This window comes from Ambystoma mexicanum, chromosome 6q (assembly GCF_040938575.1).
Source record: "Ambystoma mexicanum isolate Mex_15411 chromosome 6q, UKY_AmexF1_1, whole genome shotgun sequence".
Taxonomy (NCBI): domain Eukaryota; kingdom Metazoa; phylum Chordata; class Amphibia; order Caudata; family Ambystomatidae; genus Ambystoma; species Ambystoma mexicanum.
The window spans coordinates 525025219-525097307 of NC_090937.1; positions in this window are offsets into that span (position 1 = coordinate 525025219).

Sequence of the window (72089 nt, forward strand, 5' to 3'; positions counted from 1 at the left end):
CCATTCCGCATGTTACGCCCCCTGTTCCGCCTACTTTTGTTGTGTACACTGCGCTATGTGTGCTTTCGCTGTGTGCTTAGCGCACGCTGTTTGGAGACGTGCGCCAGCGTGCGCCATGCAGAATTTTTGCGCACATCCAGGGATTTACATGTGCACGGACTTCCATGAATCGCTGTGCGCAGGTTTCGCTGCGATTTTCGCACTTGCACTGCGATTCGCACGCTTTCGCATGCTTGCGCCAAAAATTTCAGCGCACATTAATTCCATGAATCGGCCTCTAAGTTTGTTATTTGCTGCTGCTTGCTATCGAGCTTGAGAGTTTTGCAGTGCTGCCATTGCTTTGTTATTTATAGAATGTGACTGTTGTGCAATATTGCATGCATATCACCTATGAACATTATGGATTCCACATATTTTTATGGACATATTTTGTACGGATATATTTTGTGGACAAAGAGTACAGAAGTCTCAAATCATGTCCTAAATTCGAACCCCTGAATGAGGTAATCTCAAAACATAAACGTAAGTGAATAGTGGGACTCTACTGTTGTCTTATACTATGTCCCTCTCATAATTCTGCTTCTAGAATTTTTTGGAAAATAGCAGAACACGATTATCATAGTTTGGTGCCTTCAATAGTAGCCATGAAATATTGTATTTTGAAAACTCTCATTAAGCAACATATGCATTATAGGAAAGAAGAAGAATGTTTGCAAATGGATTGATGGTTCCTTGTAAAATTTGTAACCGTGTGAAGACTGTATACATGTATGTAATTGATGCAGAATAATTAAACATCTAGCTACATTTCTGCTAGTTAAGTGTGTGATTGATCATAATATAAAGAGCACATAATAATAATAATAATAATAATAATAATAATAATAATAATAATAATAATAATAATAATAATAATATTTACACACTGGCAAAACGTACCCGTGTTCTACACAGGTTCTATTGTTTCCACAACCTGTGATTTATCCATCCTTATTTATTGTTATTAAAGCCGGTCTTGATGCTGTTCAGTTGTTTCTGCAGCCCTTGACTCATCCTGCCTTATTTGTTGTTGTTCAAGTCAGGCTTCACATTATTGAGGTGTTCCTGCTTGAATTTTGTATTTGTTTATTATTTGTATCGCGCACCAAACCCTGAGGTAACTGGGCGCTTGAGAAATTTAGTGGTTACATACCGAGAAGTGCAATACAGTCATGTTACATACATGTTCAGTCAAATATGAAAAACGACAGAAAGGGACCCTGGTTACAGGTGGGTTCGGTATGAAGATGTAAACAGATTAGCAAATCATAAATCTTAAGAGACAGACGATTGGTAAGTCATATTGTTTGCTTGTTTGTTTATTTTTAACGCGCGCCAGCCCCGAAGGTATCAGGGCACAAGAACACGAATACTTTAAGCTTACAAGTTACATTTACAGGATTACATAGGGCCTCATTACACGGATGGCGGTGAACCATGGTGCTATTAGCACCATGGTTCATGCCGGTAAAATACTGGCACCGCCTTGGTGGAAAGGGGAATTACCGCCCTATTCCAAGGTTGGCGGGGCGGTAATTCCCCCTTCCCCCATTGCCCTTCCCCATTCCCATTTTTGCCCCATAGGGCTCTATGGGAATGGGGAAGGCGCAAATTACGGTTCCGCAAATTGCGGTACCGTAATTAGCTCCCTGGTCCCTTTGCGGGTTGGTTTTTAATGCCTGCAAAAAGCAGGTGTTAAATTCCCCAACCCGCAAAGGGACCTCGTAGTAAGGCGGTAAGGATTTACTGGTACCGGTAAAATACCGGTACCGGTAAACTCTTACCGCCATCCTTGTAATGAGGCCCATAGTCACATTATTACAAAGTACACGTTAAGGTGAATACAGCAAGAAGTACATATATATTTACAAGTACGGGTATACAGTAGAAAAGCAGCGTCCAATTTGGTTGTGAGTCAAGTGACTGATATAGCTAGAGCTTATCGGTCGTTTTCTTTGAGCCACTTGATAATGTTTAATCTAAATTGTGGGTAGACATGTCAGTCCTTAGAGTAGTCGGGAGGGAGTTTCATAATTGGGCTGCTTTGACAGGGAAGCTATTCCCTCCAGTTGTAGTCATTTTGAACGAGCGGTTAGTATAGGCTTCTCTAGTAGGTCTAGATGTGACTCTTCTTTTGAACCTTTCTATCAAGTAGCTTGGTGCTATGTTATTGAGGCATTTGAATGTTAAGGAAGCCATTTTAAGCTTAATTTTGTCAGCAGTGGAAAGCCAGTTGGATTGTCTACTAATCGTTGATATGTGTTCTCTTTTGGGGGATTCCAAAGGCTGCTCTATTTGGATTTTCTTAATAATGTGTTTGTTGGAACCCAAGTAAAGAGTGTTGCAGTAATCCAGTTTGGATAGCATAAGCGCTCTTGCTAGTGTGATGCAACTGATAGTAGAGAAATATGGTTTTGCTGTTCTGATCAACTTGCAAATGTAGGAGGTGGTGGATGCCATAGCGTTCACTTGCTTAGCCAAGCTAAGGCATGAGTCAAGGTAAAACCTAGTGTTTTTACCTCCTTGGACACTTTAATTGTATGGCCATCTATGAATAGTCTTGGATCAGTTTCTTAATGTTCGGTGCAGTCCCTAGTATGATGAGCTCTGTTTTGTCATCATTCAGTCATAGACCGTGTTGTCCCATCCATGCCTGGACGATGAGGTATATCCTATTCACCAAGGCCAAATCCTGTTTATAATCCCCAGAAAGTGGGATGAGAAACTGGGTGTCATCTGCGTAGTTAGTGTAGGTGACACCTAGAATGTCCAGATCATAAAACAGGGGCTTAGTGAAAATGTTATACATGGTAGGGGAGACACATGATCCCTGTGGTACACCACATGTAATGGGAATGGGGTCTGCAGCTGCCGAAGTAGAGAAGACCCTCATAGTTCTTTCACTTAAAAATGATTTAATCCAAGTTATAGCATGTGGGGAGAAATGCGCTGCTGAGTCTAGGTGGGTACAAAGCACTTTGTGATCCACCAGGTCATAAGCAGCTGAGAGGTCCAAGAGGAGAAGCAAGTCAGTTTTTCCCTGGTCTCTAAGCTCGTCGACCTGGGTTTTGAGATCAACAAGTGCTGTTTCGGAACCGTGCTGTGCTCTAAAACCTCATTGCCAGGTGCCTAGTAGTTGGTGCAACTCCAGGAATATTTGGGCTGTATATAGGCCACTCTATCTAATATTTTTAATAGGAATGACACCATGGTGATCGCTCTGTAGTTTTTTGGTATGGCCGGGTCCAGTGTTTGCTTCTTAAGGAGCGGGAGCAACCATGATTCCTTGAGATTGCTTGGTATCATGCCTGAGGAAAATGAGGCATTGATAAGTTTGGAAATAAATGGGGATACGTCTCTTGCAGTGTCGTTTATTATTTGTGCTGGACAGTTATTACCTCGACAGTTGGAAGGTTTAAGTGATAGTATTATTTTCTCAACCTTTAGTATGGAGACTATTGTAAAGTTAAATCGTTGCTCAGGTTTGGAGGTGATTAGTGGTTTGTCACTTTGGGTAGTAGCGGGAGGTATGTTTAGTTTTTTCTTGTCAATTTTAAGTTGGAGGTTGGCAATTTTATCATTGAGGGCCTTCTGAATGTTGGAGCACCACATTTTATTTTTTACACAGTTATCAGGTACCGGGATAGGGTTCTCTAGTTCCTTTAGTATTGTGAAATGCTCTTTAGTACCTGATTTAGCTTGCATTATTCTATTGTCAAAACTTTCTTTTTTGGCTCTCCGTATTTCAATGTTGTATTTTGTGTAGCGTTAATAAAGTTAATAAAGGCTACTTTATTTGCCTCTGATGGAGCTAATCTCCAAGAGAATTCACACCTATGTTTTTCTAACCTTAGTGATTTGAGGTGTGGGGTGAACCAGGCCTTTAGATGTGCTATGGGCTTGCTATTTCTCATTTTCAAAGGGGCATTGGTATCCAGGGCATTGGCCATGGCTGAATTGAATTTGTTAACCAGGGATGTAGAATCTAGTGTGTCAGGTAGCAAGTTTAGGGTGGGGCAGATCAGTGGTAATAGCCTGTCTGTAGCTATATATTTTTTTTGTTGGCATGGGAGGTGATAATGTATTATTTTGATTTTGGATAGTTTTAGCATATATGGAGAAGGCTATGAGAGCATGATCTGTCCGCAGGCTGATATAAGTTATGGTTATGTTACATTTTTGGTCAGCTACCCAGTCAAGTGTTTGACCTTTCTCGTGGGTAGGCTGTGACACTCTTTGTGTAAAACCAAGCTCTGAGAGGAAATTGGCTATGTTAGTCGCTTGCACATCTTTGTGATCATTAAAGTCCAAGTTCATGTCTCCTAGTATGAGGGCTTGTGAAGATTTTTTTAAGTTGTCTGAGAGGATCATAGAAATGTCCTCTTCGAAGGATCCAATGGGGTCTGGTGGCCTATAGATAAGATGTATATTAATAGTTTGTGAATTAGATATTAGGAGTTTGATAGTTAAGGACTCACAAGATTTGGTGTGCTGGGATGTTTCTGCTTTTATTGTTAGGTTAGTTTTAGCAATAATGGCTATGCCTCCTCAGCGGGAGTTAGTTCTATCTTCTGTAAAGATATTGTAATTGGGGGGCATGGCGAGCATCAGAGCCAGTTCAGCCTTTTGGTGTAGCCAGGTTTCAGTAATAGCTAAAAAGTCATAGTTACCTGTTTGTATAATAGCTGCAATTTCTGTGGCGTGGGCTATTAATGATCTATCATTAATAAGTGTTCCTTTGAGGAGAGTGTTTGGTATTGGTAGCGAAGGACAGGCGGGTCTGTTATTTTTGACTAGGCTAGTACGTGGTTTGCAATATTTGTTTGTATTGAGGTTAAGGTTGGTATTGGCGCTTGTTAAGGAACGGTTTTGTTTGGTAGCATCCTTGTGGCAGTTTCTACTGTTGGCATAAGTAGTATGGTACCTAGCAGGCGGTTCACATATTTTAGGTAGTTTTGAGCGTAATTTGGAATTTCTATGTATAAGGTCACAAGGGATGTTACTTTTAGTCATGTTAGGAGTGGGTCCCTTTTCAAAAGGCTGTTCAAAGTCTAGAGTGGTCATGGACATTTTAGTGTTAGAGTAAAACATTTTTCTAGACATGTCTTGAAGAGGTAGGCTTGTTAGCAAATTTAAAGACCAAGGAATGGTCAGATAGAGGAGGATGATAAACATTCTAACCTAGGAACGTGTGGCTAATTCTTAAAGCAAGCCGCAATGCTAAATATATAGGTCTCTAGGCAAATCTAACTTGCCAAAGTGTCCTGCATTGTAACAATAAGCAGTGCCATGGCTAGCTTTATTTCAGATAGAAAATCTCTAAGCTGGCAGGGAGAGGTAAGCTTTGAGTTTCTTCTATAACAGTACTGGCCCCTATGTAGGATAAATGGGCTGGCTTTGTTAGGGACATACATTAGCAGACATTGGCATTAGGGATGTAACGGTATAACGTTATACCGTAAAGATGCTGTGAACAACTTAATTGAACAATAATAACCGCCACATTGTTTATAACGGTATACCGTTTATACAGTTAAGTGTGCTCTTCAATCTGATTTGAAAAGGCTGCAGTAAGCAACTGCTGCAGAGTCTTGGTCTTGCACTGCAGCCTTTTCAAACCACTCAGCCAGCAGGAGCAGAAATGTATCAATTCAGCCTGGCCCAGCATCATGTGCCATTAGTTCAGTAAGTTAAGGTCCTACAGCACTAAGCAAACACACATTGGAGCAGTTCTTGCTCTGGCTGTGCAAATTGTAAAACAAAAATGGACGGCCAGTGAAGTCATGCATATCTAATTACTCTCCCCAAGGTTTAGATTCAAGGTACTTAAGTTTCTCATGGTAATGGATCGGATAGCCATCCAGTTCTGTTTTAGCTTAGAATTCTGGGATTTGTAGTTTTCCCACCAATTTGAAAGATGGGGAACTACACATTCCAGAAATTCAAAGGTGGAAATGAACTGGATGCCCTTCTGATGCATGTCCACAAACAACTTTAGCTCTGTAGACCAGACATTGACTGGCCTTTAGGGCAATATGCCCATGGCCGAACCAAATAAGCAACATACTTGTGTGGGCCCGTTTTTTGGGTCAAAGTGGGGCACTTTTTAGGCCTCTGTTGCTGAATAAATATTCTTTTAAATGTACAATTTGCATCACATTTTATCGAAAATCTCCCCTTGGTTACTATTCAAACAGTGTTCCAAAAGGAATGAATTCCCATTTGCAATTGTGTGCCACTTTTATGTTTGTGCCAGAGACAATTTTATGCCCCAGTCCGACCCTGATGTAGACTGTGTGAACACTGGGCCTAACAGTGCTTTCTGCTAGTAAATAAAGTGCTTCCTCACTGTCCTCTGAAGATTTGCACATTGGCACTAGAGTTGTTGCTTCATTTGATCCTTCAGTTACCTGCCTTCTGCATATGGCACTGGACTCAAGCAGGCAGGACAGATTCTACATTCAATTTGAAGTATCTAGAGCAATGGGGGTGAAATATTTTTTAGGTCTATTCTCAATTTGTGACACTACCCATGAAAGCATTCCTCCCTTTGAACTCGCATCACAAGGGTCCTGATGCATTTAGACCTTGGGAAAATGGTAATGATGGGGCTGTGGTGATGTGGTGGTCTAAGCCATATTTGTGCCGATATGCATTTGAACTTTGTCATTTTCAAAGTTTGTTGTTTTTTTGCCACTATCTTTAAGAAGGTAAATGAACATGTATTGCAAGAATCATGAAAGAAATCAACAGCGCCCACTGAACGCTGTCCCTTTAGGATTACCTGGTGAGTGGTGACTCCGACATCAGACCTTCATAATACACCAGGCAGATGGTAAACAAGCTATAGTGATTAGATCACTATGCAACCTTTCGGTGTGTCTGTGTTGGCTTTGACATTTTGACAAAAGATACACAATGACATGGGCTTTCAGACCGCATACGAGTGACTTGTCCCCTTTAATGGGATAAAGAGTTGCCAAAACAAACTTTGTCGCAGCGAGGGGCATGATGATCATGCCATGTGGTTCCAAAAAAAATGCAAGTCGATGCCAATTTTCAAACCGATGACCTGTGACTGAGCAGCAAGCTCATTGCTCAAAATGTGCATTATAACACTTCCACTAGTCACTCTTTCATTCACGGCGATCAACGAGTGAGCGCCATGAAAGACCAATTCTGCAGCCGCCTTAGATTCCTGGAGGATCAGCTAAATATGTGCAGAGACAAGTTTCAAAATGCTACCTTGCTACAGCTGGCAAATCCTGCCTGCGTATTCGTAAATTAACTAAAAACACATTGACTTAATGGTAAGTTAAAGAACTTCAAATGCAAAAAAGCAATATGAAAAAAAGTTCTTTATTTTGGTACAAGTAGTTTCAGTTGGAGTAGTTTTAAATGCCATTCCGTAACCACAGGTGCCTGAGACAAAATCATTGTTAGCAATAGGAAAAATAAATACAGTGCCAAGAAGAAAAAGGATTTACTTTGGGTTGGCGGCTTTTGGGTTTATATATTTATAATGGATAATGTTTTCTAAACACATGACAATGGGGGATTTCGCTGGTTCTGTCATTGAATTTACATATAATAAATCACACCATGAAACTCACTCATCTCTGCGTGTATTCCCTGCTGCCATACCAAAGGGTGAAATGTCTGTGATTACTGAACACCTTTTGGTCCGCAAGTAAACTAAAGGCTGTAACGTAAAGAGAGAGAGATAATAGAGTGTGTGTGTGTGTATGCGCACAGGCGCATACTACCATCAGCCTCCATTGATCTGTGGCATGCAGATTATCAAGATGGCAACATGTTCATCTTCACCAGCAGCCAGTGGGGGAACTAAAAGCCTAAATGACCACTTAAGAAAAGCTATTAAGTTTGCTTTGCCAATCGCATCAACCCCCCCAGTCCCCCTCTCCACCGCCTCCTCTCCGCACATGTTTGTGTCTGGTGGAAGCAAGGGGTGGCATTTCAGTGGAAAGTATGTTGCAAATATCCCAATTCTGGCCCTGGGTGCCTGGTTTTTTGTGATGATAAATCCGACAATTTATGACCTTTTAAGAAAATATTTGTTAAGATTAGTTAACTCCACCTGCTATACCGCGATAACCATGACATACCATCATCTGCCACAAAGGTTATCGTACCACCATAAAACTAATACTGTGACAGCCCTAATTGACATTAGTATGTGATATGCAATTTTACAGAGCATGGTGTACATATATATTCAAGATAGCAGACATTCCTAATCTGGTCAACAAGTAATACATTGTTACAGAATTCCGTAGGCTAACTATGGTTGCTACTGTTAGTGGGTGAATACTCTGCTAACTCTTTGAATATAATAGAAGCAAGAATCATTTCACATGTACTCAGTCAGGCATGCAGAAAGCAGTTTGTTATCAGTGACAGTAATGGTTCCAATAGCGTGTTTAACTACAAAGCAGGTTACACTGAGTTGAGGATAGGTGCTGTGTATATATATATACAATATTAACAGATACAGTCAGCATAGAGGGGATTTTTGTTAAAGTCTGTGTGCAGCATGGTGTGGACTCACCTAAGTGTCAAGGGTAGCAAGTGTGGAGGCAGGCAGCCTGCCGGTGCCTTGCGCCTGAGGCGCTCAGTTAGCATGGAGCATTCTTTCTTGGGCCTTACTTTGTAGGCCCGCTCTCGCCTCCCGGCGAAGCGTGATTGGTTTAAGTAGGAGGCTGCAACCAATCAGCACATTGTTGCAGGCCAATGGATGTCAGGAAGACGATGGGACAAGATCAGGTGCAGGGTTCAGGCGCATGGTGCATTGAAGGCGGCGGCCATTTTAAGGCAGTGCATCCCATGGATTTTCAATGGAATGTGATATATCAGCAGGGTATGTTTATATGGTGGGGTCTCTAGGGGAGGTACTTGGTGCTCAGCCAATTTTGTATATTGGCTTTGAAGGTGAGGAAGGAAGGTTCCCATCTGAAGGGGATGGGAATGGAGTTCCAGGATTTGGCAGCTTGGACTGGGAAGCTGGCTCTTTACGGCTGTTTTTAGTTTGAATCTCGGTACCATCAGGTTGTGACAATGAGATGATCTGGTAGTGCATGTAGGTTGATGTTTACAGAATTTGTCCACCAGATATTTCGGAGCTGAGTTTGTGATGCATTTGTACGTGATGGCCAAGTTGCGTAATGTGATTCTGTCACGGATGGGTAGCCAGTTGGCATTTTGTCTATGAGAGGAGATATGCAGGATCTGGGCAGATTGAGGGCTACTCTCAGAGAGTTATTCTGAATTACCTGGAGGTTACTTAGGTTGTGTTCAGAAGAGCCCAAGAAGAGAGTGTTGCAATAATCAAGTTTAGATAGAGCCAGTGCTCCAGCCAGTGTTAGGCAGTGGAAAGGTAAGCTTTGCAACTATAGATCAGTTTGTTGATATAAGCTGTGGATGAAGCCACACTGTTTACCTGTTGTTTGAGGGAGGGAGTTGAATTGAGGTAGACCCCCAGCATTTTTATTTCTTTGGAAACGTTGATAGTATTGCCGTCAATGACGAAAGATGAGTATTTGGTGTTGAGTTTATAATCTCAATTTCTTTGATTTTAAATTCATTTGTACAATAGATTTTCACTTTTTGGGAGGCATCTCTAAAGAGAAAAGCATAGAAATTATACAACACAAAATTGTATCTGGTGTGGTGGACTGCGTTGCAGTGCAAATATCTCAGAAATGATGCATCCTAGGGCCTTGAACGTGTTTGAGCCTTCAGGTTTTTCTCCTCACGCCGGGAAGCTTAAAATGAGCTTAATCGGGAGGATAGCTCAGGGGCAACGTGCTCACCTTGGAAGCAAGACGACACAGAGCAACACAGGTTTGATTCCCAGGCCCACGCTTAGAAACCTCTGGGTATTAAACACGTTATAAATAAGCTATCATATCATATCATATCTGATAACGGGGAAGTGTCCAAATTGCATGTAGCCAGTAATGTCCAGAGGGTCCTATCAAGTAACTAAGCCACATTTGGTGTAGATTGGTGGAAAGGTGTTGAATTGTACAAGGAACGAAAAAACAGATGTTCTGCTGTATATAAATATATAGAGAGAGGGAGAGATATTGTTATTTTGCAAGTGAAAATGAGTAAAACGACTGGTAAGTGTGGAAAGCATGTCACGTGTAAATCTAGGCTGAGAGTGAGACAACCGGCCATCGGGCTTTGGGTGAGTTACAATGCATGTCTTCAGTTTATTGAGTAATTTGAACATGCAACATTTTGAACAGAGAAATGCACCCAGTTCATAGCTCTCTGGACACAATTAGGTCCCTAGCAAATAAACCAAATATGGTAAGACAAAAATGTATACCAATCTGCTTACTTGACAAAGTTGTGATATTTTTTTCATGTGGATTTTCTCAGGTACAATCTGATTCATAGCAAGTTGGAACAGGGAAACATTGCTATATGTAGAAGTGCTTTGCTGTTGTTGTATTTGTTTTTTGTTGTTCCATCTGGTTTTCTAGGTGTATCACTATTTTAGATTAGCCGGTCATACTCACTCTTCTATACACACCAATTCTGTGATTGCAAAGTAGGTGGTAATGGAGGTACACTTACCTACTGCCCATTGAGACCCTTGTCTGGGGGTGTGTACACATTGCAGACATGTGATACAATGTGCGCACAAGCTTAGTTCCTCGTCCCATTCAGAAATGCCCTACCTGACTGTTTGTGAATCAGATGAAAATGCAGCAGCCACGTTCTGTTGATGTTTTCACTTGTAAATGCATTTGCAGGAGCATGCATGTTGTGTGTGTGCATCAAGCCAATGATGGGCAATCATTTGCATATTTAAAACACACATTTGCTGTATTGGTAGCAAACATTATCTTCCTTGTGTAATCCTTGTATTTTACGATTTATCGTAAGCTTACTGTAAAAATCACAAGCTTTCTTTCAATTACCACCGATGAAGCCAGCTTCAATAATCAATTCAATGCACTGCGCTTTTAAAGATATCTTCTTCTTAAACGTGTGATATGCTTTTTCTAGTCTCATGTCTTCTTTTTTTCTTTGCAGATGATATAGATGATTTGAATTATGAAAGAAGATCATAGTTTGTGTAAAATCAGAAGGAAATATTCATGCGTGTCTTAATAGATAAATGTGTATCTGGAGACAAAAGTCATTTTTTTGCTATGTTTTTCAACACTTTCTCATAATTTGAAAGGGATGACTTCTGTGATTAAACCCCTGGCATCAAACACATTTAAATGCAGAATATTTCCTTGCTTTAATGAACTGTGCCATGCCATTCCCAAAGGGACAGCAAAATGCCTTACAACTAATTTTGATTAGCAAGATATTAAAATGTCTGTATGCTTTTGCATATTATTTACAAATGTTTCTTTATTTATGAACTTTTTAATGTTTTTTTGCAAGATATTAAAGCATTGAAAGAAAGAGAGTGCCATCAGAATTATCAAGAAAGCCAGATTTGATCGCACTATGTAAGGTTTCACCGTTTTTTTCTTTTTTTAAATGACACCACGGTTTTTTTTTTTTAAATGACACCAAGGATTACAGTCAACTTTCAACATCCTTTCAAATTCTTGAAGCCTCTGGAAAAAAAGAAAAAAAAATGTAAGCATGCACGTTGCATCTTAACACTCAAAAATGCAAGTAATATGAGCATACTTTTTTTCAAAGTAAAAGTATGCAAAGCATACTTGTAAGTAGGCTGCTAGACAAAGACCATATCACACATTCAACAGGAATTACATACAGTATCCAAATTCATTGATTAAATGCTCATCATAGCATCAGCAACAACATACCCCAACACGGGGTTCCTGCCTATGAAAACTATTTGACATATTAATATTAAAAGGACAAAATAGCATTTTCAAATATTAATTTCCAAGTAGTGAAGCCGTTCCAATGCTTGAACTTCAACACATTTGCTGTTTGTCGCAATTAGGCAAGCCTTTCCATAACAGCATACAACATGTGCACGCAATGCACCATTTCAAAGTATGCTCTTGGGTAACTCGAGGGCTAAGGGGGGAGCTAGAGGTCATAAACAGGCATTTGACAGGTAAAATAAAGAATTTAGTGAATATGTTAAAAGGAAAATGAAAAAGAATGCCAGATTGCATAAGATGGATTAAAACAAATCACTTTAAACCCTTGGAATACAGGATGAATTGAAGAAACCTGTCATACAAAAACAGATATTCATGCTTAGTCTAAAAAATTAGCAGTTTGAGAATACCTCTTGTTTAGTTGGTTCTTTTAACAAACTCTGTTCACTCTCCCTCTCCTAGCACCACGCACAGAGCCCCAGCCACCTCCATCCCTTGTCAGTTCCGCGCGAATCATGTTCTCACAGAAACACAGCCATTAATTGTTGCCATTAGCACGTATCAAGTACTGACAGAATGTGATCATCGCAGAATGTGAGACAAAGGCCTTCTCCAGACCCAGAGCCCCATCCATCTCTGCTGACCGACTCATGCCCTTTCCATCCCCTCCCTGCTAAGCTATGGTCCACTGGCCTCATGCCCCCTATTCCCTTTGAATGCATCTGCTCACCAGCCCCTTCTCCCGGATCACCCTGAAGTGCCCACCATATACCTAATCCTGAATGGTGATATATTCTCATCTAGAACTAACATCTGTCCCCCATGTGTTTGAAATCGGGAGGCCCCAGGGACCACAAATCAAAGATGGAACCTTCTTATAAGACACCTGCAGAAAGACGCCTGTCCCATGCCCCCATAAAAACATGCGTTATAATGTACCTATTTCTTACAAACAGCCCCCTTTTGATACCATGGTTTATGCCAGTCATTATTCTTTGCATGCCAATGTCTGTTGTTTAGTTTGGTCAAATAGCTCTATGTCATCCTTGCAAACCTAAACCGACCTTCACCCTGCGAGATTGAGCTGAGCTGACCACATGCACTGTAACTGATGGAGATACAGCAGCCAATAAACCTAGGCATGCCATATGCAGCTGGGATTAGTATACGTGCATAGCCAACCAAATCTGTTAGTTTTTTACCTATATGTGATGTAATCTATGAAACTTAGTGGCTTTTTAATGTGCTGCCCATGTATCTTTTGGCAGAGCACTCTCGGCAGCAGAGTTCTTTGCTTGCATCAATTTACTTGTATACATTTTGGTTTCCTTGAAATTACTCTCCTGGTCTCATTCCCTACTGGGGTGTGTACTTTATTCTGTCTATCTGGACACGTGCATGCTATGGTGCCAGCCTTCATTTGGTGTCCCCGGCGTGATTGTCCTTGAGATACTTCCATACCTGCAGAGAGATTCGGGGCTACCCGTGGAGGGCCATTGGTACCTACGGTTGGCAGAGTTCTACAAAAAGCTCCTGAGTTGATTCTGTGGGTCCCTGCTTTGCGAATACCCAACTGCTCCCCTCTGGATACACCACAAAGGAAGGCTCTTGGAAGAACACCGGCACATGAGTACTAATTGCAAGGGAAAAACAAATAAGGGAGTAGTAAGGGTATAGGGTTGGGAGATTGAATAATAAGGGGAAGGGAACATGCATGGCTCGAGTGTGAGTGAGCGAGAGGAGTATATGAGAAGTTGCACTTTCTGTTTATGGCCATTTCTTTTTATGTGGAGAAATAAGTTGAAGAAAAAGAGGAGATACAGGAACCTAGCTCTGAAAAGGTGTGAAAGCCGGCACCGGATGGCAATGTCCCGACCAGTGCAGAGATTAAAGGGGAACAGAGAACAAAGTAAGAGCCTCATATAAGGAGTAGGCTTCATAGTAAACAGTAGTTGTTGTTTAAGGTCTTATCTTTTCCAGTTTTTTTTTGTATTGCAGAGGAAGGCCCAGGAGGGGCACAGGTGATGTGAATGGAGAAGGTGTGAAAGTGGGAATAGGTGATTGTTGGGTAAGAAGTGGGGCAAAAAAATAAAATATACGTACCACCGTATTGCCCCCCCAAAAAAAAAAATAGAAGAGCTTAACAGAAGGGAGAGAGAGAAGGAAGTACTTGCCCAAATATGGGGATGTATACTCCACTGTCCCATATTTGTATAAATCTCCCCTTATATCAAGAAAAGATAAATACATATCACACCAAGTGGGTAGCAGTACTGAAGGGGGAGGGAGCAACTTGGGCCTAGCCAGAAGAGGGATCCTTTGATAAGTGAATACTGGATCATGTCGCCACCCATTTAATGGCTAAATACAACGGAAAGAAGCTCCAAAATATGAGGTATTAGACTTGTGTATAATGTTTGAAGAAGCACCCGTTGTACCGAGTAAGAACAAGGAAGGGGTTGCGACTGGGAAAAGGGAAGATAAGGGAGCAGGAGAAAATGAAAATAAAGAGCCCAAAAAATTATACCCACTGCTTACGCGACCCATAGAGGGGTACGCAGACCCAGTGTATGTGCCTGGGTGTAGTGCGCCAACAACTCCAGCAATGGCCCACCCCCCTCCTTATGCCAAACTAACAACTTCTTCTGCCCTCACAGGACCAACAAGATGTAGAGCGGGTACTAACATGCACCCAAACAGAACTGCCCTGACTGCGGACATTATGTGAAACTCCTTTATTAGTGCCGGTGGGGGGCCAACCATCGCCACCCCCCAGAGCAAAGTACTTCTTTGGTATAAGAGGATGAGTGGAAATCTGGGGATTTTCTTTTTAGAATAGACAGTGCACTGATTAAAACAGTGCGAATAGAATGAGAAAGAGAAGCAGGGAGTGTGAGTTACGATACAGTAGCATCAGAGAAGGACGAAGAAAGCTGGAGTGATTTTGATGAGGATGAAGGAGGGGCTGCAGGGGGAGCACTGTTACCACAAGTACATTGGACTACCTCACAAGTCACAGAAGAAACAGGATGGGAGGGGATATTAAGAAATAGACTAGAGAGGATAGCATAATCTTAAAAGAAAGCAGTGAAGGCAAATAGGGAAAAGGTGAGGTCGCAAGTACAGATGCCACTGATTCATTAGGGACCGGGAAGGCCCCATTATGTACCCTGGACACTAGTGGAAAAAAACAATCTCCTCAAGACCCTCCCACCACTTTCTGGGGGCGTGTGAAAATGGATATATGCATTCTATAAGACCACGGCAGGAGTGCCATTGGCAATTGATGATGTCAAAAGTCTCTTAGTAACTGCAGTTGGAGACCAAGAAGACACAGTGTGGGTGAATGTGGGGTCACTGGGAGTATCACTGGGGAATGATATGCATGATGGAGTCTCCTTTAACAATGTAAGGGCACAAGTGTGGGATGCACTGCAGAGAACCTTCCCTGATAACCCCGATTTACACTGTATAATGCATTGCACTATGGGGGACGAGGAAGATGCTGAGCAGTTCATTCTTCAGGTGCAAGAAATGTGGTGGGCGGAGACAGGCATGGCCTGGGATCAATCCACCTCGCTATTTTACTTCATTATCAAAAGGGACCTCTGGAAGGAGGTACAGAAGGCTCTTGATAAAATAGCTGTGATAGAAGCCAAGGGCTGGCCAGAAACACAAAGTATCATAGTACACCATTGTAGGAGGATCAAAGAAAGAGAAAAATAAACTGCACAGAGGAGGTTAGCTGAGGAGGCAAAGCTGGTACAGGGCAAGTTAGTGAAGGTCGAGGCAGTGGCTGTAACGCCGCCCCCAGTCCTGCAAGTGGAAGAAAGGGAGGTGCCTGTAGCGATACAAGCTAGGATGGCTGCAGCATGGGCAGACAATGGGCAGGAACATAGGGTGGAGAGGAACGTTACATGGGACCCCAGTGGCAAGGACGACTGGCCAGAGGAAGAGGTGGGTAAAGAGGACAGTGGGGAGGAAGAGGAGGATATTGCGGGCAAGGACCAGGGGGGGTTTTCCGGGACACTGCTGGTCGTTTGGGAGGTGGGGCCATTTTGTGAGAGAATGTCGCAGTAGACATATGAGGAATTACCAAAGTAACAAAAGATATGGCAATGAGCAACAGTATGAACACCCGCACCCGGGTAGTCCTTATGGTCTACCCATAGGAAATTATGAAATTGATGGGCAGCCAGATAGCAGCCCATACCGGGATATAACATGCTCAGACACCCCCAGCATGCAAAGCCGTCCAACCCAGCAAACCCAAATAACACACACACATACAAACAGATTTGCCACTTGTGCTAATGGTGAACCATCTCCATTCCGAGGAACATGTGTGCTTAGTGACAATCTTTTTACTTGCCCCCGGACAGATACCCACCCCAACTAGGACAGCCCACAGAGAGTACGTGTGTCCTGTACTATCGACTACCTTATGAACAGATGAGGAACCACTGGTGGGGGCAGAGATAGGAAACAAGCAGTTAATCTTTATGGTGGACTCGGGGGTGGAGAAATCATGTTTACGTGAAGGCAATTTTCTGCTATCTGTCAAAAATTTCGAGACACAAGTAATCTCTGGGGCAGTGGCCACAGTTCCATAGACAGAACATTTGGATGTCAGAATAGGAGATAAAAGGATACAAGCACCCCGATTGTACCATGAGGAATCCCCCATAAACTTATTAGGTATTGAGGAAGTTCAATATGACAATCGCATTCACAGAGAGAGGAATGGTATGTTCCAACCCGGGGATGTGTGCACTTACAGCAATGCTGTTGACACAGACACTAGCAAATGAGACAGCAGTGCGAGGAGTACCCACAAATGCTGACATGTTTGTTAATGGGATATGAGTATTAGCTCGAGCAGTACCTGAATTAACACAAAAATAGTGGAGAGTGTCCTCTGATTTTATTTTTCGTGCTGTAGCCTCACCAGAAATAATGCCAGGGACAGTGATTTCACTCAATTTACAGGAAGTGCAAGTTTCGGCGAAACGCATCGTAGCAATTGGCCTAGATACACACGGGTGGGAGGAGAGGACAGCATTGTGTATTGATCCGAACATCCCTCTAAGAGAGCTAACTGATGAAGAACTGTTCACTCACAATGACACTGATGGGGAAATTATAGTAGAGATTTGTATATATGATATTATCATTCAGAAAAGACGAGTGGTAAACCTCCTCATGGCCGCTGTCAGTGCATCGTCATCTTTTTGTGACACAAACTTACAACATGTACCAACATATTTGTGGACCACAAACCCCCATGATGTAGGGTTACTGAGAGAATTGACCCCAGTGAAAATAAAACTGAAGCCAGGTGCCGTCCTCCCAAGAGTGAAACAGTACCCCTTATCCAGAGGAGCAGAGGAAGGGATAAGAGACACTATACACACATTGTTACTTCAAGGTATCATTGTCACCTCTAACTCTACATGTAATACAGCAATTTATCTGATTAAAAACGCAATGGGAGGGGCGAGGTGTGTGATCCCGGATCTCACCCCCTTTAATGACATTGTTGAAAAGGAGTTCCCTGTCCCACATCCAGTGTCCATTTTGTGCAGCATATCAAAAGAGGCAACCCACTTTACAGTAGTGGACTTGAAAAATGACTTTTTCTCTCTATTTTTCTCTCTATCCCTGGACCCTGAGTCACAATACTTCACTGCCTTATGATAGGGTCGAGGAGATATGAACACTGCAGGTTGCCCCAAGGATACTGTGAAAGCCCAAGTATTTTTAACAGAATACTCCATGAAGGCCTTGGCAACATTGAAGTACAGAGCACAATAATCCAATACGTGGATGATCTCCTAGTATGTAGTAAAGGAGGAGAAACATGCTGAAAAGACTCCTTCACTCTTGTGAACCCATTGGCCCATAAGGGGTACAAAGTAGATAAAAGTAAATTGCACCACTGTCTAGCAGAAGTGCTATACCTAGGACAACTTATCTCAAAAGACGATAATACCAGACAGAGCAGCAGCAGTGCGCACCACGAGCATGCTGTATACTGTAAAAAAAGATGCAAACGTTTCTTGGCATCTGTAACTATTGCTGTGCATGGATTCTGGATTATGTGGCGTACACGAGGCTGCTACTGAATGGCCTGAAGGAAGCACAAAAAGAAAAGGCCCCAATTGAATGGACACCTGAAATGCACACAGCCTTCTCTGAGAGAACTGATAAGCACAGCCCCATCCTAGCGACACCTGATTATGACAGAGAATTCTATTTATTTTCACATTTAAATGGGACACTCATGACTGCTGTGTTGACTCAAAAACATTGCTAGGACACAAACCATTAGCATATTACTTTTGACTCAGTAATGCAAGGGCACTTTGCATGAAAACAATCTCTTGTGTCAGCCGCTTTTGCATTAGAAAAAAGTGCAACACTTGTAATGGGTTGCTCTGTCACACTGTATGTTGAATACTCCCTGTTTGCCATTCTTGAAAGCTCAAAATCCACACTCACCGCCCAAAGAGCATCAGCGTACGAGATTATCATCTCCAGCCCAAATGTCCACATTGTTTCTTATATAACAGTAAACCCAGCAACGTTCATTACTGAGCCATGCAAAGTACAAGATATGCAAGCACATGATTGTGCAACATATGAAGGGGAGGGAGATGACATCCCTAAAGCAAGAGAGAATTAACTGGAAGAAGGAGAAGTATTCTTTGTAGATGGGTCGGCATCCATTTGCCTTGAATCAGGAGAAAACCATGTTGGGGCTACCGTCGTATGACTGGAGGAAGGGGAGTATGAGATACTAGTGCAAAAATGCCTGCCCATGCATTATTCAGCCCAAGCAGCAGAGCATATAGCACTAATAAAGGCTGTATGTGCAGCAAAAGGATGAGCAGTAACTATATATTCAAATTCAACATATGAAACCACCACAGAACATGCTGGTCTGTCACGCTGGAGAATAAGGAGGTTCAGAAGAACAGATGGGTCCCTGGTACAACATGCAGAACTACTTAATGACTCGGTTACAGCGTTAGGACTGCCCTCAGTGGTAGCTTTGGAGAATGCCAAGTGGATACTAACAACAATGACAAAATATAATTTGAAAATGCAGTGGCGGATGCAGCGGCCAAACAAGCAGCATATTTCCAAAAACCACAAACAACAGAATGTGTAATGAAAGAGAAAACACAAGAACCAGTGGAGGAAGGGTTCATTGCCTTACCGACAGCACAAATAATAGAGATTCAAAAAAGAGCATTGCCACAAGAGCAATAGTTATGGACAAAATGAGGGTGCATCCAGTCCCTGACTGATCTCCTCTGGAGACAGGATATGAAAGGCAAAGTGGTAATGCCTGTTGAATTGTTGTTAATAGCATTCCAAAATCTGCATTTCCCTGCCCACACATGCAAACAACACATTGTTGCCGGTAACCATGACGATTGGTTTGTACCAAACCTACAGGAATAGCTCACTAAAATGTCAATTGAATGTACCACATAGCAAACATTAAATTCAGGAATGACTCTCAGAACGATACGTGGCACATTGCCGCGCACAGTTGGACCATTCTGTAAACTGCATATTGATTATGCAGACATGGGAGCAAGGTGGAACGGAGCTAGATAATTGATTGTGGTGGTCTGTCCCTTCTCATGCTGGATGTAAGCAGGACCATGTGCCCACCCAGACACAAAGTGTGCAGCAAATATTTTGGTTAAGAGAAGTGTTCCCATGTTGGGGAATATGTGATGTCATACGTTCCGAAAACGGAACACATTTTCTAAACAAACTTTTCAAAGAAGTAACATCATTGCTAGGAATAAAACACAAAGGGCCTCATTCCGACCTTGGGGCAAAGGGATACCAGCACTGGTAAGGACACCGGTGCCAGTAATCCCTTTGCGCCCTATTCCGAGGTCCCCCAACGGGACCCGTAAGGTACGTTTGGTCAGACCAAATGTTCCTTGCGGTTCCCGTTGGGGGACCAGGGTGCAAATAACGACCTTGGCATGCACCGGGCTGTTATTTGCACCCTCCCCATTGAGCCCTATGGGGATTGCCATTTTCAATGGTGACTTACCGGTGCCGCAAATGTTGGAATAGACCGGTAAATCCCCATTGAATCAGGGCGGACTCGGTACCGTTATTGGAGGCAGTCATGGATAATAGCACCATGACTACCTCCAATCTCGGAATGAGGCCCAAAGTGTGCTTGATTTACCACCCTGCAAGTGAACAGGGTGGTAGAAAAAATCAACAGCCTCCTCAAGAGTAGATTGTCCAAATTATGTCACACCTTGAAGAAAAATTGGGTCTACTGTTTACCTTTGACCCTCTTCCATCTGCACACACAGCCCAGTAAGGACCACCACTTGTCCCCCGCATGAAATTGTGACTGGTAGGAGAATGCAAACTCCACTGTTACCTGAAAGAAGAATGTCAGATGCCCATCGCAAAACAACAGTCTTAGGAGAGGAATTTAAAGAATACCTGACCCAACTAACCAGGGAAGTGTTGTGCATTGCTAACCAAATAGCCCCTGACTTTCACAAGAGAAAGTGAAACAGACACAGTGACTGCAGCTCCTGACAGCCCTACCAAACTAATCTTTCCCGTCAAACAATGATAGGTTTGTAGTTTTGTAAGAAGATGGAACTCGGCCAGGTTCCACGGCCCCTATGAGGTGATCTATTGTACCACACTTTCAGTAAGGTGAAAGGAATCAAATATTGGGTCCACCTGTCAGATGTGAGGAAAGCCCATGACAGTGTAGCAATAGAAGAGCATCAAGAAAACGAGAGAGAGGTGGCAGTGCAATAAACAGTAACGTTTACAATAATAAAGATAGCAGCATGAGAAATAAAGCTTGCAATAACTAAGGAAGACTGCATATGCAACATAAAACTGACAGTGTAATGTGAAAGGGTCTCCTTTCTTCTTGTCCCCGTTCCATTTCTTTTATTTTCTCCTTTTCATGAATCCCTGTCCATGTTTTTGTTTCCTTTTTCCTATTGGAGTCACAATGTTGGAGACTATGCCTTTGACAACTGAAATGACTCAGATAGATGGCAATAGGAATAGAATAAGTGTGACAAGATCTTACAGCTATGGCTGGGGATTATATTGTGTAGCTATAGAATTCAGCAGTGTAATGTTAGGTTTAATGATTTTTTGGGTAGTGTATTTTGTTATGGGGGAAAACAAGACAAGGGGAGGAGGGGGAAAACTAATACAAGAAGGGGCCACCTTTTATGGGATGGAATCAAACTAAAATGGGATAACACAATGCTGCCCAATGCTACTAAAAACACAACAGAAATAACCTCAGAGTGTATCACACCGAATTATAGCATGTATGCATTTATTGGAAATGATGTCCTCGAACCAACATCAATTGTTGTCTCAATACAGCCTACCTAACAACCAAACAGTACAACTACCTCATGGCTGACCAAATTATAGGATATGTTCCCCACAGCCACCTCATTTGACCCTTTAAGTACTCTTTATTGGCAATAAGCCACTGACTCCAGTGGAAATGTAAAAACAGGAATATTTCCAATGTACCGCCCCTTGGCGTTCAATGCCCGATAAACATTATGTACCACGAACAAATTGTGTAAAAGGTCATTAGGCTGAAGAACTACTCTTCAGCGAAATAGTAGAATCAAAAGGCAAATGAAGCAATATAAATATGATGCATACAATGGGTTGGGGCTAGATAAAATGAAAGATCTTCACCATCCAGGGCAGTCGAACAAATGGTACACTGGGCGACAAGCAACAAATGGGAGTTGTTAGGGTTGCTCACTGATACCTCATGTGTCAGGGATGCCTAAGGGTTTAGTACCTCAAGAAACTCCCATTGTGGAAGCACAATGTCTGATTCATCTTGCACTATGTAGGATAAATGGCACTTTCCAGGCACACACATTACACATGAAGCTCCTTCCACCTGATTTCAGAATATGTAAAAAGGGAACTCCAACTGCAAAATGTTTCAGAGAGCCCTTCCTGGCAATAGAAGGAACAAGATTTGCAGAAAACAAATGGCAGCAGTCAACATTCATTTGCAAGGCAGAAGGATTGCACGGCCTGTCAGACAAGAGCCTGCAATGGATGAATGACATGTGCGCACAAATCTGAACTGATCATGTCTCTAAACTAACGTGGGTCACTGCCCTGGAAAAGCCAATACAGATCCACCATGACCAGAAATATGAACTTTGCTTCCATGCAGAAGGAGATATACCCATGGGCTCTAACACACATTGCAACAGAACTCTCACCATTGCTGATCTGAAAAAAGGAACTGCAGCTTTAATGGACAAATATTGGGTATGTGGCAAACAGGCATATTTGCACCTCCTGCCTTCCTGGAAGGGTGACTGCACTCTGGCAAAGCAACCCTCAGCACTGCTGATGGTCCCTGAAAAGCACATAACCAAGGAAAGGGTGCAACACAAACTGTCAGAAGCACCCCAACAGGCAGAAGGAATTCCACCCCTCGTGAACGTGTTGTCTGAAGATAAACTACAAGAGCAACTATCGCGAAAGAAAAGAGCATCCAACTATAACTCTAAAGACTCTTATGACCTTCTGGCACAGATCCCTGCCGAATATAAGTTATTCAACTCTGCCGAAACAATCTTTGCACCACTGATCCCCAGCATCCAGGTCCGCGCAAACACCAAGTGGCTCCAAATCGTGCGCTGGGAGCTCATACAGCTGGCAAACGACACTGAAGAGGGCTTCAATACCATCAAGGTGTAACTAAGAGCACTAAGACTAATGAAAATGCAGAATAGGTATGTGCTTGACCTACTCACAGACATGGAAGGCAGTGATTGCCGAAAAATCAGGAGCACATGTTGCACATTCATACCTTCTTCTGATGCCGACAATGGGGCACTCTCACATGTCATAAAAGCTGTGCATGAATTAGGAGTACAGATGAAAAAAGTAGGTGGCGTGCAACCGGCAGACTGGTTTACCTCAGCATTGAAATGGGTACCATCTTGGCTTGGGACTGTGATGAAGATGTTGGTCCCCATCATCATTTTCCTCTTTCTCATCTTTTGTGTGTGCCAGCTAGGGATCAGGTGTTGTGCCAAAACAATTCCTAATAGTGCAATGATGATGGTGACTATTGGCAGCCAGAAAGGGACTGGTTTTACCAGGCATCCTTAGCGGTTTCCGCAAGCATACCAGCATGCTAACAACAGGCTTGTTATTAACAGGTCTGTTGTTAGCATCATCCCCATTCACATTGAGCCCTATGGGTGCTTAAATGGGAATGGGGATGTACCGGTTCCGGGATCCTTGAATGAGGAGTTACCAGGCCCTCCAAGGTCGGAATGGCCCGGTAATTCCTCATTCAAGGAACCTGGACCCGGTACCCGGTAAGGGGGTAGGCATGCCGCTAATAGCGGCATGGTTACCTCCTTCCTCGTAATGACCCCCAAGGTCTTGAATTGCTCTCTGTCTCAACCTGCCTCGACCTGCCTCAGTATGGTTTTGTTCCCAAGGGTCTTCCTCCCACCTACTGCACTCTATATGCTCATGTGGCTCTGTGTCCACTCTCTTTCTCCCTCTCTCTGTCTCTCCCTGTCACAACTCTATTCATTTATCTCACTCTCCTTCGATGCCTCTTCTCCTTTCTCACAATTCTTCCTCTTCACTTTTTTACATAGATTTTTTTTAACTCACTCTCTCAGCCTCCTCTCTCTCTCTCTGTCTCTCTCCACCTTGTACCTTCTCTCTTTCAGTAATGGCTTCCACTGAGTGAAATGAACAGGGGTACATTCCTGCATTCGGTTTCCTCTGCTATTGTGAACGTTTCGATGCATGTGCTGCCTGTGGTTAACATTATTTAAATAACAGAGCTGCTGCATGTCCATGAAACAAGCAAAAATGTAATAAATGAGATTAATGTGCTTTGCTCAATGCGTGAATATGTTCTCTCTCTGTGTCTGTCTCTCTCGCTCTCTCTTTCTCTCTCTCTCTCTCTCTCTCTCTGTCTCTCTGCTTCCTACAACTTACGTGTATTTCTCATTTCAAGACTTACAAAACCCTCTTCTATACAATTACATTTTAGTTTGAGTACTGAGATCAAAACATACTCAAAACACATTAATAACAGCAAATAATTTCAAACTGAGTGAAGTCAAGGATAGGTGTAATCTTAGAAAATAATTGCCTTGGATATTGGCTAGTGCTCCAAGTAGCAAAGCTTATTTCCCACCTGCATGCCCAGATGGCTTGGATGGACAATGAAATCCCTTACTCATTCATGGATGAAAGGCAGATTGTTAATATACATTTATCCACATAAACCTATTAGGAATCAAGGTCCTGGTGGACTGAATGGATATCTGAAGCATATGGGAATAGTACATATCAAAGAATTGGGTTTTACAGTGCAAGTTATTTTCAAAGGTTCTACATGTGATAGAAAGAATAAAATACAAAAATGGCAGAACGTACATACATACACTCCAATTCTGCACATTGATTTAGAATTTAAATGCTTATTGTTGTTAAAGCAATGTGCAGGTGCTATTCACAGTTTTGATTACAAACATTGAAATGGAATGCATGACAAATGAGGTCATAATGTAATTTACAAAATGCAAAACGGTACAGCCAACTCAGAAAGGAAGAGAATGAACGAAATGCACATATACTTTCATTGGTATGGATATAATGTTGAAAGGATCTTTGGAAAGAAAATTAAAACTGAAAAGACATAATTTGGCAAAAGAGGGTCAGAAATGCTAGTTAACAAGGAATACAAAGAAAATAAACTTAATAAACACACATACACGGATCTAATCAATTAAAAAGGACATAATGTAAATGTTGTGTAGTAAAGGAAAAAATGTAACTAATGAGGGGGTTTGTCCGAATTACTGCAGTTGTGTGACTGGTAGGACATTAACAGGCCGATTCATGGAATTAATGTGCGCCGAAAATTCCGGCGCAGAGGTGCTAAAACGTGCAATTCGCAGTAAAAGTGCGAAAATCGCAGTGCAACTGCGAAAATCGCAGGGAAACCAGCGCGCGGACAAAGTGCGCGCCGCACGCCGGCGCACTGGTTATCCAACGGCGTGCGCCACGGCCGCTGCGAAATCGCACATAGCGCGACGCACATTACAAAAGTAGGCGGAACACGGGGCGTAACACTCGGAATGGGGAACAAGGCGTGAAAATATGGGCGTCACGGGGGAAGTACAGGAGGCAAGTGAGCGGAACGCCCACACGCTCGCCTACAACTCGTATTCATGGAATCGAATAGGGCAGACCAGTGCACGGTCAAAGACGCGCACAGGGCCATACAAGTATGCCACAAGAAAGCAGGCGGTAGCGTCCCTGCGCCTGAAATAAATGTGCGCCAAAATGTGCGCTAACAAAAAGCACCCATATATAGCTATGATGAATGATCCATACAGTGGCCCTCTAGGACAAATGAGGTGCAAAGGGGTACCGACAAACACAGACACCCGCTGTGTGAAAAATAGCGTGTGCGTGTATTACGGGGTTCGCGGGAAGTTTCACATGCGATTGGCTTGGGCACGTGTATTCCGGGGTGCGCGTGAAGTTTCCCATGCAAATTAGCAGGGTATGTGTATTTTGGTGTGCGCGTGAAGTTCCACACGCAATTTCAGCAGGGTGCGCGGCAAATTCTATACGCGAATCTAGCAGCCTACGTGTATTTCGGGGGTGCCGGGTGTCCCACACGTGAATTGGCCTTGTGGGTCCTCCCAGCTGTCCCCTCTACACCGTCCATGGCCCCTGCAGGCCGCCCGTACCACAGGGGACTACCCTGCACCCCTGCACATGTCCCGCAGGCAGCCCATCCACCATGGCCATGTCCCCCAGCCAACCCACATGCCATCTTGCCCTACTGCCCACCAACGCATGTCTCCCAGCACCCCCACCCCCCAGCATCCAGGGGCACCCTCCACCAGGCAACCACTCATGTGCCCCTGCACCTCCACCCCCCTGCATCCAGGGGCACCCTCCACAAGGCTCCCATGCCTGTCCCCCTGCACCCCCACCCCCCTGCATCCAGGGGCACCCTCCGCCAGGCCCCCACTCCTGTCTCCCAGCACCCCCACCCCCCTGCACTGTAGGGCACCCTTCACCAGGCCCCCACTCCTGTCTCCCTGCACCCCCACCACCCTGCATTCAGGGGCACCCTCCACCAGGCCCCCACTCATGTCCCCCTGCACCCCCACCCCCCTGCATCCAGGGGCACCCTCCACCAGGCCCCCACTCCTGTCTCCCAGCACCCCCACCCCCAGCACTGTAGGGCACCCTCCACCAGGCCCCCACTCCTGGCTCCCTGCACCCCACCTCCTAGCACTGTAGGGCACCCTCCACCAGGCCCCCACTCCTGTCTCCCAGCACCCCCACCCCCCAGCACTGTAGGGCACCCTCCACCAGGCCCCCAATCATGTCCCCCTGCACTCCCACCCCCCAGCACTGTAGGGCACCCTCCACCAGGCCCCCACTCCTGTCTCCCAGCACCCCCACCCCCCAGAAATGCGATTTGCCTGGGTACGTGTATTCCAGGGGTGCGCGGGTAGTCTCACACGCGATTCCATCAGGGTACATGTATTACGGGGTTCGCGGGAAGTTCCACACGCGATTGCCCTGGGTACATGTATTTCGGGGTGCGCGGGAAGTTCCACACGCGATTTTGCAGGGCACGTGTATTTCGGTGTGTGCATGAAGTTCCACACACGACTGGGCCTGTGAGAGTGGGGTACGTGTATTCCTGGGGTGGGTGGGAATATTTACTCGCGACTGGGCCTGGGAGAGTGTGTTACGTGTATTCCTGGGGAGGGCGGGAAGATTTACACGCCAGAATCTTCACACCCAGAACCAGCCTATTTGGTATGCCTGATGACCAGGTGTATGGGAGGTACAGGTTTCCACCACACATAATACTCGACCTGGTCAGTGAGTGGGAGGATGACCGCACATCACCCACAATGTGCTCCCAAGCACTCAGCCCCCTGGAGAAGGTCCTCAATGTACTGCACTTCTTGGCTACCGGATCATTTCAGCGGAAAAGTGCCATAGTTATGGGGGGGGGGTGTCACAGGCCACGCAGTCACGGTGCCTACACCAGGTGTTGGCCATCATCACTGCACGCCCATCAGTCCGCAGGCACATATACCTGCCCAGAACACCTGCAGAAAGGCAGGCTGTCAGCCAGGATTTCTACAGGGTGGCACAATTCCCCAAAGTGCTAGGTGCCACTGATTGCACCCATGTGGCTCTACGTCCCCCCAGGGCATCTGAGCACATCTATAGAAACCGCAAGCACTAGCATTCCATCAACGTCCAGGTAGTATGTGATGCCAAGGGAATCATCACCTCAGTATATGCCAACTATCCAGGGTCCGACCATGACAGCTTCATTTACAGGATGTCAACCCTAAACTGGGACATGGAAGTTGGGCGGCATGGCGATGCATTGCTGCTTGGTGAGTAGAAATGCCAGAGCACACGCATGCATGACAGATAAAGAGTAATGTCAATACCCCACTAATGATCCCCATCACCACCTCCCCAGGGGACAGTGCCTACCCTCTGAGCACACACATGATGACGCCAATTCGGAACCCCATCACGCCTCCCGAGGTAAGATACAACACAGCCCATATTGCAACCCGGGGCATAGTGGAGCGCACATTCGGAGTGCTCAAGTCACGCTTTCGCTCCCTTGACCGTTCTGGTGGGCAGCTGTTATACGCTCCCCCAGTAGTGTGCAGGATCATAGTGGCAGCATGTGTCCTGCACAATGTTGCAACACGCCGGGGCCTGGCTGTGGACATGGTGGTGCCCCCACATCCCCAACCACATGCACGCCCGCTGTGCATGGGAGGGGAAAGGGCACAGGGTGAGGCAGCCCGTACGCAGCTGGTGGCTAATTACTTCACATAGTAAGCACACCCCTGTGGAGTGCACACAGCCCTGGCACATACCATCTGACAATCACTGATGACTCAATCTGACAATCCTGATGAATTAAGGGACAGTCAACTGTCAGAACCATAGCAGCCCGAGATTGTTCATCTGGAAGTGTCACAATGTGTGCATCCCTACCTACACAAACACCACCAATGCAGTGTCATCAAAAGACACACTTCCATGCAGCAAAAATGAATACCCACTTGCAAAATACAACATGAGAAAAGTGCCATGTCACCCAACCCCTCCCCGGCACGGCCACACAACACACCATGGCATGTCATGCAATGTGTGAGGAAACAAATTAATCCCCACAACATGACCCAAGTGTCACCAACTACAGTGTCCCTAATGGAAACTGGCCACACATGAAATGCTCACAGTAATGCAGGACCAACAACACACATTACCAAATAGTTACCAATAATACCAATCACCTACACAACCTCCAACCTACCATAAACATGACAGCACGGACTTAAAAAATTGGTAGCCTCACTACCTGATAATGCCAGCACTTCGAACACTTCCAACTATACAGTGTTAGCGCCACGCAAAAGTGTAGGTGCACTGCTTAAAACATGGACTCCAGTTCCAAAGTAGACCGCCTTGTGAAGACATGAGAAATGGACCTGCAAATTAGGAGAATGAGATGGATGCAGAGGCACATATCAATACACTATGCAGTGTACAATACAACAACAATATGCACTAGGAATGTATACACAGTATTGACTACAGACTGCCCACACATCAAATGGGAGTCCAATGTCACCGTGTAAGTCAATGTCACTTGGGCACACCCTTTGCAAGCCCATGGAAAAGGGAAGCAGGAGGGGTGTGTGTCACACAAACCCAAGCATCTGACCCAAATTCAGGACAAGCCTGCATGTGCCCAGCCACAATACAGCGTATGCCCACGGGAGCCACACAAGGCAACACACTGTCCAAAATATCAAGAATCAAAAATAAAAAAAATAAATAAATAAAAACAAAAATCAAAAATCAAAAATGGCCATGAATGGGCCCAGGGGGGTGGGGGAGGCCACCCAGGAGGTCCGAGGACAGGGTGCACACCAAAACCCACCTGAGTGGATCTTGCAAAAAAAAACACCTCCATGGGCTCATGGCCTGCACGGCTACCCTATTGTGGGAGAATCGCTGCTGTCGCTCTCCTCACCCTCTGCAACTGCATCAGGAGGTGGTGGCACTATGAGAGGCAGCCCACGCAAAGCCCTAGTCTGGTCCTCCATGGCAGCAAGCATGAGGGTGTGGAAGGTCTGGTTCTGGAGGATAATTGTGCAGAGGTCCCCATGCAACAACTCACAGGATGCCCAGACCTCCTCCCTAGTTGCCTGCATCTCAGCTGAGAGCGTACGTGTTAACCGCTCCACTTGCTGTTCTGTCCTCGTGTTAGCTGAAGCCTCAAGCTCAAACAGAGTTGCCCTGAGCTGACGGAGTTCCACCCTCAGGGCTTCCCTGTGGCCCTGGGACTCAATAGAAATGGCTTCCTGCAGAGTCTCCAGTGCCGCCCGCCTGTCCCTGTTGGACGCCAACATGTCCTCCCTGTGTGACTGGCTAATGGAGTCTGTTGCCTGCTGTAGTTGTTCAATTAGCCTTTCTTGGGGGACAATGGAAGTGGCCACCCTATCCATGGCCTGAGCCATCATCTCAGTTGATGCTGCCTGTTGGTTTGCCATACCGTATATGGATTGATCCCATGCGGTATTGCCAGGTGGCATACGGCCACCGCGTCGGCGGGCATCACACCTGTCTGGGGCAACGCAAACTGCGCCTTGCTGTGCCGGCACTGCCTGAGGCTACAGGACTGCATTCCCCCTCTGATCTGCTGGCCCAGGAACAGGATCAGATGTAGCAGAGTGTGACCCTGCATCCGTAACCACCAAAGGCGGACCTACCAACACTGACATCCCCATTGAGGACAGGTGGGTTGGACAGTACAGAATCCCTCCCAGAAACACTTACCTGTGACGGCACATAGGTCTCATCATCCGAATCGACACCTGAATAGAGCTCGTGGGAGGTGCACTCAGAGACACCCCTTGAGATGACGGTTTGCAGCAAGTGTGGGTTCTCAACCAACCACCACACCACGTCCCTCACTGGTGCCCGGTCGGGCCTGAGACCCCTCCTGGGTCTGCACCATCTCCACAACCCCAGCAGTATCAAGTGCGTCATCCCCTGCAAAGACATGAAAGAAAAGAAATGGGAACAGGCATTAGCACCATGGAACACAATTAGGGCTGAGAAGCAACAGAAACAGTACTTCATTGACACATGTCCCACATGACTATAACCCTCCCATGCATGCACTGTCACTGCGTATGAAGGGGATGAAAATGGCACACATTGATGACACCAAGATGGAAGACCAACACATTTGCTGCATGCTGCCTAGCAGTGCCATCACACATTGTCCTGTGATTGGCATGTCCAATACACATACATGACACATGCCACCACACAGATGGCATGTACGCTAGCCATGTCACACATGTGACAATAGGACTGAGAAATCCCTAGTGAAAGTGGTGGAATGCAGACAATCAGCCTGAATGAACACAGAATAACATGCAACTATGTTGTGGCAAGATGACACTTCAAGGGCAACTGGCGTGAGGTTGGGCTGAATGTCTACTGTTCCCAGAAGGGATACTGCAACACCCAAATCCTGGTGCGCAGAATGTATTGGATGAAGCACATGGGTGACCCAAACCACTCAGGCACACACCCCCTCACCTGGCACTCTATCAGAAGCACTCACACACACACCATGCACATGGATGACACACACATGCATGTGCACTCACCGGACAATGCCTCGTAATCTGGCAGGTCTCCCACGCCTTGGATCTGTTCCTCTGTGACGTAAGTCCCAGCAACATACTCATGTGGACTGAGTTCTATGTTCTCTGCCGGAGACCCACCTCCAGTCACTAGAGTTGCGGCATGACTTGAGGCCAGCTTTTTCTTTGCCCTGCGCTTAAGGTGATTCCAGCGCTTGTAGCAATCATTAGCTGTGCGCCTCACAAATCCAAGGGCACTTATGAGTTCCGCAATGGTCTGCCAGTGTGCCTGACGTTGTGCAGGTGTGGTCTTGCATCCTGCAGTAATCACCATTTCACTGTCATGTGCGGACACATACTCCACAAGTGCATCAAGTTCGGCCTGATTAAAGCTGGGAATCCTTGGTGGGCCGGACTGTGTAGTCGTGTCTGGGGCATCAGCCTGTACTGGATGAGCACTCTTCCTCTTCCACTTGGAAGGTGGTGGTGATACTGTGTGTCCTACGCCGCTCTGGACACTAGGGGCAGGAGCCCCGGTGGACTGTGGACTAGGAGTGTGGGAATGAACACTCACCATGGGACTTGGTGCAGGCATTAGCTGAAGTGTGATGTAGTCAGAGGGAACATCAGCAGGATGGACTAGGACCAACACTGTCCTGGCTGGGAGACTCAGAGCTGGGGTGGATGGAGCCGCAGCTGCCCCTGCAGCATCCCCACCCTGCCTACTCAGTGCAGCAGATGACATAGCTGCCCCTGATCCACGTGGGCTGGTGACACCAACGTGCAACGCCACAAGTGGCCTAGACCTGCTGACCTGGAAGTCATCCATGGAGTCACCCTATGCCAGGCCTGGTGCCACAATGGGCTGGTCCTTCAAGGGCTGAGCAGGGATGGTGTCAGCCACGTTACCCTCAACCGGGGGGGGGTGCATAGGTGTCCCTGACTGGTCACCCACACATGGGGGGCTAGGGGCACCCTGCAAGTCCTGGCGACGTCCCCTACCGTATCCACCGTGGCCACCTCTTGTGGCTCGCCCACCTTTGCCACCCTTACTGCGTGCTCGCCTCCCAACCGTGGCACTGATGTTGTTGTGCGTATGGGAGTTGCAGTAAACTATTGTCCTGGGCAATTGGGGGTTAAAGGGGTAGGGTACTAGATAGAATTCGTACCCTAGTGCTCTAGCAAGGCTGTATGTGACCCCTGGGGTAAGATGACGGATCACGCACAGGCACCCCGAAAAAGGGAGATAATGTGCACGCAACCCCTCCTAGACCACATGCGTGGAAAAAAAAAAAACCTGCACTGCGCTGTGGCACCCAGAAACACAAAAATGAACGTATGTGTGTCACACGCAGCCTAGACTGACCTCTGAAGGGGTAGGCAACACACGGAGCAAGCACAGATGTCAAATACGTCCGCAACTCACCGTCTGCCAGGAAAAATCGCATGTAAAATATGCGCGTGTGCGCGTTGGCAACACCCCCGCCAAAAGAAGAATTGTCTGCTTTCTGAGGAGACAGGACAACAGGAGAAGTGAACGCTGTTTGAGGAAACAGGCCCAGGAAAAAGACAAGAAGAGAAAAAGCTGTCAGAGGTAACAGGGAGTAAGAACTTGGAGCACTGTGAAGTAAATCGCGTGTGAACCGACAAGAAGTACAGATTTCACCCACTCGCTCTCCACGAAAAGCACGTACAAGGAAATGGCGTTCTACACGTACCTTTTAAAGATGCCCACACGTCCAGCGTCACTTCCGCGTGTACGTGCTAAGGCCCCATCCTCCAATTACACAAGCTGACCCTCTGACATGCAGTCATTGGACGTGTAACATGCACCCGTGTACAGGGAAATGCCCGTGCACGCACGTCACAGACGCGCATACGCGCCGGTGGCCTTTGGGCCAATGAATTTGCGTACGTGTGCTGACGCGCTTACTCGCTAAGGCCCTTTCCTCGAATTACACGCAGACGTGCTGGATTTTCACGTGCCAAATCACTCAGTATCAAGCTGGCCACGCGTAAGCACACGGAAGACCACGCTCCTGCCCAGAAGGCCGAATTACTGCCCCCCAGAGCCCCGAGCACGCTCCCACCTGCCATCGGCTACTTCCTGATTGCCTACTGCCCATGTGCCCTGCCATTTGCTGCCTGCACATCAGCCAGGGGTGCTGTTGCTGTGATCAGCCCTGCTGGAACCGAAGACTCACGACTGGGATTCAATCGCTCCACAGACCAGCCCCAGGACCCAGTTGCCCAAACACTCCTGCCTCTGGGGTTGTCATGTCGGGCACTGCAACATCTGGCACCACTGACAACCCCCGGCCAGAGAGGCAGAGGGGCACCAGCTTCACTGCCACCGAAGTTGGTGTCCTGGTGGAGTAAGTCCTGGGGCATTATGATGCCCTCTTCGGAAGTTTCAGAAGGACAGACTCGGATCTGGACGGACATTGTGACTGCCATCAATGCGGAGGGGGTGGCAGTCCAACTATTCCATCATGTCAAGAAGCTCTGGGAGGACTTCAGGTCCAGGACCCTCAACAAGACCCGGTGCCTCTTGAAGGCAGCGGATGCTAAGGGGCGCCAGGGCCACTTGTCGGACGATCAGATGAGGGTCCTGGAACGCATATCCCCAGCGCTCCACATCCAGTTCCTTGAGAGGCAGACCCGTCTGGAGTCGAGCGGTAAGTGTACATGCATCATGATTGTGTGCTGTGCGTGTGGTGATGTGCCAGTAGTGTGCAGGTTGCACATGTGTTTTTATGGGGCCAAGTATGGGGGGGTGTACAGGGCCATGAGGCTAACACATGCGAGGGCAGTCATGTGTGAGACATGGATGGTGCTTGTGTGTGTAGGCTTGCATGCCAAATGCAGTTGTGTGGGCACACATGTTTGGATGAATGTGTATGTAAGTAGGCATGTTTGTGATGTCACACATGGATGTTGTTTTCAGCTGCATGTACCAGCACTGTGTACATGTGCATGTGTGTGTATTTGACAAGGGTGCAACAGTGATGCAACATGGATGCATGTGGCAGCGGGATGTGGAAGCCTCATTGGCAGATGTGACATGGATGCCAATCTGAACACTGCCACAGTTGGCAGAGGTGTACACATGCATGCACGTGTGGTGGTGTGTGTGCATGTGTAGTGCACTCCCTGTGTTGCATGTGATGTCTGGCTCACCTTTTCCTGCTCATGCTGTTGTATGTGTATGGATGGTGCTGGCTGTTGCGATATGGCTGTGGTATGGCTCATGTGTGTGAGTTGAAATGACATGTGTGTTGGCGATTGTGAAGCCATGTCTGAGGTTTGCCAATGCCACTCATGTACAACTGTCATGTGTGTATGTGTCCATTGTACAGTGCCCTGATGCCTGTGTTTTATTTCTCCCTGTCTGCAGCGTCAACTGATGAAGAGGGCGGAGAAGGTCCTGTGGAGCACAGCGGCGGGGATCGCACCGCCAGCCGTAGACGCAAGGCTCGGCTCCCCTCCCAGGTTGTCATCTCATCGGGGAGTGAGGAGTCCGGTGCCGCGTCCCAGGCCGCAGCTGCCGGGGGGAGGTCCAAGAGGCGGAGGTCGGAGTTGGACTCCTCGGCAGCAGAAGGGGCAGCTGGGACCCCACAGGGCCCAATGGGGGAAGATGGCAAGGAGTCATCCAGGTTGGTGGGGGGTTTGATGGAGGAGGAGGGCGTGCAATCGACAGAGACGGGGTCTGGAGGTGGGGATTCCACTGGTGCTAGTGGTGCAGTGCAGGACCAGGGACAGGAGGCAGCACAGGCCGCCGCGGATGTGCCTGTGTGCAATCCTGTCCCTGATCCTGTCACTGCATCATCTTGCACCAGCAGGGATGCCTACGTCCAGACCCGTTTTCAAGCACGGGATGAGCTCACAACAACTGGCCTTCCTCTGCCTGCGGACGTCGCTATCCAGGTACGGGTTGAGCCTGTCCTGACTGGTGTGGCGTTGCGTCAACGAGCCATGCAAGGTGACCTGCAGTCTTTTCATGAGGAGACTGCAGGTCATCTCAAATGGCTCATTGACCGCGTCGGCCTACTGGGACAGGTCACCCAGGCCGGATTCCTCCGTTTGCTGCACCTTGCTCCGACCCCCTCCTCAACTGAACACCCTATGCGCCAGTCGATCTCCGTGCCATCTTCCCACCCATTTGTCACCTGGGTGCCCTGTGGAGCTGCCTCTGACGGTGCGGCCAGGCTGGTGGAGGAGGCATCTCTGCCACAGTCGGGAGTCGGAGGTCCAGCAGGGGTGGCCACATCAACTACTGCACCCAGCCGGTGGAGGATGTGAAGGCAGCAGGAGCCAGGGCATGGGCAGAGGCACAGCAGCAGCAGCAACGAGGTGGGAGCCATGATGGCTCGGGGCCTTCGACATCGGAGGGGCAGCCATCGGCCGGAGGGCAGGAGGTCCCAGGACGGGAAGTGTCTTCTGTGTGGCAGCAGTTGGGCCACGCCATAGATGCGGAGCAGCAACGGGCGGAAGAGGCACGGCTCACGATGGTCAGGGCGGAGAACTCCATGCGGAGGGCCCTGAGGCGGGCCGAGTGCCTTGTGGCAATCCACAGGGAGTTGGAGGTGAACATGTCGTCGGCCCTGCAGACCCTCGGGGCCACCCCGGGAGTTTGATGATGCTCTGGCCCGGAACATCCTGAAGTGAGCCGTCGGACTAGCCCGCTGCCCTTGTAAATAGTTCTGTAGTTAGTGTTAGGTTTCCTTTGCTTTTTTATATTTGTTGGACCTTTTGGACAATGGGTCACATTTTTGTATATAGTTATTTTTTATTAGGTAGTCTTATTAGATCGGTTTCATTTCTTCTGTTTTGATCATGGACCCTGGATTGTTTATCTGTATATAGTTGACTGTTGGGATTTTTTTTTTATTCATTTTGATTTTACCCATGGAGCAATGGTTTTTGGTTTTAGTTTTCCATTGGATTTACTTTTGTGAACTGTGAATTTGGACACCTTTCCTTTATATTATGATTTGTGGTTTTACATTATTTTACGGACATGCTGCTTTTTGTTTTTAATTCACATTTTCGTTTGTTTCTTTTTGATTCCATTTATGTTGCTTTTAATACATATTTTTTTGGTTGCCAGACATTTCGTCGAAAAAAATTGGTCGACCAGACAAATGGTCGAACCAATTTGGTCGAAAACCAAATGGTCGAATTTTTTTATTTTTTTTATTTTAACCCTTTTTTTTTTTTGGGGGGTCCCCCCCAACCCCCTTTTTTTCTATAAAAACCCCTTTTTTAACTAAACGAAAACCCGAAATTGCGTCGACCAAATTGCAGTCGACCAGTTTTTTTTTTTCGACGAGTTGACTGGACACCATTTTTTCATCATACTTCAATGTGTAGTATCGTCTCATTGGTTTCATGCATGTCATGATATGGGTTTTGACATTCCCTGACACCCATTGTGTTTATGTGAGGGAGATGTGTTCATTTACATACTTGCCATTGGGGTTGTATCATGTAATTGGCATTTCTAAGTGGGTGGATGCAATACTTGGGTGGGTGTTTGGCATGTGGAGGCTGCCCATAAGGGCCAGGGATCTAGATTGTGATGACGTGTTGGCTGGGGGACATGTGTGGGGGCCTGCTGGCAGGTGCCCCTGACTGCTGGGGAGTGGGGGTGCTGGGAGACATGAGTTGGACATGAGTGGGGCCTGGTGGAGGGTGCCCCACAGTGCTGGGGGGTGGGGGTGCAGGGAGACCGGAGTGGGGGCCTGGTGGAGGGTGCCCCTGGATGAAGGGGGTTGGGGGTGCAGGGGGACAGGAGTGGGGGCCTGGTGGAGGGTGCCCTGCACTGCTGGGGGGTGGGGGTGCAGCGAGACAGGAGTGGGGATCTGGTGGAGGGTGCCCCTGGATGCAGGGGGTGGGGGTGCAGGGTGACAGGTGTGGGGGCCTGGTGGAGGGTGCACCACAGTGCTGGGGGGTGGGGGTGCAGGGGGACATGAGTTGGACATGAGTGGGTCCTGGTGGAGGGTGCCCTGCACTGCTGGGCGGTGGGTGTGCAGGGAGACAGGAGTGGGGGCCTGGTGGAGGGTGCCCCTGGATGCAGGGGGTGGGGGTGCAGGGGGACAGGAGTGGGGGCCTGCTGGCAGGTGCCCCTGACTGGTGGGTGGTGGGGGTGCTGGGAGACATGAGTTGGACATGAGTGGGGCCTGGTGGAGGGTGCCCTGCACTGCTGGGGGGTGGGGGTACAGGGAGACATGAGTTGGACCTGAGTGGGGGCCTGCTGGCAGGTGCCCCTGACTGGTGGGGGGTGGGGGTGCAGGGAGACAGGAGTGTGGGCCTGGTGGAAGGTGCCCTGCACTGCTGGGGGGTGGGGGTGCAGGGAGACAGGAGTGGGGGCCTGGTGGAGGGTGCCCCACAGTGCTGGGGGGTGGAGGTGCAGGGGGACATGAGTTGGACATGAGTGGGGCCTGGTGGAGGGTGCACTGCACTGCTGGGGGGTGGGGGCGCAGGGAGACATGAGTTGGACGTGAGTGGGGGCCTGCTGGCAGGTGCCCCTGACTGTGGGGGGTGGGGGTGCAGGGAGACAGGAGTGGGAGCCTGGTGGAGGGTGCCCTGCACTGCTGGGGGGTGGGGGTGCAGGGAGACAGGAGTGGGGGCCTGTTGGAGGGTGCCCCTGGATGCAGGGGGTCGGGGTGCAGGAGGACAGGAGTGGGGACCTGGTGGAGGGTGCCCCTGGATGCAGGGGGGTTGGGGGTGCAGGGGGACAGGAGTGGGGGCCTTGTGGAGGGTGCCCTGCACTGCTGGGGGGTGGGGGTGCAGGGAGACAGGAGTGGGGGCCTGGTGGATGGTGCCCCTGGATGCAGGGGGGTGGGGGTGCAGGGAGACATGAGTGGGGGCCTGGTGGAGGGTGCCCTGCACTGCTGGGGGGTGGGGGTGCAGGGGGACAGGTGTGGGGACCTGGTGGAGGGTGCACCACAGTGCTGGGGGTTGGGGGTGCAGGGGGACATGAGTTGGACATGAGTGGGGCCTGGTGGAGGGTGCCCTGCACTGCTGTGGGGTGGGGGTACAGGGGGACATGAGTGGGACCTGAGTGGGGGCCTGCTGGCAGGTGCCCCTGACTGGTGGGGGTGGGGGTGCAGGGAGACAGGAGTGGGGGCCTGGTGGAGGGTGCTCTGCACTGCTGGGGGGTGGGGGTGCAGGGAGACAGGAGTGGGGGCCTGGTGGAGGGTGCCCCTGGCTGGATGAAGGGGGGTGGGGGTGCAGGGGGACAGGAGTGGGGGCCTGGTGGAGGGTACCCCTGGATGCAGGGGGGTTGGGGGTACAGGGGGATAGGAGTGGGGGCCTGGTGGAGGGTGCCCTGCACTGCTGGGGGGTGGGGGTGCAGGGAGACAGGAGTGGGGGCCTGGTGGAGGGTGCCCCACAGTGCTGGGGGTGGGAGTGCAGGGAGACAGGAGTGGGGGCCTTGTGGTGGGTGCCCCTGGATGCAGGGGGGTGGGGGTGCATGGGGACAGGAGTGGGGGCCTGGTGGAGGGTGCCCTGCACTGCTGGGGGTGGGGGTTCAGGGGGACAGGTGTGGGGGCCTGGTGGAGGGTGCACCACAGTGCTGGGGGGTGGGGGTGCAGGGGTACATGAGTTGGACATGAGTGGGGCCTGGTGGAGGGTGCCCTGCACTGCTGGGGGGTGGGGGTGCAGAGGGACATGAGTGGGGGCCTGCTGGCAGGTGCCCCTGACTGGTGGAGGGTGGGGGTGCTGGGAGACATGAGTTGGACATGAGTGGGGCCTGGTGGAGGGTGCCCTGCACTGCTGGGGGGTGGGGGTGCAGGGAGACATGTGTTGGACCTGAGTGGGGGCCTGCTGGCAGGTGCCCCTGACTGGTGGGGGGTGGGGGTGCAGGGAGACAGGAGTGGGGGCCTGGTGGAGGGTGCCCTGCACTGCTGGGGGGTGGGGTTGCAGGGAGACAGGAGTGGGGGCCTGGTGGAGGGTGCCCCACAGTGCTGGGGGGTGGGGGTGCAGGGGGACATGAGTTGGACATGAGTGGGGCCTGGTGGAGGGTGCCCTGCACTGCTGGGGTGTGGGGGTGCAGGGAGACATGAGTTGGACCTGAGTGGGGGCCTGCTGGCAGGTGCCCCTGACTGGTGGGGGGGGGTGCAGGGAGACAGGAGTGGCGGCCTGGTGGAGGGTGCCCTGCACTGCTGGGGGTGGGGGTGCAGGGAGACAGGAGTGGGGGCCTGGTGGAGGGTGCCCCTGGATGCAGGGGGGTGAGGGTGCAGGGGGACAGGAGTGGGGGCCTGGTGGAGGGTGCCCCTGGATGCAGGGGGGTTGGAGTGCAGGGGGACAGGAGTGGGGGCCTGGTGGAGGGTGCCCTGCACTGCTGGGGGGTGGGGCTGCAGGGAGACAGGAGTGGGGGCCTGGTGGAGGGTGCCCCTGGACGCATTGGGATGGGGCTGCTGGGAGACAGGAGTGGGGGCCTGGTGGAGGGTGCCCCAGGATCCTGGGGGGTGGGGGTGCTGGGAGACTTGCGTTGGTGGGCAGTGGTGCAAGGTGACATGTGGGTTGGCTGGGGGGCATGGCCATGGTGGATGGGCTGCCTGCGGGACATGTGCAGGGTAGTCCCCTGTGGTGTGGGCCGCCTGCAGGGGCCGTGGAGGGTGTAGAGTGAACACATGGGAGGACCCACATGGCCGATTCACGTGTAGGACTCCACGGCACCCCCGGAATACACGTATGCTACTGGATTTGCATGTGGAATTTCCCGCGCCCCTTGGAATACACGTACCCTGCTGAAATTGCGTGTGAAACTTCACGCGCAACCAGAAATACACGCACCACGGACAATCGAGTGTGGAATTTCCCACGCACCTTGGAATACACGTACCCTGCTGAAATCGCGTGTGGAACTTCCCGCGCACCCCGAAATACACGTGCACAGGGCAATCGCGTGTGGAACTTTCCGCGCACCCCGAAATACACGTAACCAGGGTAATCGTGTGTGGAACTTCCTGCGCACCCCGAAATACACGTAACCAGAGCAATCGCATGTGGAACTTCCTGCGCACCCCGAAATACACGTAACCAGGGCAATCACGTGTGGAACTTCCCGCCCACCCCGAAATACACATAACCAGGGCAATCGCGTGTGGAACTTCCCACGCACCCCGAAATACATGTAACCAGGACAATCGCGTGTGGAACTTCCCGCGCACCCCGAAATACATGTAACGAGGGAAATCGCGTGTGGAACTTCCCGTGCACCCCGGAATACACGTACCCAGGGCAATCGCGTGTGGAACTTCACGTGAACCCTGTAATACACGTACCCTGCTGATATCTTGTGTGGAAGTTCACGCGGACCCATAATACACATACCCTGATGAATTTGCATGTCAGACTACATGCGCACCCATGAAATACACGTACCCAGGCGGATCGCACTGCTGGGGGGTGGGGGGGTGGTAGACAGGAGTGGGGGCCTGGTGGAGGGTGCCCCTGGATGCTGGGGGGTGGGGGTGCAGGGAAACAGGAGTGGGGGCCTGGTGGAGGGTGCCCCTGGATGCTGGGGGGGTGGGGGTGCAGGCGGACATGAGTTGGACATGAGTGGGGCCTGGTGGAGGGTGCCCTGCACTGCGGGGGGTGGGGGTTCTGGGAGACATGAGTGGGGGCCTGGTGAAGGGTGCCCCTGGATGCAGGGGGGTGGGGGTGCAGGGAGACAGGAGTGGGGGCCTGGTGGAGGGTGCCCCACAGTGCTGGGGGGTGAGGGTGCTGGGAGACATGCGTTGTTGATCAGTGGTGCAAGGTGACTTGTGGGTTGGCTGGGGGGCATGCCCATGGTGGATGCGCTGCCGGCGGGACATGAGCAGGGGTGCAGGGTAGTCCCCTGTTGTGTGGGCTGCCTGCAAGGGCCGTGGAGGGTGTAGAGGGAACACCTGGGAGGACCCACAGGGACAATTCACGTGTAGTACTCCCCGAGCACCCCTGAAATACACGTGTCCTGATGGAATCGCGTGTGATACTTCCCGTGCACCCCAGAAATACACGTACCCTGCTGAATTTGCGTGTGATACTTACCGCGCACCCCTGGAATACACGTGCCCTGATGGATTTGCATGTAATACTTCACGCGCACCCCTGATGTACATGTACCCAGGACATTCGCGTGTGAAACTTCCCGCGAACCACTGAAATACACGTTCCCCGCTTGGCGTTTGCTGTTTGGCAGCCCTGTGGACTGGTCCAGGGTTAGCGCAGACAGTTGTGTTGAATTGGGAATTTTGATGGCTTTTCCTTGCGCAAGGGCGTTCTTGGGGGCATAACTGGCGCTGCTGCAGGGTCGCTGCGCCACTCTGAGCCAAGGCTGGTTTTGGAGGCTAAAATCCATGAATACGCTGTGCGATGAAATGGATTTTTTCGCACGCGGCTGGCGCAGTGCCTCGCACGGGGACACTGTGCGCCAGCCGAATGCGCCACTTTTATGCAAAATTCTATGAATTACCCTGATAAAGTAGAGGATCAAGTTGCGGGGGATCAGACTAAGTGAGTAATAAAACCCAAACAAGAGTTTTGATCTAAAATTATATATATAAGTTGCTAAACTCATACAAAGACCACTTTTTCGGCAGCTTATAACTTTGCTCCCCCTGGACGAATCCTCACCAAACTTTGCAAAAAAAGTACATGGCCGGCTCCGAATGTTTTCACCAAGTTGGGTGTGGTTTCGTGCGGGGGTCCCAAAATTGTTTTTTCCCCATCCACAGAATGGGGAAAAACTTTGCGCACAGCTACAGCCCGAACGGCTGGACATATTTTCACCAAATTTGAGCCAGGAGTCCAGAAAGTGTGCTTGTGTGTGTTTTGTGGAAATACGAAAAGTAATTTCTTTGTAAAATACTGAAATGTACAACCCAAAAACGTAGTAATATCTGGGTCCACTCCACTGACCCATTTCCCTGTTCGTTCCATGGACAGAAGTGTCATTGGATCGCGGTACAGCATGGTGTCGGAGAAGTTAGGATGCAGCCGGTGGTCGGCTGGAGGGAAGCGTGCTGTGTGTCTAATTTTTTTGGGGAAAGCTGCCATGGTGTATCGGAGGACAGTACGGCGGCGGAAGGGTCTGGAAAATGTACCGTACGCATTGTGTTGGAGGAAATAAGGGAGGGAATGGCTGGGGGAGGGAGAAGTGGTTCAAGTGACATGTGCAGGCTAGTATTTTCTGTGGTGATTGGAGGCAGCTGTCGTAACAGTCACTTAGCTTCTGCCGCAAGCTGTTTGCGGTCAACTCTTTTCGTGGTGAGTGGTGGCAGGTAATTTGCAGATTATCTGAACACATTCCCCTACACACATGACCTGCTACATCGTCACAATCTGAACATAGTGATTGTTTGGTTACTAGGAATGTTGTTTCAATTATTGTTCATGACCGTCATTTAATGTGCTCTCCTCTGACAAGACCTGTTAGGAGTGAGATTTGCGAGGTAAAACCTGCTCATTCATCCAATGACCCATCTCATTATACCAGACACCATGGCATACACAAGTTGCTCCCTAGACCTTGTGATTGAATTCACTAGCATCGCCTCTGCTCCTTCCAAATCACTGTTTATTCCAAACACATGTCCTTCATTATCTCTCTGGGAACTCAAATACCAATAAATGACGTGATAAATGCACCACTCTGACGTTTTCATTTCACCTATTTATTTGTCCCTAGAGTGCTGCCTCCTGCAGCTCAAATGGGATGACCGCTTCTTGGGTTAAGGCAGTAGTGCTCTGATTCTCCACCAGGCCCCTTGGTAACACCGAACCCCATGCCATGTTCTCATGTATTGTAACCTTCAAAGGCACATCCCTACTGATCCTCCCCAGACTTGCCATTCCATTCCAAGCTCGGCTGAGTCCTACAGCTCGACACACTCAATTGTTATCTACAGAGGGCAGCTGCATGTGACCTTGACATTACTCTTCTCTAGGGGATGGTAGGGTGTTTTTTTTATTGTGAACGAATGAACTGAGCCATTGCTGCACAAAAAGGCTTGCAGATATGGACCCCTTGCTCACTATTCCTAGAGAGGCACATCTCAACCCTGCTGATGAGGTCCAACAAGACCTAAACACGTGTCTGGGGTTGCTGTTGGTACTCTTGTTCAGAGGAGAATTGCCTAGCATTTCGGTGCTGGACTGATATGTTTGTGATATTTCTCTTCTGTGAAAGATAGTGAGCTAAAGACTCTGGGTAAGGCTCTTGTAACCAGGACTAATGTCTGGCAGAGAGACTCCCAGGATGCCCCCTTTTATTTGCTTTTTGTTTCTCCATGTAACATGGTTGAAATCCAACATAGCTGAATTTGTGTTACCTTGGCCCACAGACCTTGCATTTACCACAACACCTCTCTGACTAAGTTGTATGATCCTACCTAAATACGTTTCCTACTTTCGCATTCCTTTGAACATGACATTGTGTGTGACCACAGAATTCTGACCCTACAATATATTTCACTATCATTTACCTCTCCTACCGCAATGTTAATACATATGTCTCACTTTCTTTGTGGCTATATGATGCTTTTGATATGTGTAAAAAATGACTACAAGTGATGCATGCACATTCTGCTGCACTCATCAATTTCTGCTCGCACTGAGATGGATGTGAATACATTTTTCATAGCCAACATATCTTAGCTTGAATTGGACCTTGCACTTGCATCCCAAATATTATTATGTAGATGTCTCCATAGCACTGTCAGTGGTCTCCCGAAATGCCTGGTGACTTTCCAGACATGTCCAGGTTCTATGAATCCCACATTACTTTATCATCAGGATTACAAAAACCAACATGTATAGAAAATATGAGGTGTCAGTGGAGCCATAGTGCTTATGCTAAGGGTGACATGGATGTTGAACATGAATCAGTGGCCAATTTAGAAGTCAGATGCATGTGTAGCTGGCCCATATTGTCTGAATTTATTTAATATTATACTTATGTGGTTTGCTGGATAGGCTTTTGACTATTGTCTGATTTTCTGTAGGTAATGATGCAGCAGAGGAGGTGCAGAAGGCGGTGTCCGTGGTAGAGGAGACACACCCATCCTCCAGCAAAAGCTTGGGTTCTGTGCCTGGTGAAAACCCCCTCCTCTTTCAAGACCATACTCAGCAGGGCTGCAAACTCGTCATCTGATGAGTATGCCGAATCTGATGTTGCAGCCATGGTGAGGCAGATGGCGGAAGGACCAGCAATGCACAGTCCCGATTCTATGGATCGCCTTGGGTTTTTTGAGGATGCTGAGAGTAAGGATAGATAGGAGACCAGGCCCCTGCCAGTTAAGAGCCATACATCCTTTGTCAACACTGTGTCTGCAACATTGCCATTTCCCGTCCTGGAGGTCAGAGGTGGGTAATGTGAGTGGGATGCATGCAAACTGGCAGCCCGTGGTAGTGTGCTCACTGAGACAGGGCCACACTGTGTCATCCCGGCTTGGTAGGCCATGCACACGTGGGGGACATGTGCCTGCTGCCCATTTGGAGTGGGGTGAGGAATTACTGTGTGAAATAGAAAAACGGGGCAAGGTACAACAGGATATGGCCAGGGACATTCATGTTCTGGCTTAGAATATCATTTCTTCTAATGCCACAGTGAGTTCTGAAATCCAGTTATTGCGTGAGAAGGTGTCTGCCTTGACGCAATTCCTACATAAAGAGACAAAGACCTCAAGGGATCTGTGTGATTTGGGGGTACTCCTGAATCTGCAGATTGAGTCCTCACAGGAGCATCACTGGCTGGAGATGTTCTCCTTGAGGGACACTCTCAACATGCAAATGGGGCCTCAAGAATAACCATGCATGCCCACTTGTAGGCCAGTTGCAAGGAGAATCATGAGGACCTACTTTCCATTGGCAAACAGTTTCAGGCAATAGTATCACATGTGGATGTGGTAAATGAGGACAAGACATTTCCCTTCGGGACAGGATCCCACATCGCAATATCCTACACAGCGTGAGTTTTCACTATGAATCGTACAAGAGATGCCATAGACCATTTCCCTGAGCACCCATCTCCTTGAACACCACAGCCCTTGCCATGCCCCTTCAATATGCCCCTCCTGATCAGGAGCACTTTCATGGAGTGTTGGTATTTTTTTTATTTTTGCTGTCCAAGGTTGACTTCTTTTTTTGGGGTTCTGCAGACATTGGCATAGTGCTCTACATACAGTTGGTTGGCGACCTATGATACTTTGCAAGTAATACATCTGGTGGACTGTCCATACTGACATGTTCAGTGAAAATAACTGGTGTGATCCTTTAGCGAGGAGCAGGATCCAACATTCAGGTAAACGGAATGTTATACTATGATGTGCATGATATGTGTTGTCTGTCTGACTGAATCCTTGAGCTCTTCTTCACACATCTCTACTATAATTTCAGATCACTTTGCACAGCCATCTCCCACCTACCCTGTGAATGCACCCAGATCCTTCTCCTTCCATCTAAGTCCCCATTCCCTCTTCTGGACACTGTCCCCCATAATACAGATGCAGAGGCACAGTTTTGGGTGGAGGTGGTGAGGGATTCACAGCACACCAGCAGTACCACAAGATAAGGGAGTACACTGTCTTGCACGCACCTGGCTCTTGTCCTATGCATTCATATGGTGTACTGATGTAGCACAAGTAGGGTTGTGCAGGAAGTGTCAATCTGGTGATATGTGAGTGATTGTCACTGTAAACGAAGGAAGATGGGAGGGGTTCTATACTGGTGACAGTGAACATTGGTTGCACCTCTGCAGCATGCTGATAGTAGTCTGTCCCCTGAAAGTGTACATCTGCACATGCTTCTTGTGAAGGGACCTCACCTGACATATTTGTTTGGTGCCATGTCATTTGTACTCATGTCCTGTGAGCATTGCATGCCATGTCCTCGCATGATTGTTTATCACTCCATCATTCATGGGCATCCAGCACACCTGACTCTCATCTTCCACATACGGGGATGTTTTCAGCAACATACAGAATTATCTGTGTGCTTCACATGTTTGCATGTTGATGAATGAATTATGCTGTACTTTGATGGAAAAGTGCTGATGTATGTGGACGAAGTGTGTGTCTCTGCTGGCTGCTATTGCACTTTTAGTGACGACTTAGTGCATTTCAATGGGTGTGCAAACTTGCATCAGGTTAATGTATTTGGGTGTTCAGTGTCTGTCAATATTGCAGACTGTAGCTGTAGTGAACATGATGATGGTAGGGAGATGTACATGGTTAGGGTACCAAGGGCATACATGAGGTGTGAGGTTGCATGGGAGGGGTTGCCGGTGTATGCCCATCACGGTATGCACTGCCAACCAGGGGAGGCTGCAGAGAGAAGCTGCTCACACTGTCACAGGTATGATGATGAGTGGTAGGTGATAATGGTGCCGGTGCAATCACAAGTTCTGCTCGCAGGTGCCGCTCTGCATGCCTGGTCTGGCCAGAATGGGGATCGGGAGCCCGGCATTACCACCACCCACGAATGGGCAATTACTGGCCCATTCATCTCGTAATGAGCCGGTCATTGCCCAATCGCGTAAGGTGGTGCTGTTAGCGAGTTTGGCAATAGCCATGCCTATACCTATAAAACAGACCTGGCTACCGCCAAACTCGTAATGAGGCCCATTGACATTGAAAATTCAATATAAAATACAAATGTCTCTGGCCATGTTTTCTGCATTGTATGTGAATGATGTAGATCTGGGAGATGTGTGATAGTTTGGGTATGGGGCACACACCACATGTCAACCTAAGACATCCATTCTCAGGGCGAATACAAGTACATTTGCACTTAATGGGGCGTGTTTGCATATTTGCATGGTGCCTCCCTCATCACACCATGTTATCCCTCATTTCCTTACTTTAAAGAGGACGTTTGCATATTCCTCCCACTTTTTCCTCTTTGCACTTGCCTTTTGCTTGTGCCTTGTGCAATGCTTCGGAGCATTGCATATTCTGAGAATGACCAGCGCAAAGTCTGATCCATGAATTGGCTCAAATACTTTTGCGAGGTGCAAAGGGCACTTTTTAGTGCATTTGCGCCGAACAATACTTTCTGTAAATCAGGCTCATAGAGTGTTAAGTCCTGTCAGATTCTGCACACTGTTGTTCCTTCCAATTTGAAAACACCTCTTGAATCACCTTCTACAAAAATGTTGCTGTAAATATGTTGTTTTAATTGTCACCAAAACAGTGCAATTGCTCTACTGCAGAGAAACTGAACCCACCATTCACATCTATGACACATCAGATCTACCTTGGATGATTAGTGAGCAAATATGTCTAAATTATTACATTCATCTTGATCTCACAAAAGACATATAACATACGCATGCTAATGAGTGAAGCCAAAAATGACAGGCTGTGCCGGGGGGGCGGGGGGTTGGCAACAATTAAAGTTAGATCTAGAGCCCACCCCAAAATAAGAAGTCAGAACCTCAAGCTGCACTGAGGAAAGAGATAAAAGCTCACAGATTGGTGTCTATGCTGCAAAGTGGGAATGGGCTGGCAGAATGCTGCAGGTGTTTTGGCAGCATCACTAATGACTGCTGGCACCATTGTAGTGTCTTTGACACCTAAATCTACAAAAGGACCAACAAGAAGTATTCATGTATTTGCTACATATTCTTGATAATTACATCATTTCTATTAATGATATTTCATAGAATGCATTCATGAAGAAAAATACATGCAGCTTATGCAATCCAGTTTCATAAGCCATTGGGAGTCATTACGAGGTGGGAGGTAACCATGCCGCTATTAACGGCATGGCTACCCCCTTACCATGTACCAGGTCTGGGTTCCTTGAATGAGGAATTACCGGCCCATTCTGACCTTGGAGGGCCTGGTAATTCCTCATTCAAGGAACCCAGACCCTGTGCATCCCCATTCTCATTCGAGCCCCCATAAGCTCAATGGGAATGTGAGAATGATTTGTGTATATACAGTGAAAAAACATTGTTAAAGGGATGTTAGGGTTAAATTGCACTAATAAAAACCTATGAAATTCAGTGAAAAATGTTTGCTAAACGGACGTAATGGTTTCAAGTAAAATCAAACCCCCCCCCCGAAATTCGACAGTTATGGTAAACTAAGCAACCGTAACTCACGCCACCACTGTGAACTACTAAGACTAACACAGAGGACATCAAAGGTGACATCACAAATGTCATTGATGACATCACTGATGGCATCACATATCTGGGCCACTTGCTTGTGTTCACTGACATATCTCGGCAAGTTGTTTTTGTTCAATGACAGTCAAAAAAATGATAATGGTTTTTATATCTAGACGTTAATCTTGTCCTATGTTCTTAAGGTACTTTCCTTATGGTTGGCCCTCATTTCATGGTGCACATACAAGGGGAAAAGAGCACACCTCAAACACACAATTAATTTGTATACATGATAATAAACTCTAATGTTATTGTCATTTTCGGGTGATGTTGTTTCATGCCTCCTTACTGGAGTTTCCCTGTATGTGTCTCAGATTTCTATGTATTTTGGCTCTTCAATTGTATTGTTTGTACTAACAAAAAGTGTGTAGTAAGTCTTGTATTGTTAGCTATTAATTCCAAGTTTAACATTAGTCAAGATTCTGATAAACTTGCATTCATTACTTAATTTTACTGACCAATATTAGCAGATTAAAATACTGTGCTTCTGTGGTGCATGCTGCAATTATTGCTATGTGTATCTATTATCAGGTTGTTGTATTAACAACAACACTGCAATATAACATTTTAAATGAATATGTTTTAGTACATTTAATGGGGGCACTCCTGATCATCCCTGAAATGTTGCTACCAACATTGCAAACACAGCCCCTTGTACAGACTTTTCATAAGAATTAATGTGATGTTATCTTTGGTGTCCTGGGAGTTAGTCTTAGCAGTGCACAGTGGTACCGTGAGTTATGGTTGCTTAGCTTGCCATACCTGTCAAATTTCAGTGAATTTTCGATATTACTTGTAACAATAGTTTTATCAATGAATTTCATAGGCTTTTAATAGTGCAACTTAACAATCTCTTTAACAAATTTTGTTCACTGAATTTCATAGGTTTTTATACATGCACCCAACTTTCCTATGTCCGCGATAGGTATCTGAGCTTAGCTGACATTTTGAAAGTGCATTTCTTGGCAATCTAGGAAATTTCAAGCTGAAAGTTTACCATTCGAGAGCTCCTAGAGATGTTCTCAGTTGATCTTTCAACTTTTTAAAACTTTCCAAGGCCTATTTTCAGCTTGGTAGTCCGCAGAGAGTTGTGAGGTCCATGGATGATTCCTCGGAAGGGACCCACCAATTACTTTTTTTCATTCTCTATCTGCAATCAAGGAGAGAGCACCTGCTTGCAGGACCTCTTGGAGTTCATTGGTAGACCTGCTGTTTGACATCAAAAATGGCATCAGACATGGCCATCCCTCCTCCCCAGGGGCCACTACCACAGCCACCAGCTGGAGAGCCTTGATAGAGGAACAGGCACAATAATGCAGAGGAGGAGCAAGAGGACCAGGAAGATGAGGTAGAGGAAGTGCCTACCTTCAGCACCCAGAGAGAAACATGGGTGTGGTTGTTCTTTACAGCCATAGCAGGTGCCCATGTGGAATACATTGAGTGTGGGGTCATACTCAGTCATGGACAACATGGGCAGTGCTCCTTTGGGACCACCTCCATGAGCCACTACACTCGCTCCAACTACCCGGGTGCTCTGTGAAAGGCTTTTCCTTTCTCAGGGAGAAGTAGGCTGTCTTCCTCTACCCCATCATCCTCAACTGCTCCTGTAACCACACGTACTACCCCTATGGGCAGAGGATCCCAGCGGCTACCTCGTCGGACATAAAGGAGGGTCTTGATCCATATCTTTCCAGGACAACAGTACTCTGTGAGTACTGTGACACAGCAGTCTGCAATGGGTTCAGTTTCAAAGTGTTTTCGAGGCTGCGGTCAAGGATCATGGGAAACCTTGCCACCTACCTCACATTTAAGGCACTGCCAACATCTGCATCTGTGGTTGCTGCACCTCCCTTCCCTTTCCACCCCCACCTCACCTCCTTGCTTCTCCTTGAATTTTCTTTCTACAAAAATAGAAAAGCAAAACATATTTTAAAAGGTTTCCTTTTGAAGCTACCTTTCACAGTTATAGAACTAAAAAAACAATCACATAGATTCAATCTGCTTTACATTTGTCAGTAAAGTAGTTAGACTCAAAAGGATTCTCCAACATTTCCATTAGCATGTTGTACTATGATGATGGAAATAATGGACAATTGTATAATACAGATAAAGAAAAAAGGACAGAAACAATTTTCTATCAGAAATACTTTTCTCTTGCATACAATAAGGATAATAACTTCCTAATTACCTTTTGTAGCCTGCATAGTCCACAAACAGTATAATAGTCTTCAGACACCTAGGGGGAGTTAAAATCAATTAAATTGTTTTTGGTTAAAAATGGTGGCTCTTAAAAGAACCTTTTTTTAATTTGTGGCAGTTTTATATACTGAACTTGAAAATAGTCTACTGTATTTAATCGTTTTTTCTAACTTTATCAAAAACTAGTTATAACTTTTTTCTGTTTTTATTTACTTCAGCTACTAACAAAAATATTTCACTGCATATTTCACGTGTTGTTCAATTCATTTTAAACATTCAAAAGAAAAATCTGATTTCCATCATCAGTCAAATGCACTCCATCTCTTGATTTTCATTGTAAAAATATGCAATTCCAATGTCCTGCAAAAAAAGCACATAGAGCTTTCTTTACATTGCACCTTGCTTTCTCAATGTGTGGAAAAACTAAATTAGAACATTTCAAGATTCACCTTTGAGCTTTCCCAGAAAAACAATCTTTGAATGTGGAAACAGTTCCATTAACTTTGCAAATGTATCCTTCATGGCAAACTGTAAGGATATTCCAGTGACATAGATCACACAGTTGCCAGCACAGTGGACTATAATTATGTCAAGATGCTTTAAAGTAACCATGCTCTCAAAGAATTGTAGCAATTTCCCCCACTTCATTCTTTTGACTCCATACCAGGAAACTTCATATTCTTCAAATCCAAGATTTACAGATAATCTACACAGTTCACAGTATAACTTTAACGAATGGATCCCAGAATTGCCACACCATCCAGACACCCTGCTTCCTCAAACCCATAGCTAAAACCATCTTCACTGCACACAGCAAAGGAAACATTTATTACACTGTCTTCCTTTAAACCACAACCACAAATTCTGATTGGCTAAGCCCCCAATGTCCAACAACATACATGACTGCCTGCGGTCTCTTCAGTCCCCATCCCATTCCACAGGCATCCTTAAAAGACCCCGACAGCACATGCAGGGCCCCGGACTGCCGCCTTATCTGTGGACTACATGGACAATTAAAGGGGGCAGATATTTCAACAGATATTTTAAACTCAATTTAAATAATGTATTCTACAATGTTAGCTGTTTTTATTTGGGTTTCTTTAAAAATACCCTTTTTTGCTTTGTTGTGCTTATATGTACTATAGGAACACATGCTGTACTGTATCTTTATAACTTCTCCAAAAACTGTTTCAATTTGTTTTTTGTTTTTCTAATGTTTATGTCCTACACCTACTAACAAATGTTTTAGCATGCACTCCACATCTTCTCTTTTAATTGTTTCACACAAACTGTTTCAATGCATTTCAAACAGTCAAAAGAAAAATCTGATGGCCAACTTCAGTCAAATGCAGCCATCTCTTCGAAAAATATTCACCCCATAAAACTTGATATTTTCATTTTCAAAAGATGCCATTCCTGAAACCCTGTAAAAATAACACATACAGCTTTGTTGACATGCTGCCTAGCTTTGTTCATTTGTGGACAAAATAAGTTTGTATTTGCCTTTGATTGATTTCGGGAAAAAAACATCTTTGCAGCTAGAAACAGTTCCATTAGGCTATTCAACATATCCTTCAAGGCAAACAGAAAAAATAATACAGTCACATCGCCCAAACTGTTGACTCCTCAATGAACAATAATAATATCTGGACATTTTAAAGACTCCAAATCACACAGAACAATGCCTTTTGACCAGCTTTAAGTATTCCGAAAAGGAAACCCATCTCTCAAGCCAGGCAGGCAGCACACTGGCACCTGGCAAAATCCTCACCCTTACACACAAATGTCTCTCCCTCACAGCTCTGTCATACTTATCTGAGACCATCTCTAAAACCTCCTCAACACGTCCCACGAGAACCTGCAACTCAAACCGCTTACTCATCCCTGCATCAACAGATCCAAAGCAGGTGGGATTAGCTTCCCATACATAGCCGCCAAGCTCTGGAACTCGCTCCCCACAGCCCTCAGTGCGGAAAACTCCCTTCCTGCCTTCTGAAAAAATCTAAAAACTACTCTCTTTATCTAATTGACTGACTGCACTGCTTTCACTTTTGTATTGTACAGAAAAATCCATAATGTTCTGTATATATAAGTCTGTCTATATAAATGTACGTTGTAACTAAGATCCATGTATCATGTAACAAGCGCCACAATTCCTCCAGGCTGCTGCATGCTTCACAAATGTGAATAAATGAATAAATAAATGAGCCATACTCTTACAGAATGGTAATAAGGCTTCTCAGTTTAACCTACAAACTGCATACCACGAAATGTCCACTTCTTCCAATTCAGTAGCAGAGATGACACAAGATTCAATGAAAGCCTTCAATGAATGCATCCAAGAATCTCCCACAATCCACACACCGCGCTCCTTCATAGCCATAGCCATCTTCAATGCACACAACAAAGAACACATTTTCTACCATGTCTTCCTCTTCACCACAACCACAAAACCTCATTTGCAAATCCTCTGATGTCCGCGGATGACTTCAGATGTCCGTGGTCTCCACAGTCCCATTCCCATACCAGGTATACTTAATGAACCTAGATGGGATGTGCTGGTCCGGAACTACCGCGCTGTCCCTGGACGCTGTAGCACAGTGCAGTACTACTGTTTTTATTTTTTTGTCTGCAACACTCCCTCATTGGCTGCTTTCAAACAGTGACACATCCATCCACCAATCACATCCAAAAACTATGTTATCTCAGTTCAGCACTTCAGATGTACACTTTAATCCCAGTCACCTGCATCAACAACTACTGTGAAACTCTCCATGATTTCGATTTGCAGATTCAACAATATCAATATTTAACAAAACATTGTACATGTATGCATATATTTGTTTGAGTGATATTATAAAACACCTCTGAAAATATGTATATATAGGGTTGCTGCCACTTACCCCGTAAGAAGCTTCTCAGTAAGCATATTTTCTGTTTTAACCACTCCGTCAAATGCCATGTATTGCGACATTCAATGCCTGGTCACATCAAGTGACAATTACTTACATTTACTTCCAACATATTAAGCTTCCACATGCCAACTGCCACTTAACAATGTTCTACAAATCTTTTGCATCTGCATTTCCCTTACTTTAAAAAAAAAGTTATACACAGTGCTGCTGTAAATACACATAATCATGTTTTAACTTTCAACAAAATGCAGCTAAAAGAAACATTTTTAAACTGACAGTATTTTGCATATTTCCGTCCATATACATATCATACTTTCCAAACGTTCTCATTATGGGGCCGATTCATGGAACAAATGTGCGCCGAAATTTGTGGCACTAGCTGGCGCAAGTGTGAAAAAACAAGCGCACGCACACGCGTGCGATTCATGGAAGGCCCTGCGCATGTTTTCCCCGGGATGTGCGTGAAATTCGCAGGTGGCACAAACGGGTGCACACGTCATTGCAACATCCAGAACGCTGGCACAACGTTAGCGCACACACCAAAAAGGGGGCGGAACACGGGGTGAAACATCCGGAATGGGGAACAACGCATGAAAATAAGGGGCTAACTGGGGAAGTACTACTGTGAAATACACGGAATGGCCACACACACGCAAACTACACGTATTCATGGAATCGAATACGGATAACACGTGCACACCAAAAGACACACACAGGCCTAAACACGTCCGCCACCCAAAGGCAGGCAGAAGCATCCTCGCGCAGTATAAAAGGGCGCACAAACAACAACGCACGTATATACAGCTACAATGAATGTCCCATTCTGTGGCCCCTTAGGAGAAATGACATGTCACGCAATGCTCAGGCATCCCAAAAAAGCATGAAAAAGATATACGCGACCCATGTAGCCCACATTTGTGTAAAAAGACACACACAGTACGCTGTGGCAGCCAGGAACACAAAAAATGAGTACGTGATCAACACGCAGGCTAGTATGCCTGAAAAAAAAAGGGGTACACGACTAACAGGGACACTCGAAGTAGGAAAAATAGCATATGCGACTCACGGTCTGCCTTGCGTGTAGAAGAAGAATGCATAGCCAACACCCACACCAAAAGAAGAAGTACGCACTGTAGCTGCTGTGAAGTAATCACGTGTGAACCCCCGTGAAAAAAAAGGGGTACACGACTAACAGGGACACTCGAAGTAGGAAAAATAGCATATGCGACTCACCGTCTGCCTGGCGTGTAGAAGAAGAATGCATAGCCAACACCCACACCAAAAGAAGAAGTACGCACTGTAGCTGCTGTGAAGTAATCACGTGTGAACACCAACATCTGGAAAACACACGCACCGCTTTCCACGAAAAGCATGTCCAGAGCGATCGAAACCCACGTGGGACTCTCAACCCGTGCTGAGGGAAAAGCCTGCAAGCAAGTTACATCACCTAGTGCTTACGCGCTAAGGGCCTTTCCTCGGAATTCACGCAAACGTGCTGTTTTTCACGTGCCAAATCACTCCGTATCAAGCTGGCCACGCGACAACACACAGAAGACCACGCTCCTGCCCAGAAGGCCAAATTACTGCCCCCAGTGCCCCGAGCAGCCACCCACAAGCCATCTGCTGCTGCCTGCCTGCCTGCCTGCTTCCACCGTGCCCTGCCATTTGGTGCCTGCACATCTGCCATCTGCAGGAGTCCAGTTGCTGTGACCACCACTGCTGGAACAGAAGACTCCGGACTGGTGTTCCATCACTCCACAGCCCAGCCCAGGACCCAGTTGCCCACCCACACCTGCCTCAGGGGTTGCCATGTCCGATACAACACCTTCTGGCACCAGTGGCAACCCCCCAGCAGAGAGGCAGAGGACTACCAGCTTCAGTGAAAAGGAAGTTGGTATCCTGGGGGAGCAAGTTCTGGGGCATTATGATGCCCTCCTCACACCATCACACGCCGACAAGGAAGGACGGTAGAGGATGTGGAAGGACATAGTGGGTGCCATCAACGCGGAGCGGGTGGTAACCCACGACAACAAACACGTCCAGAAGCACTGGGAGGGCTACATGTACAGGACCCTCAAGAAGGCTTGGTGCCTCTTGGAAGCAGCGGATGCAGTGGGATGTCGGGTCCACCCTACCACCTAGTAGATGAGGGTCCTGGAGTGCATTCACCCAGTGCTTCACCACCAGATCCTCAGGATGCAGGCCCATCTGGAGTCGAGCGGTAAGTGGCCATGCATTACGTTTAAAAAAGGGCATGTTGCAGTGTGCTGGTAGTTAGCTACTTGGCTGCATGTGTGACATGGGTCATGTTTGGATGGGTGTGTGCAGGGACATGATGGTGCTGCATGTGAGTCCAGTCAGGCATGACCCAGATGGATGGTGTACGTGTTACATGTATCTGTACTTAAACATGTTTGGGGTGTGAGAGATGGGTGCTGCTGTCATGGACATGCATGATGTCCGTGTGTCTGAGTAGTGTGTGCGCCATAGATGCATGACACATGTCCGTGACAATGTGTTGATTCACTGATACAGCCTAGTCATTCTTGTATCCACTCTGTCTGGGGGTGTACAGGGCCAGATGCATGACCCTCCGGTGATGTGTGTGCATGTGACCAGCATGTCCCATGATGCATGTGAGTGTCAGCCTACCATTGGATGAATCTACGGTGCCTTGGACATGGATGCCAATGTATGTTGCATGTGCTATGCCTGTTCCTGCATGTGTGTTGCCTGCACTAACCCATGTGTTGTGGAGGAACATGATGGAAGTGACATTTGACAGCGCCACTCATGTGCTATTGCTTTGTGTCTAGGGGACTATAGTTCAGTACCCTGATGCTTGTATATATGTCTCCCTATACACAGCGGCGAGTGAAGAAGAGGGCAGAGACGGCACTGTGGTGGAAAGCGGCAGGGATTCCTCCACCGGGCGGTGACGCAAGGCCCAGACCTATCATCCGGGAGCAAGGGGACTGGTGCCACATCTGCCACTACGGCTGCAGGTTAAGGGGCTGATGAGCCCCCAAAGGTGCTTGCAATGGTGGAAGACGGTGCAGAGCCATCCAGGTTGCTGGTGTGTAAAGAGGAGGAGGAGGCTGCTAACGAGCCGCACACGGGGCCTGGTGGGGGTGGTACCACTGGTGCAAGTGGTGCAGTCCAGGGTCAGGAGGCAGCACAGGTTGCCGCGGAGGTGCCTGTGCTTGTGTCTGTCCCTGACACTGTGACTGCATCACCATTCACCAGCAGGGATGCCCCGTCCCAGGCCCGTCTGCAGTTAGGGGGGAGGTCCACGTCATCTGGCACTCCTCTACCTGCGGACGAGGGGACCCATGACCGGATTGAGTCCATCCTGATTGGTGTTGCATTGCGCACACGTGACATTCATGATGACATGCATGCTTCCTGGGGGGACCATGCACATCATCACGAAGAGCTGTGTGCCAACGTAACCCAGTTGGGAGGGACCATGGTCGGGGGTTTCCTCCATGTGTCAGCCAGTATTGTGCCCCTCTCCTCCTCTCTGCACACTAAACGCCAGTCACTCTCTGTGCCGTCTTCCAGCCCAGATGCCAACAGGGACCCCTGTGGATCTGCCCCAACCAACGCAGCCAGCCTGGTGGAGATCCCATCGCTGCCACAGTCGGGAGTCAGAGGACCAACAGGGGTGGCCACCCCACCAACTGGATGCCAGCAGATGGAGAATGTGCCAGCATCATGGGGCAGGGCACATGCACGACGGTGCCGGTGGATTCCATCAGCCCTGAGGCTGTCATGGTGGCAGAGGAAGTTGCATCGGAGGCAGCAGCAGGCTCAGTGTGGGAGGCATCATGGTTTGGGGCCATCAACACCCCGGGGGCAGTCATCGGGCGGGGGGCAGGAGGACCCTTTACTGGGAGTGGCTTCCATGTGGCAAGGGTTGGGCCGGCAAATAGATGCGGAGAGACAGCGGGAAGAGAGGGCATGGCTCACTATGGTCAGGGCGGAGAACTCCATTGGCAGGGCATTGAGGCAGGCTGAGTGCCTAACGGCAACTCGCAAGGAGTTGGAGGAGGCCATGGATGCATCCCTGCGAGACCTCGAGGTCAGGGAAGAGGACCGCCTCCGGAACATAGACGTGGAGTTCGATGATGTCCTGTCCCGGAACATCAACAAGTGAGCCGTTGGACTTGCCCGCCGCCTTTGTACATAGTTCTTTAGGGTTAGGTTTCCATTGTTTTTTCTTATTATTTGGAGTTAATGGACGTTGCTCCACCTTATGTACATAGTTATTTATTCATAGGACTTTTTTGTAGGTTTCCTTTTGTTTTGGGATCATGGAGCCTTTGGGCTTGCATTGTGTATAGTTGAAGACTTGTACATACTTTCTTTTTTTACATTTCCCATGGATTAATGTTTTTTTTTTTTTGGTCATTCAAATCATATTGACATTGGCGATGGACCACTTTTCTTTTTTCATGCCGGGGATTTTTGTTCATCATTAGATTTTCTTTTTGTTTTGGTAATAGCTTTCATTATTTATTAAATTGCAAGTTTAATTTTGTTTATGTTATTTCATTATTTTTTTAATACATTTATTCTAACTTCATGATTGGTGTTGTGTATTATCATTAGTTTTGTGCATGTCTCAATGAACATTGCCCCTGTCATGTGTTGCCACTGTGTGGCTCTGTTGTGCATTCATGAATGGGCATGGTGGTTCTTTTAAGACTGTCATGACATGGGTAATTTGGGAGTGGGTGCAGTGTATGGTTGCATGCTTGTACTGGGGCAAAGGGGGATTTGGGTTGGCATTAGGGCCATGGGTCTGTGTTGTTACGACATGTTGTTTAGTAGGCCATGTGTCGGGGCCTGCTGACAGGTGCCCGTCACTGGGGGTCGGTGGGGGATACATGAGTCAGGGCATGCTGGCAGGTGCCTGTCAATGGGGGTTTGGGGGGACATGAGTCGGCACCTGCTGACAGGTGCCCTTCAATGGGGGTGGGTGGGGGTGACATGAGTTGGGGCCTGCTGGCAGGTGCCTGTCAATGGGGGGGTGGGGGAACATGAGTCGGGGCCTGCGGGCAGGTGACGTCAATGGGGGGGTGGGGATTACATGAGTCGGGGCATACTGGCAGGTGCCCGTCAATGAGGGGGTGGGGGGACATGAGTCGGGGCATACTGGCAGGTGCCCGTCAATGAGGGGGTGGGGGGACATGAGTCGGGGACTGCTGGCAGGTGCCCATCAATGGGGGTGGGTGGGGGGGACATGAGTCAGGGCCTGCTGGCAGGTGCCCGGCAATGGGGCGGTAGGGGGACATGAGTCGGGGCTCCCAAGTGCATGGTGCCATAGGGCCTGCCTGCAGGGCATGGACTGGGGTGATGGGCTGCCGGCGGGCCATGGTCATGGTGGATGGGCTGCCTGCGGGGCATTGGGAGGGGGGCACACACGGGAGGGCCCACACTGCCAAATCACATGTAAAAGTCCATGTGCACCCCCCGGAATACACATACCCCGCTCGCACCCACAGATACGCGCATGCAGCCCATCTCCAATGGGCATGCCCTGCAGACGGGCCATCACCCCTGGGCAAGGCCCGCAGGCAGCCCATGACCCCTGGGCATGCCCCGCAGGCAGGCTACAACACAGGGTGGACTTTTTCCACACATTTTACCTGACGCAGCGGGGTATGTGTATTCCGTGGGAGCGCGTGGACTTTCACACGCGTTTTCGCTAACACGGACGGGGTACGTGTATTCCTGGGGTGCGCATGGACTTTCATATGCGATGTTGCTAGTGCGGGCGGGGTACGTGTATTCTGGGGGTGCGCATGGACATCAACACCCGTTTTCGATAGCGTGGGCGGGGTACATGTATTCCGATGGGTGAGCGGGAAGTTTTCCACGCGTGTTTGCTAGCGTGAGCATGGTATGCGTATTCCGAGGGGTGCGCAGGGAGTTTTCCACACGTTTTCGTGGTTGGGGGGCTGTATGCTGGTCCACTGGCCTTTGCGCCATGTAGGGGATCTGTGCAATGTTTTTGGCACACGGGGCGGGGTTGGGGGCATAACTGGTGCTGCTGCAGGGTCGCTGCCCCACTCGGCGCCACGGCTGGTTATGAATGTTAGTATCCATGAATAGGCTGTGCGCTCAAATGGGTTTTGGCGCACATGGCTGGCGCAGTCTGCCGCATGCGCACTCTGTGCACCAGCCGCGTGAGCCACTTGTGCGCTAAATTCTATTAATTACCCCCTATAACCCTTATATTACCGCCAATCGCACCTATTCACCCATATGTGTATACTGCCAAAGTATCTATATACAACACTTCTCCTTTCATATAAAGTAGTGTTTGTTTCCAACCACTACTTTAACACACTGTACACTGCTCTGACTAACTACTGCCAATTAAGTACTGCTAGGCCACAGTTTTCCTATTCTATAAAAACACTACAACATATTACAAATAAATTTCACCACAAACACAAAACATTTCTTATTAAAAGCATCAGCACAAAAAATGGCCCTACTGCAAATCAAACATTTTTCAGCCATTTTTCCATGAAGCCAAACTTTTCTGCACAGCTATGACCATTGCATATTGTCCCTACAATAAACTTTCCTGTGCTGCAAAAATAACCTAGATATGCATCTCTTTTACACACCAATGTTTACGCTTTTCCTTAAAATCTCCCACACAACAGTAGTGATAGTCCAATTGTTCTAACAACATAGTTCACATGCTTCACTACACCACGCAAAACACAACTTTATCAACTCTTTTTCCCAACAATTCCTCCTACCTTTATGAATAACAGCCTCTCTTACTGAAAATACTTCACCATTATCACACATACCAACAAACTTTCTTTACAATAACAGGAAAAAAGAAGATTGAAAAAGATTGCTACTGAAGATGAACCACTCTTCACATCCTACACAGTAGATTAATGTAGTATGTAGTATGTATATCTCTCTAATTGTAACAATGTACTTTGTCTATATATTAGCCTGGAGTATTATTTTCTACTCAGCAATAATGTATTTCACTTCTACCCATTCTATAGCAGCATTCACACTCTTTCCATGGTCATGGTGGATGGACTGCCTGCGGGGCATGGGGAGGGGGACACACACGGGAGGGCACACACTGCCAAATCACATTTAAAAGTCGATGCGCACCCCCCGGAATACACGTACCGCGCTCGCGCTAGCGAAAACGCATGTAAAAGCCCACGCGCACCCACAGATACGCGCATGCAGCCCATCTCCCCTGGGCCTGCCCCGCAGACAGCCCATCACCTCTGGGCAAGGCCCGCAGGCAGCCCATGACCCCTGGGCATGCCCCGCAGGCAGCCCATCTCCCACTCTTTCCATTCCTATCGAACATTTTTCTATATTCAATACACCAGCAATTCCTTACTGCCTAACAACATATGCCTCTCTCCTCAACTTCTATACAACAATTTTATGACCTTACTCTTACAGACCCCTATCCATGTGACTTCCTAATTCAAACCTAAACTGTGTTTTTTCACAACAGACAGAAAGGACAGAATGACTACTAAAAACAAACACTGTAGAAAACAAAGATAAAATATAGCAGATTAAAATAAAAACAAGCCATATAGTCACCCCCCTCTAAAACAATTTATAGAAAACAGTAAAATAGAAAAGTTAGTAACCTCACTCAACAAAATTAAACCAGCCACCACTAAAAAAAAATTAGCCCCTTCCTGCAAAAAAGTAAAAGTAAAATAAGATGCAAACAAAAGCCGACCTACTAATGGACATAAGCCTATATCTACCAATGTTAACAAAGCAAGACTGAGGCAGTCCCAAAAATACATTTTTCAAAAAATTACAAAAAGTACATCTAAACGAGTGCAATGTATATATAGATACCTTTTCAAACGTATGTGAAGGTGAATGGATTCACACAACCAGCACAGAACCATATTTCAATGAAGAGGCATATAAACATGAACAAAACAAAAATGCTATTGACAACATGGGCTGAGGCTATGAAATGATAGGATACACCATTATGGCAAAGGAAACCCTTATAGCAAAAACTTCCCCCTCAAACTTTCACCCAAGTGTACCTTTTGCCCAAACAAATTGTTCAGTGTACACATGGACATGTAACAATCCTTCAAATCTTTCTGATTGTTCCTCAGTCACTAAGTGAAACTAAAAGACAAAACAAGAATGAAAACTTTACAACCACTGACTCCTGCCCATTGTGCATCCAAACTGGAATGCACAGACATTCATTCATCTGCATTTCAGGAACTACTTGGAAAAACACCTTCCACCACATCAAAATGTTGGCAATACAGCATTCTGCTATACAAAATCTTGTGCATAGAATGTACTATGCAAAAAGTCCTGTCTAGAACTGCAAAATGTTAATAACATTCTCATACATGGAACAGCCTAAGAACTTCTTTGAGAAATATATCCAAAGTAAATATTTTGGAACTGAAGTGGACTTCGAAAATGTAATAACTTTAGAAAACATTAGCAAAAACGTCACAAACAACAACCTCCTTACAAACACATACAAAAAAGAAATAGCTAAATTTCAAAACACATATGCTGAAATACCAGACAATGTATGTGTCTGTTGTCGCAGAACATTTTATAAAATGAGCACAAGAAAAAGTAGTCATGGCCTACAAAATAGAAGACAAGAAGGGATCCCAAAAGTTCCAATTAGCTTTGTATCAAACAGCAGAAAATAAATACAAAATAACTGACCCCTGCATAGTTTGCACATACTGCCATACAAAGCTTGAAAATAACCAAATGCCATCACATGCTATTATTAATAACTTAGAAATCTTCCCACTTACAAAAACTCTCCAACAAACTAATTTATATGAGAGAATTATAATCCAACAGTACAACAATTTCAAGCTATAATACACATTCAACCGAAAACAGCCAAAATGCCTCCATCTGAGTTACTAAAATGCATTTGTGGCAAAGTAGTAGATTTGCATTAGATCTTAAAGGACATGTAGAAATTCTAGGAGGACGACAGCCAACAGAGCAATATTCAAATGTACTTGTTAATGGTGTACCAACAAAGACAAAAAAGTTGGCAACAACTAGTTGACTTTAAAAAAGTAAGACAAGCACTACAATATCTCAGAGAAACCCATGAATACTACAAAGATATAAACATAGAGGAAAACTTAAGAGAAACCACCCAAATAGTTCAAGAATCACCACAAACTGGCCAATTTGGATGTGTGGATTCTGTTATTCCAGGCAACGTTTTAGAACAGCATACAATTCGCCCACTAGACTCCAAGGACACCACAAAAGATGCATTAGAAACATATCAAATTTGTCAAGCCAAAGGAGCCTCAATATGCAATTGGGAGCAAAATATAGAGCACATTCTTTTCCTCTACTCTTTCCTACAGGAAAAGGAGAAAGATATGATGAAAGATCAACGCAAATAAGTGCATCAGCATATCACTCTTCATGAATATATTCTGAAGACACAAGATGCAGACAACATGTAGAATACATTTTCCAGCTCCTCTTCAAAAGTGAACTAGCAACTAGATGTTATAAAAAACAGGTTCTAATGTTTTAAACATGTCTGCTACCCAACTGCTATAAAAGATAAAAGACAAAGATGAAGTTTTGCCGTCAAGTATCACAAATCACTTGGCAAACCAGCATGGTACAAGAGAATGCTAGTTCCGACATCACGCTGATGTACGATGTATGTTATGTACTGTAGGTTGGACCGAATATGCATGGGATGACTTGCATGACTTCTTATGCACTGCAAACCAAAATAAAAAAGGTATAGAAACAAAAACACCAGGAGAAATCTGTTCTCATAACATGTCAATGTATCAAGGTACTTTCACCATCACTTCATGTAATAAAATCCCCCCTCTACTTGGAGAAGTGGAACCGGTCTTTTGCAGAAAAGAATATCATTCCAGAGGAGCACCTCACATCCACAAGCTTTTGTGGATAGAAGATGACCCCAAATTTTGCCATGACAGTGATGCCACTGTTTCACAATTAATTGAAAAAAAAACATTACCTGTGACATCTTTTCAGAAAACACGTAGTGACCTAAGTACAAAAATGGTATGCTTCCTAAACATAAGTGTGTCAAATACTGGCAACGTCGATAAAAAAGGCACATACTATACCAAATGTCACTTTGGCTTCCCTAGATCAGTTTGCACAAAAGGACAAATAAATAGCTCCATGTATTATGTGAGACACAGTGTAAAAGGGAAATCCCATGAAAACACATACAACAGTAAAAGGGACGAAACATCCAAGTACATCAATGATTACAATGCAATCATTACCCTGTTGTGCAATGCAAATATAGACATACAATACATTGCAGACAATTCCACTGCAGTTGAAAGATATGTCACAGGTTATTTTGTCAAAGCTGAGAAAATATAGCTAAAAGAGCTATGAGATGACATATCACCTGACAAAACACTGTCATAAAAATGGTAACAGTTTGGTATAAAAATGCTCTCCCATAGGGAATGAGGCTGCTACGAAGCTGCAGACCGTTTAACAGGTACACCCTTTCATGGGAAATCTGAAAGCATTGTCTGGCTAGACCTTGGTCCAGCTTCATCACGAAAAAGGGTGCTGAAATCCAAGGAAACTAGAGCCACAAATGATCCCAACACACAGGACATTTTTTTTTTAAAACAATGTCATTAACACGTACCGTCCAAACAGAAGTACTGCTTTGGAAAACATGTGCCTGTACGACATAGCCCAAAACTACTCCTGCAAACACAATGCCATGCCAGATGAGACAGCTACCAAAACCCCAGTTTCAACTTGTGAAGCAAGCCTAGTAATACTTACCAAATCCAGACTAATGAATCATTTAAAGTTATCATTTAATTCTCCACAACATAGAGAACTTTATTACATGGCCCTAATACAACTTTTCAAACCTTGGAGAAAAGAAGACAAATTATTAGGTGACCATGACTCATTTGAAGCTGCATTCAATGCAAATAAAAGCAATATAACAAATGACAATTTTAAAGACTACAAACAAATGTTGGACAATGGACGGCAACAAGAGAAAGAAATTGAAGCTTTACTATATAAAGACAAACCTGAAGGCAGTCAACCTTCTCTTACACCACTTGGAGAAAAACTAATTCTAAATTAAAACAGAAACATCCATGACTGAGGTAGACAATACCATGTATCAATCTAAACAATTTTGAAGAAGACTTGTCAGTGCTTAAATCACAGCTAAATAATGAACAACTCACCATCTATCTAAAAGACACAGAAGAAATTGTACTTGGTTTTGAACATAAGACTAACACGTCTAGCTGTAACAATTATACACCTCTGCTCCTGTATGGAAGTGGTGAAGCTGGTTCTGGCAAAATGTTCATAATTAAAATACTCACCACATTTCTACAAGACCTAACAAACAACAACCTGTCAGCCGTTGCAACAGCCCCACAGGTGTAGCTGCCTACAGCATAGGAAGTGTAACTTAACACAGACTAGTGCTCCTGTCAGTAGAACACCAAAACAAATTAGAATACTACAAATTATCAGCAGAATATGCCACTGAAGTATGCAGAATTCTAAAACAAATGGAAGGGGTACATGATAGATGAGGTTGCCATGGTTTCCAACCTCATGTTGGCTTCAATTTATCTCAGAATGCAAGAGGTCCTAAAAACTGACTGCAAAGAACTGCTTGAAGGAAAACAAATTATTGTTTTCAAAGACCTCCTGCAGTTAACAGCAGTAAAAGGCCAATCTATTTTCAAAACATTGGACACAAACAATGTCTTAAACCACTCGCCAGCAAAAGAAATGTATATCTCTGGCAACATTTTCGCTACAGAACACTAACTCAAAACATGCGTCTGTCTGCAGATCTCACCTATGCTAACATTTTAAAAAGCATTAGAACTGGTCTGCTTACTAAAGATGCAACATCCATCTTAAAAATGTGACTAATCCATGAGCTATATGGGCAAAACACATTTGCCCCTGATGTCATGGAACAATTAACTCAACACAATATAAAATGCATGTCCTTAATATCAACCCTTGTAAGCTGTAATCAATTCAATGATACAATGTTGAAAAATGAAATGCAACCCATAGTGCATATCAGCTACACAGACAAACTACAAGGGCACGGCATGACACTCCTTATGTGTCAACAAGCAACATCATGACTAAATAGCTGAGAAAAATGTGTCTCCAACACAGCTGTACTAGAAAAAAGATTAACTCTGTGTGTGAACTGCAAAGTAATTTTGAAACATAACCTTGTCGTGGAACAAGGGTTAGTTAATGGATCAATTGGTACAGTTGTAGCCTTCCAAACATGTCTACATGACAACATTCAGTTTGTCAACATCCACTTTGACAAACTTGCCAAAATTAAAAAATAGGCTGCACAATAACGTTTCCTTCTTTTCAAAGACATGTACATATGCAGAGAACAATTCTCTCTATCTCTTGCATATGGTGTCACTATTCACAAATTGCAAGGTCTAACTCTAGATCACCTGTGATTGACATTGGCAGCACATTCTTCAAAGAAGGTATGAGTTACGTAGCACTTTCAAATCGCTGTACACTTAATGGTCTATTCCTAGTTAACTGTAATGCAAAAAAGTCAATGCAGACATTCCTTGCATCGTAGAATACAAAATTCTATGTGTACTGTTCAACCGATCTAGATATGTACCTTGTACCTAAAAAACACCTTTTATAAAGAAAACTAAAACAAACAGATCCTTCACTAGATGCATTGTTCACAAGGCCTTCTGGGGCCTGGGGCCTCAATACCTTCAACTCTCTCTTCCTAAATATCTTCCTTCTCAAGTTCGTCGCTCATCCGCCTCCAACTCCCTCAAGGTCATTCGCTTTTCCAAGCAGTGTTTGCATGGTAGATCTTTCTCTTCGACTGGGGCCTCCCTCTGGAACAGCCTCCCTGTCTCCTTGAAACTTGAGGAGAACCACCTTTGATTCACGAAGCACCTCAAAACCCTCCTCTTTGCTTCTGCTTTCTCTCCCCCTCTCCAATGCTGAATTCCTGGCATATACTTAGACTGCACTGGTTACCTGGCCACCCTTCTGATCTCGGGCACAAGCCCTGCCAGTTGCACGCCTGCACTGCCTCCCTGGCTACCCCTGCACCTGAGGACTGTTGCCTGTATCCCTACAGTCCCCTCACCAGAGCTTTGTCTGCACTCACCCTGCACTTGCCACCTGCTGGCCATTCTTTTATTTATCTTGTTTTTTTATTATCCCATGTACTGCACTTTCCTTTCTTTTTTAATTTTTTAATTTTGTATTGTTATCTTGTTTATTATCCCATATACTGCACTTTCCCCTCCCCTTTACCCCCTGCACTTCTCCCTTTTCCCCTTCCCTTGCACCTGCGCGATCTGAATGACACCTGGCCTAGTAAGATCGTTGCCTGTCTTCCCTCCATTCCCCCTCCCTTGCCTCGTCGTGCCTTGAAACACTTGTGCATAGGCAGGATATAAATGCAGTATCATATCATCTCCCTGCAATACCACTAAAATAATAAAGAACTGCTGCTCCATCAAATGACACAACCAAAAAACCCTCTAGTCCAAAAACAACTGCACGTCCATCAGAACAGAAATAATCAAATGTCTCTTCTTAAAAAACAACTGCAAGCCCATCAAAAGATAAATAAACACAACCCTCTGGTCCATTTAAATTCAGCAACACAACTGGAGTAAATTGCTATTCCAATGTTGCAATCAATCTTCACTTCAAATGCTACCAATTGTTCACAACATTTACTTAAAATGCTCAGACCAGTTGTGTTTGCAAATGCACATCCTTCATAGAAATGCCCCAAATAATCCTGACAGCATTTATAGTGTCTCAGGTATAAGGCAAGAGATGAACTACTGTACACAAATGGTAAAATTCACCATAAACACACAAGAAGATCCACACACATTTCTAATGTACTTAATACAAGGAGTGGAAACGAAAAACATCCCTATATATGAAATCTTCCAGATTTCATACACGTGGAAACATACATGCACTATCTGCAACCATGTTTCTCAAGAACACATCCCTAATTAATTATTTGTCTATGTATCCATACCAAATTGTGAATACATTCCATTTCACTAACTTTTCAGAATGCAAATCAAGTCATGTTATGTCCTTTTTGCAATTCATACAAATGTTCTGGTTTATAAATAAACTCACATGACCAATATGTTATACTAATGCTTCTAAGGTACAGTACAGATGGTACCAACAATTACTGTATGCTTATAAGCTTTACACATGGCCAAGAATTTCTTGGCAAGAAAACCTTCACAAAAGTGGGAATAATCTATCACACTGCAGTGGACATAATCTACCACACTTATGCCACAGCTGCCTCAGGCCACTATACTGCATATGTCCAAAAATAAGTGGTTGGTTTGATTGTAACAACACTTCTGTTACTCAAAAAAATAGGTTACCAGCAAATCTAAGAAATGCCTACTTAATTCCTTCAACCTAAATGTACTCACTAAAGTATTTACTCACTTCTTCATCAGTGAGCCACTGAGGAACAGGCTCTTCCTGCCCTTACATGAACACCTGACATGGGCATACAATTAGAGATGGAAGCGGTCTGCATATATTTTTCTAGAAATCGTCATCTGTGTTTTTATTTCTGCAGAATTTCAATCGCTGCATTGATTATGATCCTTGTTCTTCACAAGGCATCTAGCTGCCAACTACCTAAAAGCCCTTCCAAGAGGGCCGCTCGCATCGGCCTGTAGTAGGCCGACACATCCTAGTCCCTCCCAGCTGCATCCTGCATTAGAATTTGCCAGGCATCCCTTGATACAACCAATGATAACGCAGGCAGGCTTTAGCCGGCCCCCTCCAGCCAATTCCCATATCTAAGGCCCTGTCGGTGCCTGTCCGGGCTGAGGAGGGTCCTGAGGGCCTTCTACCCCCAAACCCCACAAACTATAACTCGTCATCCAGATTAGTCACTGCTACCCCATGTTTTGGAATCCTTGAACATCTATGCTCCCTGCAGATCTGCAAGTGAGTGATGGCTGAACTCTTCCATTGTCTCCTCCACTAAGGTTTCTGAACCATTTAATGTGCCTGTGTACTCTGCATTCCTTGCCTCAACTATCCTACATACTCTCTCACTGAATAGGTGCCTAATTTAAAAATAAAATCGAATTTAGCTATCGTGCACCTCTTGCATTGCATTTGTGTCTCCTTTTTTAAAAATAGCATTTAGCTGTGTATACTTTTACAACTGTGCACCTCTTGTATTGCATGTGTGCCTCCTTTTAAAAAAATATCAGAATTAGCTGTGTGCATTTTCACATATGTGCACCTCTTGCATTGCATGTGTGCTTCCTTTTGTAAAAATCGAATTTAGCTGTTTGCACTTTCACATCTGTGCATCTCTTGCATTGCATGTGCCTCCTTTTTAAAAAAATTGAATTTAGCTGTGTGTACTTGTACATCTGTGCATCTCTTGCATTGCATGTGCCTCCTTTTTGAAAAATTGAATTTAGCTGTGTGTACTTTTACATCTGTGCACTTCTTGTCCCTTGAAATGATATGTCCTTGCCTGGATTGAATGTATGCCTTTGTGACTACCTCTACTAGGCCTCTTGGTGAGTTTAGCTAGAACTGTGCTGTGCAACCACTCTTCTTCATTCCTAGACTAACCTCTGTTGCCCTATTGCTCTCTCCATCTCATCTATATTATCTAACTGCTACACTATCACCTAACCCCCTCTCGCAAGGAGTGCAGCAGGAAAAAGCTAAAAAAAATATTTCTTGAGTGCAATCCGTGGCCTTCCCATCACAGATACCTATGTCAGCACATCTTCCAGAGAGGCCTTCACTGATAGACTCTTCTCTGTCCTCTCTCCAAATCTATGAACCCCCATCTCATCTCTGCTCTCTCTCCTTCCACATCCTCTCCCATTAATGGAGGCACCAAGTGAGAAGTCCTCTTAGTCGGATTCTCATCCTCATGTTGCTTTATTAATGTCTATCACATAGATACTATGTGGGTTCAGGGTCCTCAACCCAACCTCATTCTCTTTGTATCCTGATGTCTCTCATTAGCTTTCTTCCTTCTCTGGCACCTCCCCCTACTACTCTCTCTATCCCTCCTCCTCTGACTGGTGTACCACCCCCCTGTGCGCCACCCCAGAAAACCTTCAAAGGAAGAGACATCTTCCATCTGGTGACTCTTAACACCGGCTCAGCCAACAATAACTCTGCTGACATCTGCCTCCTTCTTGAAGACTTTGACCTTGGCATTCTCGCTCTTACCGAGACTTGGTTCAATACCAGCTCAGTCACTGCTTTTGACTCCGTGGCGGCTTCAAGATCAGCTCAAAGCATCAACCTCACTCCTCCCCTAAAAGCCCTGTCAACCTTGGTCACTAACATCTGCCCAATGAAACGAATGTCAGCTGCTGCCTTTGCTTCCACATTCATCCCCTCATGACCCTACCTCAGACTCTACCTCTGACTATGCTCTCAGCGAACTTCCCTTGTCCATCACCAATACTTTTGATATTCTTTCCCCTGTTATAAGGATCTGCTTGAAAGCTGCCTCAAAGCACCTGGTATGACTCTGAACTTGCGCCCCTGAAAAGAAAGCTAAGGACGGCTGCACAGAAGTAGCAAACCTCAGGCTCATCCTGTGACAAACTGGCCTGCAGCCTGCTCCAAAGGCAATACAGACTCTCCATCCATGGCAAGAAAACAGCCCACATACAGGCCAGGTTTTCGGTACATCCAACAACACAGCTGAACTTTTCAAGATCTGCATTGAACTAGTCGACCCTTCTGCAGTCTCGTCCTCCCCTTCTCCTTCCCAGGCCCTATGCAACGCACTGGCCACTCACTTCAGCACCCAAATGCAGGACATCCAGAAAACCCTTGTTATTCACCCTCCTAACCCCAACCGACACCCCTTTTTGTTCCTTGGCCCCTGACGCTCCTCCTTCCTCCCTCTCCACTTTCTCACATATCACACCGGAATAAGTTATCAGAATTGTCTGCTCCAGGAAGGTCTCTTTTAAACAGGTTTCCCCTTGCTCATCCAGAACCGTCAAGGATAGCATTGGCTCTCTTGCCCCTGCACTCACTGATTTCTGCAATCATTCTTTTAGCAATGGATCTTTACCCTCCTACCATGGAGCCCTCATTGGTGCGCCCCTCCTGAAATAAACTTCAACAGACCCTACCTCTCCTACCAACTACTGCCCTATTTTCATCACCCTCTTCCTGGGGAACCTGCTGGAGAAGCTGGTATTGCCCCAAATCAACTCGCACACCAAACTTGTTGGTGGTCTCCTCAACCATCATTCTAGATTCCTAGCATCCAGAGGCAGGGAAACTGCTTTTCTGAACACCCATGGAAAGCTGCTCATATCTCTGTACTCCATCTCCCGCGCGGTCCTCAACCTCTCCTCTGCCTTTGACACCGTCAACCATTCCATCCTCATATAAAGGCTCTGCGATATCCTTGGTATCTTGCAACGGGTACTGGGTGGGCTGACATCCGTCCTTACTGGTGGCTATTCCCAAGTCATCCTGGGCACTTTTCCTCCCCTACTCCACCTGTGGTGTCATCCAGGATTCTATGTTCTCCCCTTGGCTCTTTAACATCTACCTTGCTCAGCTTGAACAATTCCGCTCCTCCTTTTCCTCCAACTTCCAGTGTTATGGAGACAATAAACAACTCTTTTCAAACTTCCTGCTGACCCTCTTGCACCGTCCATCATTCTTGACTGCCTATCTGCCATCCAGTCCTGGTGCACATCCAACAATATCTGCCTCAATGCCTGTAAAACCTTCCCATCAGGGCCCCTGCTCCCACCTTCCCTTAACTCTGGCCTTCCTCCTTGGGCTCTCCCCCTGCCCCTTCATCTGGAGCCTGAAACCTTGGAATAATCGTTGACTCTTCTCTTTCCGTCCCCCCTCACACTCAGGACATTGCCAAGAAGTCCCACTTTCAGCTCCTTCTCAAAGGAATTCTCTCTTTTCTCTCAATCCCCCAGAGGCTCAATGTTACCCGAGCCCTGGTTCTCTATAGGCTTGACTATTCCAATAGCTTCCTCCTGAATCTATCTTCTTCCACTCAGAGTCCTCCGCAGCCAATCCAGAATAGGGCAACAAGACTTATCCTTGGCCTTAAGCCCAGGGACTGCTTCTCTCGTGCCCAAAAAAGACTTCACTGGCTCCCAGTTGCCGCATGAATTAAATTAAAATCCCTCTGCATTATCCATAAGGCTATCTGGGCCCGGGAACCACGCTATCTTTAACTTTATCTTACTAAATAATCTCCCTCTAGACCACTTTGTTCCTCTGGCACCAACTCTTTGTATGTAAAGCATTTTGTTAAACAGAGGGTAGGTGGTTGATCGCTTTCCTCAGCTGGCTCCCTCCCATGGAACAGCCTCCCCCTCCCTCTGTGCCGTGAGCACGACTTTCTTAATTTTCTTAAGCTCCACAAGACTTTCCTCTTTACCTCCACCTTCCCTTCTTCTCTCCTCTGCTAATCTGACAGTTGTTGTGATTGGTGTCCTGGGCCCTTATGCGTTCTCGGGGCCACGGACCTCCCACACCCAATCACCCAAGCTCCTGTCTACCCTCAGCACTTGGTTTGGCAGACCCTACGCACTGGAGGTTCAAACCTAAACCTAACACAGCTCCGGCTGTGTAGCATGCACCATAACATGCACATCATCTGTGGCCCGCCCCTGGGCACAGACACCCCAGCACATAGCCCCTCTACCCTCTTCTTTGTTGCACTTGCATGGTCGGAATACTCATAACGCATAGTAGATTCATCCTGTTGTCCTTTTCCCCTCCTCTGCTTTCAAATATTGTGTTTTTTAATGTGTTTTACTCCCTTGCTTCCTCCCTTTGCCCTGTGGGCACTTTGAAACTGTATTTTACTTGCTGTATGAGCAACTAACAAGCTAACAATAAATACATAAATAAATATATATATTACAATAAACAGCTTGAATATGCCTATGGCTATCTAACTACAGCAATAATACTACATTAGTACTTTTAAAATCCAACACAG